Raw genomic sequence first — 72,089 nt, forward strand, 5'->3', positions numbered from 1 at the left:
TAGAACTCACTGTAACAGCATTGCCAAAAGGCATTAAGAGTTGTTTACCTAATCTTGTCAAGCTCCTTCTCTGGTAATATTGTATTTGTCAGTCTCTATATCACTTTCTTGCTATCAGTGCCATAGTAATGCACAGAGGAGGGGGTTTCTGTATTGGAAGGGGAAGCATGTTGGAGGAGATGAAGAGGGAGTTTTGTTCTCACCATCTTCTGTGCATGCTGAATGGACTTGTTTAGGTCTGGTCAAAGTCAACCGTCTCTGCATACAAGCAATGTTCCCTCTAATTTTTTTTCAGTGTGAGCGGAAAAGTATAGTGTTTGAGCGGCAAAGTTTCATGCCTGAGCACCTAAGAGAGCCACAATTTTAACTGCTGCCACGTCTGCTGGACATTTGAGCAACCTTCCAAGCATCAAGCGCCGATTGTGAGCGAGGTTTCAGCCTGATGAATGCCAGGCATGAAAATGGGCCGCTCAAACACTATACTTTTCCGCTCACACTGGGGGAAAAGAGCCTCTCTGCTCAGGTTTTACATTGTTAGACTGGCTAGAGGTAGACATGGCACCACCAGCCTGGTCCTGGCATTTTGCAAGCAACCTGCCCTCTCACATTCTTTGGAATGCAACCTATCACATTTGAATTTGATTTTGCCAATTATACTATTAAAAAATAATCCTATTATTCTAAAATATGGCTAACTCAATATTAAAAACTGTAAATATTTAATGCTGATAAATAATAGCAGTAATTGTTATTTAGTATGATTAAAATCAGTATTGATATATCAATATAATATCTAAAAAATTGACAATAAACACTAAAATAACAATACAAATATATAATGTGGAATATAAATGTAATAAATATAATATATAAATGCAACATAAATGTAATAAAATAATTTATCATGAAACTCTCCCCCTTTAAAGTAGTAAGATCAATTAAATAGTCTAGCAAGTTTGGACAATATGCTATATGTTATGTTACTTAAGAATATATATATACCTCAGAATCAGATACAACATCCACATCATTTCCAACTGAGTCAGTAAAATCATATGCCATGCCAAAAGTATTTTAAATAAAGATATGAAATTAATCAAGTATTGCATTTATTTTTCAAAATGAATGTACAATTTTTTTATTATTTGTTTTGTACCCTATCTTTTCTAACTAACGTTAACTTTAAAAAGATGTTACATCAGACTACAATACAAGTAATTAAATGAAGACTAAAATAAGTGTTTTGGCATATTGAGCTTTTTATATTTCTTTCTTATATTGCTTCCTTAGTTGAGAACTTGCTCCTCAGCTTACTTACGCATTAACTGTTGCTTTTATGGTTTATTCATTCACTGCTCCATCTTCAGTTTTTTTCACAGGGGGCAGGGCTTCCTTCCTTCCTTCCTTCCTTCCCTCCACTCCTTTGACCACCAATTTTGATCCAATTCTCTCTCTCTCTCTCTCTCTCTCTCTCTCTCTCTCTCTCTCTCTCTCTCTCTCTCTCTCTCACACACACACACACACACACACACACACACACGTTCTTTGGGGGGGTGTTGAATTACTCCGCCTCACTGCGCAAAGTCCGTGCAGCATGTGTTCGGCCCCCGCTTACGCCGAATCAAATCCGCGGCCGGCGGGACCAGGGGGTTGCATTGCAAAGCTGCCAGTCCTCTTGCTTCTTCTCCTCCTTTGCCGGTGAAGCCAGCAAAGCTCCCGCTGGCGCCCCCGCCCATGGCAGCGGCGGTGGTGCCTCCCCCTCTGCTCAGAGCACCTCATCTGGGCTCTGGGTTACCCCTGCCGCCGCCTCCACCTCTGCCGCTTTCCTACTCGCTCCCGCGGCCTCATGGCTCCTCAAGCATGGCAGAGGAAGGGGGAGGGATAAAGCAGGGGCCAGCTCAGGTGCTCCGCGTGGAGGAAGAGGCACCACTGCCACAGGCGGCTCATCAAAACAAGTCTGGGGAGGTCCTTTGTGGGCGGCCAGTTCTAGCCGCCTGCAAAGGACTTCCCCACATTTGCTTTGGTAGAAATCTCTGTGCGGCAGTTAGAAACTGCTGCGCGGGGGTTTCTTGCCATGTGCGCGGCCGTGCAGCCGTGCACCTTAGAGAGAACAGTGCATACAAGATGGATGAAGCCACCTTAAGATGCACTCAAATGACACCCTTGGGGGTTGGAGATTTGACGTTCAGCTTGGGGTTGTTGAGGGGAGGAATTTGGGTAAACTTTTGATATGTACAATTTCATGCCTTTAGCCTCAGATCTTGGTTTACTTTCGTTGCTATCAGTTCATATCCAGTAAAAATACCTTTTCTCTAAAACAAAGGAGTTGGGGATTTCTTTCTTGGATTTTGAAAGAGGCATGTCTGACAGTATTGCAAACTAGGGCATACAAAACCTTTGCTAGACCAATTCTCGAATACTGCTCATCTGTCTGGAACCCTCACTGCATATCAGACATTAATACAATTGAGTGAGTCCAAAGATATTTCACAAGAGTCCTGCACTCCTCTGCTCCCAACAGAATACCTTATACTACCAGGTTTGAAATTTTGGGCTTAGACTACTTAGAACTACACCACCTTCAGTCTGATCTGAGCATAGTACCCAAATTAACTACAACAATGTCCTACCTGTCAATGACTACTTCAGCTTCAACCACAACAACACACGAGCCCACAATAGATACAAACATAAGGTAAACTGCTCCAAACTCGATTGCAGAAAACATGAGTTTAGCAATAGAGTGGTCAAAACCTGCAATGCACTACCTGACTCTGTGGTTTCATCCCCAAACACTCATAACTTTAACCTTAGACTGTCTACTGTTGACCTCACCCCATTCCTAAGTGATCTGTAAGGAGCATGCATAAGTGCACCAATGTGCCTACTGTCCCTAGCCTACTGTCCCGACTTATTCGTATTCATTTCCTGTATTCATAATCATGTTTATACCTATATCTATTATCTTATACATGCTTGAAAAAATAAATAAATAAAAATAATAAATATTTCTTCTCACCTGGGGAAATTTGTAGTTGCACAGAGTTGTTGCCATGTTGAGACAGGTTTTTGTACGAGGTCCTCCAATGACAGCTACCGTATTGGTCTGGTCATTACATTTGTAGTTGGGGATACATTTATCTTTTGTAGATAGGAATTCCATTGCTAAAAGATAAGTTGTATATTCCTCAAGATAGTTGGTAGCGATGTGGAAACCGAGGCTCACATTAGGTAAAATTCCAGCATGTTCATTGATTTCTTTTACAGCAAATGCCAGAGCCAAAGTGTGTTGGTAATTATGAGTGAGGAACCTTCAGTGAGAGTTATAAACTATGTCAATATATTTCTGCTTCATATTTAGACAGTTGATATTGTAAAATTTTAAATATAATTATAAACACAGACTATGGGTTCTGTTAGCAAATTATAGTCCTAGTTTGTATGGATAGGGAGTCATTGATGAGAATCTGGGAAATCATTTGTAGCAGATTTCCATTATATTTAAGACTCTTCTCTTGGCAAATTGTTAAATTCAAAGTAAAATTATACCTTGGATATTAATTTTTCAGTACTTTCCCAGTACTTTCATTCCCTTTTCTAAGGGATTACAAAAAAAAAGTTCCTCTTTTTTTACAATCCTTGACTTGTAAAGACATTTTTGTTTCTCAAATGCACTTGAGGGCTCCCTGATTCATTTCTGGGCTAAATGGAATGGGAAACAGTTCAGGATTAAAGCAAGGACATCTTTAACTTCTAAAATCATCAAGCTCTTTACTTTCAAAGTAAAATTGATTCAAATTGTCTTAATTTAACATTCTGTGCTTGAGCCAGCTGATTTTCTCTGAGTTGTGGAATTAAGAATGGCCAAATATGCCCACTGGAATTAGCATACTAACTAAACAGTACTTGGTGTTTCAGCAGAAAAATGGAAGAAAGATAGGTGGCAATAAGGGAAATAAGAGGAGGAGCAGGAGGAGGAGGAAGAGAAGGACACTTACAGGTATTGGTCAAGTACTTCACGATAAGAAAGACTTTCAAAAGTGATCTCATTTGAAAGAAAGAAGACTTGATAAATAATTGCAGCAATGTTTAAGTCCCCAGACTGATAATACTTGTGAGGAATTGGAAGAGGACTACTGAGTTTGCAGTTGTAAATAGGAGAAATTAGCATCATGTTAGGGAAAAAAAGTAAGGTTAAGGTCCTGAATATAACCAACTCACTGTAATATATAGTCATTGTAGACATTAAAGATTATCTCCTACGTCAACTGAGCAAGTCAATTTGCCACTCATTAACATTATCTACAGTCAATACAATAAACATTATCTGGAATTCAGACAAGGACAAATCTTTCTTTTTCTCCCTTCATGCAGTTCTGTGTTTCAGAGAAGCTATTAAAGGAATGCAAGGTCTTGATCTGGATTCATAGATGTGTCAGTTTCTCCTGAAATCCCCTTGAGAGATGGGACAATGACTATACTTAATCAGTAATCAGCACTATTACTTACAATAGTACTGTGTTTGAAAAACATCAGAAGGAAATATATTTATGGTGTCTCAGTAGATATTGCAATACTTATTTATTTGATTTGTCAATCATTTATAAGATAATAGGTGTAAGAATAAACATGAGTTTGAGTGAAATGGGTATGAATAAATGGGGACAGTAGGACAGGGATAGTAGGCACAATGGTGCACTTATGCATGCCCCTTACAGACCTCTTAGGAATGGGGTGAGGTGAATAGTAGACAGTTAAAGGTTAAAGGTTTTTTTGTGTGTAAAGTGTTTTTTTTATTTTTGTTACTAATGTTTAAAACCTCTTTACAAACAAAGTGTTATCCAGTTTTTTTCCCCCTTTTTACATTCTCCCTTATACTTAAGTAATTTTACATCACATTATCATTTCTAATTTCGGGCCCACATTTTCTTACCATATTTCCATCTTAAGTTTACATTTTTCTTAACAAATAAACAAAATCATTTTTCACCCTTTCAGTAAATAATATACCAACTTTATCATTTCATTTTCTATTTGTTATTTCTAGTTTCTATATGCAGCATATATCATCAAATTCATTTTAATATAACAAGCATTTTACTTAATTGGTTACCCACACTTAACGATATTATCTTATTTAGCTATATATCATTAACAGTATCAACATATTTCATTTTCTACCAATATCTCTCTTTTTTTACCTTCCTCCTTTCCTAACCATTTTCTCTTGTTCTATCTGTCTTCAGTTTTCTTTTTCACCTCCTGTCTCCTATTCTTAAGTTCCCTTTTTTCTTTTTTTTTCTTTTGAATATCTTCTGATTTGACATCGTGGTGGGTGTGGTGTTACTGTAGGCTCACGCCCCTGCCAGTACCCTTTTCCATTGAGGTTATTACTCATGGAAACTCAATCCTTTTGAGCACAATTACACCATCTGGGAGAAGGAGTTGCTGGCTATCAAGTGGCGTTTGAGTCCTGGAGGCATCACCTGGAGGGGGCCAGGAATCAAGTCGAGGTCTGGACAGACCATAGGAATCTAGAGTTCCTGACAACAGTGCGCAAGTTGAACCAGCGCCAGATCCGGTGGTCTCTGTTTTTTGCCTGGTTCAACTTCAAAGTGACCTACATTCCTAGTGTGCAAAACCAAAGGGTGGATGCCCTGTCCCAGAAACTGGAGTACTCTGACACTGCAGACTCACTTCCACCCCGGACAGTTCTACCTGTTAAATCCTTTGCTGCAGTTCATGAGCCCATGGACTTACGGTCTCAGATATGGGATGCACAGTGGGGCGATGAGTGGGTGGTGCAACAGAGGGCAGAGGTAGGGCCGGCTTCCCTGTGGACCTTGGATGATGACCTTTTGAGGTACCGGGATCGGATCTATGTGCCCACAGGGCTCCTCTGTGGACTTATTCTCTCCCAGTGTCATGACAATCCAGCGGTGGGACATTTTGGCCTTTTCAAGACTTTGAACCTGGTCTCCCATACTTTCTGGTGGCCCCGCTTACAACACAATGTGCAGATGTATGTCACATCGTGTGTACAGTGTTGACAGGCCAAGTCAGCAACGGGAGCTCCTCCAGGCCTGTTGCAGCCATTGCCGACCCCAGACAGACTCTGGGGAGCCGTGTCCATGGACTTTCTTCCGGAACCTCCTCCATCTTCAGGGTTTACCACGGTTCTCGTGGTAGTGGACATGCTCAGCAGGATGGTGCATTTTGTCCTCTGTCGGAGATTGCGGACAGCCTGCGCCACTGCCCACATGTTTATTTAGCACCAGGTCATTCCGGACCATGGGATGCAGGATGTGGAGGACTCTGGACAGGGTTCAGACTCTGAGCAGGGACCAGAGAGGCTGGTTGGACATCAGGAGGCACCTGAGGCATGGAGCAGCGGTGAAAGCCAAAGGGAGTTTGTCCCAGATGCCAGGCAAAGACGGGCAGATAAGCGCCAACAGCAACTACGGAGATACAGAAGGTAATTGGGGCCAGGTGGTTGTGATTAGGCTCCTCCCAAGAGAGTATGTAAGAAGAGACTCTGGGAGGAGACTGTTTGCAGGACAAACTATTATACTAAAGCTGGAGAAACTCTTTCGTGTATTTCTTATCGGTGGAAGTCTGGGTTGCTGCCAAAGTTTTGTTGGTGTGTTAATTTACTGTGAATAAATTGTCTAGCAGTAATCTTGTGTCAGTGTGACTCACCGTACGGAGGGGGGTCAGAACAGTTACCTAGCTTGCTTTTATTTTCAGCCCCCCCATTAGTCTTCTGCCTCTCTTTTGCATTTCCCTTTACCAGTTCCTCTCCAACATCAATGTTCTATGTATTTCAATGTTTTTTCTGGTTCTCTAATACCTTTTAATGTTGAGCATGCATCATTTAACATTTTAAGTATTTCTTCAAACATCTTACATTCCATGTTCAAATTTAACAAGTTTTTAATATTTTTTGTATTCCACCACATTTAATTGAGTATCTCTCTTATTTCCAAATTTTTCCAGCTGTAGTATCCAATCCCAGGGTGGGTCAGTCTATTTCAAAACTTTTAACTTTATTTCTCAGCCATAGCAAAATTAAGTCAAAGCAACAGGGACAAGCTGTATATTCCTTAAAAGTTTTTCAGTTATCTTTTCTCTATTCTGTATTCAAGGTTAAATTTTTCCACTGTTATTCATTGCCAGATGTTTCCTCTTCCCTCCAGTAGATGGTATTTACGATCCCCCAGTCAATCAAATCCATAGGTTGACCACTTGGCACACCTACCCAGCCATTATATATGTGTGTGTGTGTGCATATGTGTGTGTGTCTGTGTGTGTGTGATTGTGTGTGTGTATGTATGTATGTAAAAGTTCTCCTTGCACATATGTGTTAGTCATTTTCAACTCTAGGGGGCGGTCCTCATCTCCGTTTCAAAGCTGAAGAGCCAGAGCTGTCCAAAAACATCTCCATGGTCATGTGGTCGCCATGACTAAATGCCGAAGGTGCATGAAACACTTTTACTGTCCCACCAAAGGTGGTTCCTATTTTTCTACTTGCATTTTTACATGTTTTCAAACTGCTAGGTTGGCAGAAGCTGGGACAAGTAACAGGAGCTCACTCTGTTTTATGGTGCTAGGGATTCGAACTGCCAAATACACACACACACACACACACACACACACACACACACACGTCTCTATATATAAATCATTTCAGTTTACATCTATATCTTGCTACTTCTATATTTATAGTATCTGTCCCAGCAGGTCAGGCAGGGATAATCTGTTGTTGGTCCAATACCCTATAAGCCTGGCATTTTTTATAGACTGGATCATATCATGGCCTCTTAGAGGGGAACATAATTTCCCCAAAGATGAAGCTGACCACAAAGTCAGTAAGTATGAGAAGAGTGCACATTGTAATATTAAAAACTGATTTTTAGATTTTTTATGTTCTTGATTAGCTATTACCATTTCCTCATATTGGAGCTCAGAATAATGATCTAACAGTTCAAAGAAAAGATGCAGGGAAACTCTCCAGGTTCTTAAGTGAACTTGGAAAAGATAATCACAGCTAATGCTTTGACAATCACCTTCTTGTGTGACTCTACATCTCTATCTATCGACACATCTTGAAAATAGAAAAGAGTAGTTATGGGGGAGAAAAAAATATGCAGGTTAAATGAGAGTTTGCACATGGGTTCTCTGTATATTTCTTTTCCGAGTACTGTCTAACTTCCTAGGTTGTCTTATTTTCATTGGAATATTCATGCAAAGCAAGAGTGGCTTACTACATTATATGTCATAGTTTTGCAGAGTGAATGTAATAGGGACTTATATCAGTGTCTCTATATGTCAAGGTACTGCCTTGTATGTCACTTTGATGTGCTTATATCAGGGAATAATACAGAACCCCCAAAGTACAAAATAACCCTTTATATTATATTGAAAATAACCAATTTGTCCTTATTCAAGGGTTCTGGCATAAATAGTAGTTTCACTTCTTTTTTAGTTGCTTCTTCTTATTCAGATCAGGTTTAAGAATAATGATATAGCACTTGGGGGAAAAGATGCAGCCCAGCAATCCAGCCACTGAAGCCAAAATGGAGAAGATCTCAACAGCAACCACATATTTCCCCTTGGTGCTCAAATAGGTGGGAATAAATGATACCCAGACACTGCAAAAGACCAACATGCTGAAGGTGATAAATTTGGCTTCATTGAAGCTGTCAGGTAAATTCCTAGCCAAGAAAGCCACCATGAAGGTGACAATGGTCAAGAGTCCCATAAAGCCAAGGACAGTATAAAACATTGTATTTGATCCTTCATTACATTCCAAGACAATTTCTTCAACTATGGAGTGCATGTCTGAATCTGGAAATGGGGGAGAAATTGCCAACTACACAACACAGATGGTGAACTGAGCCATAAAGACAGATAGCACAATCATATTGGCCATCCGTCTCCCCACCCATTTCCTCATTTTGGAGCCTGGCTTGGTGGCCATGAAAGCAAGCACTACTATGGTTGTTTTACCCAAAATGCAAGAAAGGGCTACAGAGAAAGTGATGCCAAAAGTAGTTTGCCACATGAGACATTTCACTTGATCTGGTTGCCCAATGAAGAGCAGAGTGCAAAGGAAGGAGAGCAGGAGAGCAAGGAGAAGCGTATAGGTGAGGTTCCTGTTGTTGGCTTTGACAATGGGAGTGTCCTAGTGTTTAATGAAGATTCCCAACACCACAATTGAGATGACAGAAAAGGAAACTGCAATCATTGCCAAAGAAACACCCAACGGCTCTTGGAAAGTCAAATAAGTTACAGTTTTTGGAAGACAATTATCTCGAACTTTGTTTGGATGTTGATCCTTTTGACATGGAAAACAATCAGCTAAGTCTGGCGGAAAAGAATAAATAAAACTGTTTCATGGAACCATTATAAGGTTTAAGCAAGAAAAAGTAATAACATACTAGATTTAATAAGATTCTATGAGCGTATTATTTTTCTCAAAATAATTTGCAATGAAATTTTATAATGAAGTGTTTAGTTGCAATATTCATCAAGTTTTGCAGCTTTCTCAAAATGTTTATATGACACTTACTCTCCAGATTAAAAAGGATGGGAAAAGAGTTGAAATAGCAGGATAAAATGTTGTACAGATTAAATTTGATGGGAAAAGTTACAATGGCATTGAAAAAAGTGACTGATGACCATTTTTCACACGAAGCGACCATTTTCACACTTAGCAACCGTTGCAGCATCCCTATGATCACGTGATCAAAATTTTGATGTTTGGCAACAGTTACAATTTATATTTGTAAATTGTAGTTATGTTGAAATAAAAAAAAATTATAATACTATTTTTGCATTGTATGAAAATTTTTGTTGCTCCATATAAAATTTTTAATCACCCCCCCCCTCAGTGAAAGGTGTCCCTCTTTACCAATCTGAAAATCTGGTCACCTTAACCCTACACCACTTCAGACAAATGGTTATCCAACATCTTAACAACTTCCAGTTTGCAGCATTCACAACATGTTTTTCTACTGGTTAATTGTTCTAATGGTCAGGAAATTTCTCCTTAGTTCTAAGTTGCTTCTCTCCTTGATTAGTTTCCACCCATTGCTTCTTGTCCTACCTTCAGGTGCTTTGGAGAATAGTTTGAGTCCCTCTAGAATAGTTTGACAGCCCCTGAGATATTGGAACACTACTATCATGTCTCCCTTAGTCCTTCTTTTCATTAAACTAGACATTCCCTAAACTAGACATACCTAATTCCTGCAACCATTCTTCAGGTTTTTTAGCCTCCAGACTTCTAATCATCTTTGCTGCTCTTCTCTGCATGAGGTTTTGGGTTCTTCAATTCTGAACATTTTAAAGAAGAGACTGGACATTCACTTGTCTGAAATGGTATAGGTTCTCCTGCTTGAGCAGGGGTAGAAGATCTCCAAGGTCTTTTCCAGCTCTACTCTGATTGATTGATCTACATGACTGCAGAATATTTGCGTAATGAGTTCCTTCCATAACTATCCACAGCACCACATTATGGACCAGTGACATCTTCTCAGTGATCCTCAAGGGGAGGATTCAATGTACAGTGAATTGCAAGGTCTTTCAGAAGGTGGACCTAAAACAATTCATCACGTTTCAAAGAACTCGGATGTTCCTAGAAAGGTGAATTTAGCAGCACAAGTCCAAACTCAAAAGCAGAAGAGATATTTCCTTAAATAATAGTAAAGCTTTGCTCAGTCTTCCACCTCCTCTTCCCAACTCTTCCCAGCCCCTCCTTCAAAGTTTTTTTGATTTACTTCCTTTTAAATAATAAATTGTGCAGGTTAAAAAAAACTGGTGAACTTCAATCTGTCTTTTAAATTGCACTTTCATGAAAATGTTCTGGATGGATCAATTTCCACAAGGTTCCACCACAAATCCGCGAAGCCCTTATCCGCGGAGACATAAGCGTGAAGACTAATTAGCACCGTTCGAAGCGCTAAGGAAAAACGCGACCCTACCGAGATGACATAATTGCGGAGGGCAAATCCGCACATTCCCAAGCACTCAGTGGAGGGGCTTTGCCATGTTTTATGGAAACCTTTCAAGATCTTACTGGTCAGAGGTTTCTTTCTTCATCATTTTTATTCTATATTAAAAAATCTAATGGAATAAAAGTTTCCTAAATTTTATGATAAATAAATAAAGGGAGACTAGTATAGATCTATTTCAAGCTATTTAGCTCTCATCAGCTAGCCATACCCAAGTTTTTGGGAATCGAACCTGTGCTCTATTGCCTCCCAGGCAGGGAGTTAACCATTTGAGCTACAGAGAACGACTCCTAATCAGCCAGCCAGGGTGGGAGGTATATCAAATGGTTAACTCCCTGCCTGGGAGGCAATAGAGCACAGGTTCGATTCCCAAAAACTTGGGTATGGCTAGCTGATGAGAGCTAAATAGCTTGAAATAGATCTATACTAGTCTCCCTTTATTTATTTATCAGCATAAATATAACAAATGTAACAAAAAAGGCAACAGTAAAAAATATTGGGTTTCTGTCTGGATGGACTCTTGTGACGAGCCTAATGACAGAGAGTGGAAGTGTGACCTTCCTCCCATACTTGGGCATACCAGGGGTTGTGACTCTAAGTATATACCTCCCACCCTGGCTGGCTGATTAGGAGTCGTTCTCTGTAGCTCAAATGGTTAACTCCCTGCCTGGGAGGCAATAGAGCACAGGTTCGATTCCCAAAAACTTGGGTATGGCTAGCTGATGAGAGCTAAATAGCTTGAAATAGATCTATACTAGTCTCCCTTTATTTATTTATCAGCATAAATATAACAAATATAACAAAAAAGGCAACAGTAAAAAATATTGGGTTTCTGTCTGGATGGACTCTTGTGACGAGCCTAATGACAGAGAGTGGAAGTGTGACCTTCCTCCCATACTTGGGCATACCAGGGGTTGTGACTCTAAGTATATACCTCCCACCCTGGCTGGCTGATTAGGAGTCGTTCTCTGTAGCTCAAATGGTTAACTCCCTGCCTGGGAGGCAATAGAGCACAGGTTCGATTCCCAAAAACTTGGGTATGGCTAGCTGATGAGAGCTAAATAGCTTGAAATAGATCTATACTAGTCTCCCTTTATTTATTTATCAGCATAAATATAACACACACAGACATATATATATATATATATATATATATATATATATATATATATATATATATATATATATATATATATATATATATATATTAGAGAGATACAAAGTGTGTCTGTGGGGGGAAATATAGTTAGGATAGATTAGCAAAGGTAAGGGAATAAGAAATGATACTAAAGTATATCTGGGTTGGCGGAAGTACCATCCCAAGGAAACATAAACTGAGATTTAAAATAGACACACCAACAATAATGGAAAAAGAAAGGGAGAAAGGAGGAGAGAATGAAAGGAAGATGGGGGAAAGAAGAAAGAGGTAAGGAGAGGAGGATGGAAAGGAGAGAAAGAGGAGGAGAGAGGGTAGAAAGGGGAAGAGGAAGAGCAGGAGTAGGAGAAAGGTATGGGAAGAAGGAAGGGGAAGGAGAGGAAGGAGGAAAGTAGAGAAGGGAGGGAGGGAGAAAGGAAAGGGAAAGGAAAGGAAGATGGAAGGGAGAGAAAAGAAAGGAGAGAGGGTAGGAAGGGAAAGAGGAAGAGTAGGAGTAAAGGAGAGGTAAGGGAAGAAGGAAGGGGAAGGAGAGGAGGAAGGAAGAAAGTAGAGAAGGGAGAGAGGGTGAAAAGAAAGAGGTAAGGAGAGGAGGATGTAAAGGAGAGAAAGAGGGGGAGACAGGGTAGGAAGGGGATGAGGAAGAGCAGGAGTAGGAGAAAGGTACAGGAAGAAAGAAGGGAAAGGAGAGCAGGAAGGAAGAAAGTAGAGAAGGGAGGAAGGGAGAAAAGAAAGGGAAAATAAGGTGGTGTTATAACAGGAGGAAGGGATGGTAAACAAAGCAACCCAAACTGTATATTATAACCTATTAAATGAAATAATAAATGTATAAGAATGATAAATGTTAAAACACTTGTAACCAAACGACCTGCTATATGTGATGATGGTTTTTTTTCTTTTTGTTTTTTTTAATTGTGGGTATGTGTTGTCTATGTAACAAAAAAAATTAAAAAAAAATTAAAAAAAAAGAATATAAAGTCTTTCAACTTAGAAGCTTTATTTGAAACTTTATTTTAAATTTCATTTAAAAGGTTTGATAAAATAACAATGGTTTTAAATCAACTTAAAGGCAATAATCAGAAGCAAGCAACAATTGTTGAATAGGATGGATTGGATGGACTAGAATTTAATTTGCTGCTGGCATCCCTGAGGAAGGAGTCTGGTTTGAAGGCAGGCTGCTTCGAGATGGCTGGAGAGGCCATGGACCCTGAAGACTCAAAGTGGACAGAATGGAGGACTGATGAAATGGATTCTTTCAAGAAGATTGAGGGAGATTTGGGAATGAACTTGTCATATTTAACTGGAAAACAAAGTTGTCATGTTTCCATTTACAGGAGGTCCCATGACTTTGGGGAATGGAAAGCAGTTGTTGAGAAAGATCCTAATTAAAATTTTAAGGAAATGTCTTATTATTAAGAATCAACCAAAGATGTTTAACCCTGGACAGATTCTGGATGGATCAGAGGTAATGAATGTGGTGGTCTGTAGTAGAGAAGAAGCCCCGGTAAATATTCTGTGAGTTAAATACAACAGCAGATAACACAAAAGTTTGAAGTTTTGAAATTTAACTTTAGTGTTGGATTGCCTGTTAACTACGTTTTTTATATACAGCAGATAGATGACAAATCAAGTAGTTGCAAATAGATGTGTAATTTATAATAGTGGGCCTGTTTTGCAAGGGGGAGAAACTATTACAGCTCTATTGTATTCAACAGGGAGGAAATATGCATGTTTTTGTCTGTTTTTAATGCACATTTTTTTAAAAAAGTCTACTTTTGTTTTGTCATTGTGATAGTTTTATTTTACTCTTTTGAATAAAAATTTTTATAAGAGGAATATCAAGTTTCCAGAAACAATATTTATGATTAGCATGCAGAGAAGGGTGCATAAGTAAAAAGCAGTAGAGAAATATCTGATTTTTAGCAACTAGGACTTGACTAACAATAGAGTCTCATATAAGAACATGAATGATGCACTGGAAAAAAGATGAGGGATACCAAACTTGATATATTTGCTTGTGAAAAGGACTCAAAATCGTAGTTAACTGAAAACAGAATGTGTCGGCCGGGAGATGTTCATGGAAAGAAGGTAGATGCAGCTGTAAGAATCTCAGGAAGTGAATCAGTGGTGGGTTTCTGCCAGTCCTCACCGGATCGGGATGACCGGCTGGTGAAATGGACCTGGACTTACGTAACTTCCAAATGCCTGCCTCAGCCTTGTGGCTCCACGCTCACCCCCGCCCGCTGGACAGGTCCAGCGGCACAATCGACCAGACAGGAGAGGCAAGCTCAGGAGTTTTCTCCTGGATTCCCCTCTGTCTTGCCTCCTCAGATCTCCCAAATTTCTTTCCCCAATGTGTGATAGCTTTCTACTGAATTCCTCTCTGTCCTGACTTCTCCGATCTCCCTAAGAGAGACATACATACATACATACATACATACATACATACATACATACATACATACATTTTGGTTGCTAAGCAAGAGCGTTGTTAAGTGAGATTTGCCACATTTTACTCAATCCATGACATCTCCTGGCTCTAACAGTCATGTGCAGGCTAGGGAAGAACATCTGAAGGCCTGTGTAACATTCTAATGTGCAGAAATGATAGTTAAATGTGTGGCAGAAAGTGGACTCTGGGTGTGTTTTTTCAAACGCAATAAGTGAGGTTGAATGTGTATAGTTTTAGAAGAGGTGTGTGTGTGTGTGTGTGTGTGTGTATACACATACAGTGTATAAAGTAGATAACGTATCTTTTTGTGTGCCTATACAAACACTATACCATAACATATATGTACACATATGGCATATATACATAGGATTAAATTGTGTATTTTGGCTGTTCATTAGTAATAAATAAATAGACAGGGAAATTGTATCTTGTTGATGCAAGGAGAGACCAGGCAAGGTACCTCTTGATGTGAGTGATGTCAAGTTGGCTACATCCACCCAATCACATGACCACCAAGCCACGCCCACCCAGTTACATGACCAAGCCACACCCACCCAATCACATGACCACCAAGCCACACCCACCCAATCACATGACCACCCAGCCACACCCACCCAATCACATGACCACCAAGCCATGCCCACCCAGTCACAAGACCACCAAACCATGCCCACAGAACCAGTAGAAAAAAGATTTGAATCCCACCACTGGATAGAACCCTCTTCCAATAACTGATTCCTGCTACATACGAGTGTAAGATCTGCTCACTCTTATTCCAGAGTGTCAGACATGGAAAAAGTGAATTCAGTTACAAGAGAGGAGATTTTAACTGAATGAGAGAAAAAATATGATAAAAGGATGAGCTGTTTCAGAGCTGAGCTTGTAAAGCAGAGAAGTTCAGTCTCCTCTTCATGGATCGTCTGAGAGCAAAGACTGAGCAGCCATCAGTCAGAGAATCTTGAACTGGGATTCCTGCAGATAGGAGGGGTTGGGCTAGATGGTCACAGGGTTTCCTCCAAATTTATAAAGGTTCTCATGCCACAACATGCACTGTATTTTTCAGAGTATAAGATGCACCGGAGTATAAGATGCACCAAGGTTTTGAAGAGGCATTTTTTTTAAAAAAAGTAGATAGGTAGATAGAGGGAGAGAAAGAGAGAGAAATACAGTAGGTAGGTAGGGATAGAGAGAGCGGGGATAGGAAGGTAGAGGGATAGAGAGAGAGAAATAAAAAGAGATAGAGAGAGAAATACAGTAGGGAGAGAGAGAGAGAGTAGGTACGTAGGTAGAGGTTTCCAGGTGTATTTATCCATGTGCTGGCAATCTGCAGCACCTAAGACTTTATTTCTGCTGGCACAGCACTCAATGTAATTCTCATCAACCAGTTAAAAAGCTTTCCAAAAGGGAAAAAAAAGGTTTTACACTCTGCAAAGCTCCCCTAAGCAGCCTATTTTTGTGAAAACAGCCCCCCCCCATTTTAAAAAAAAGTCATGAATAGCCTGGGGGGGCTTGCAGAGTGCTCCTCATTGGGGGGGCAAAAATGAGCAAAAAATGGTCCATTTTTCGCAAAAAGAAGCCCATTTTATGTCAACAACAATTGCATGCATAGCCTTATGGAGGCTTATAGAATGCTGCTGGGGGTTGGGGGGGCAAAAATGGTCCATTTCTTGCTCATTACTGCCCTCCCCAGCCCCCAGGAGCTCTCTGAAAACCTCCATAAGGGTATGCATGGCCATTTTGGTGAAGGGTCGGGGCTTCGGGAGGGAAAAAATGCTGTATTGGATGTATAAGACGCACCCAGATTTTCAGCCTCTTTTTTGAGGGAAACTGGTGCGTTTTATATTCCGAAAAATACAGTAACTGTTGTGCTGTTGTTGCTCTAGCACCACCTAGCGGCCGGGGGCAGATAAGCCTAACTATAAGTTCTGAAGCCAGACTCCATTTTCTGTCAGCCTTTGGAGAAGACGGAAGCAGCTGTTGTGACCGAGACCCCTGGTCATCTGGAGACGGCCTCCGTCCCTCACACGGAGCATCGCTGGAGAGGTTCCAGCTGCATCTTTGCTGGCTGTTAGTTAATGCTGCCTATCTCGTCTTTCTATTTGATTTCCACTATTTGCATCTGCTCAGTTTCACCTGCCCTCTTCTCCCAATAAAGCATCCAGATCCACGCCAGGCTCCCTTTCATTGGAGGAGAATAGGGGGGCTTAGCTGCCTGTCCAGCTGCACACAGACCCAGGTGCAATGGGAAGGAGGGGGAAATTCCACCAGGCTAATCACAAACCCACAAATACAGGAATTCATGTTAAAAAGAATACAGCATTTTCCAATTAGCAGTGCTAAATATAAAAATGCCATGGTATCTACTCTTTGGAACCTTTATTCCCTGAGTAATTAAATTGGCCAGATCCGTTGAGATGGTTCCCCTCCTTCTCTTCTGGATCCCTTCTCCAAAGGATCTAAGATTAATGGATCCATATCGGGACCCCCTTACCTGCCATGGCTTCAGCCTTGGAGACCCCAAGATCTTTTCTCCCTCCTTCCTTCCCCTCCTCGATCTGGCGGAATATGCAGCATTCAGGGCCTGGGCCAGAGTCTTCATGAGACTGTAATGGTCGTAGTAATTTTGGAGCCTTCCTCTACCCCTTTTCCTCCGGGTCTCCAGTGGGGCTTTCTGTGTGCATCTTCTGCAGCCTTTGACAGAAAAGACATTCTTTGAAAGAGAACAATGAAAATAATGATCTTGAAACTTTTCTTCCACAAAGAAAAAGAGTTCAAAAGCAGAATCTTTTGGCCTTTCTTTAAATAGATAACCAAAGTTCCAAATACTATGGATGTATCTGAGAAGTCTGCGCTTGTTCATTTCATACCCTTCAAAACTTGTGAGGATCCAGACTTTCCCCTCAATGGGTCCTGGCAGACGCATAAATGTTAAATGGAAAGGAAGAATTTTCTCCCAAATTATATCAAATTCCATGAAGTAAACAAAGACATTGACTTGTGTCCACTTAGAGAGGGAATCCCTGAGGGCTTCTGTATGCCCAGTTGTTGAGAACAGTTGTGATATAACCACACAAATTCCATTCCTGAAAAGCACAGGAGTAAAAATCCTCATGAAATTCTCTCCCTTTTCTGTGTCTGAAGCAAAGAGGCCAATCAGGGTCCATCTGAAGTGGAGGAGCAGCTGGACAATTGCCTGGTACTGGAATCCTTCTTTGGGGAACATCTGGTGGAAAAAGGGGAATTTGCTTTTATCACTCAGAGCCTCTGAAGCTGATCCATAATTGAGCTGGAAAAGGAATTGAAAGGATTAGAGCCATGATGGGGAACCTGTGGCATGCAGAGCGTCCCCTCTTGGCACACCAGCCACCCCAGCCCAGCTCCACTAGCATCCACATGCAGGTGCACCTCCTGCCGGCCAGCTGGTTTTGGGCCTTTGTGGAGGGTCAGGGCAGGTGACACATGGGTATGCTGTGTGTCTGTGTCTGTGTCTGTATCTGTGTGTGTACGTGCGTGCATGCTCACATTGCGGAGGAAACTCCGGTGGGCTGGAATGAATGGTCTGGGCCTCCGGTGCTTTCTCGCTCAGTAGGAGGCTTCCTTCAGCCTTCAAACAGTTTCAGGGGTTTTATTTTTTATTTTTTGCTTTGAGGTTGGTGCAGGAGGCTTTCCAGGGCCAAAATGGGGTGCAGAAAGTGCAGGGTCCCCCCCCCCCATTTTGGCCCTGGAAAGCCTCTTGCACCAACCTGGGAGCAAAGAAAAAACCCTGCAAATGTTTGAAGGCTGAAGGAAGCCTCCAACTGAGCAAGGAATCACTGGGGGAGAGGCCATCCACACTCACTTCCAGCCCACCAGAGTTTTCTGCCCCAATGCAGAAATTAGACCCTGTCCTGTGGAGCCCACTGCCACTTGGGCGAGAAGGACAATGACACGAAGAAGAAGAGGAGGAGGAGAATGACGAGGATTTGCAGGAGCCAGCAGGGAGCAGGTCAGGTGGGCTGGCTGGCTGGGGAGGGGGCAATCATGGTGCTTAGGTGGTGGCAGCCTCCATGCCTCAACTGTGCCAGGGAGGAAATGAGAGGCCCTGCTTGAATGGGGATGAAGTTACGCACACACCCTGCCTCCCTGCTCAGCTGTCACCCACACCATTGGCAGCAGTTTGGGTGCCCTGGCTGAAGCACGCTTTCTCTCATGAAATGCAAGCATGGAATAAACTGAGCCTGGTTTGTTCTCAGTCTTTTCAGTAGCCACAAACTACTAGCAAAAGTGCCATTTGATCACAAGGCAAGGAATGTTTCCCCTTTTGCATTTGAGCATCCCAGTCGGGAGAGGAAAGACAAAGAAAAATAAGGAAAGAGGGGAAGAGAGCAAGGAAGCAAAAAGAAGAAAAGAGGAGAAGGAAGAATGAAGAGGGAAGGAAAAAGAATGGAAGGAAGGAGATTATAAGGAGAGAGAGTGAAGGTGTGAGGTAAATCCTGCCTTAGCACTTGATCTCCGGCAGCCCTGCTGCCTTTTACCAACCCCTTGTCTCCTCCTCCTGACCTCTCCTGGTGGTCTCCCATCCTATCATTGAGGCTGCTTTGGTTACAAAGCTAGGTCTCGTAAGGAGAGAGAGTGGGCCTCCCTCTGACCCACATACTTTGCCCTCCTGCACACACCATTGACAACCAAGGAGAGTGAGCACAGCAGGAGTGAGAGCATGCCCATCATGGCCTCCAAATTCAACCACAATGGGGCCCTCATTGAAATTGAGTTTGACACCCCTGGACTAACAGACGACCTGAGTGCTGCATGTGTTGCTCTCAAACTTCCAAAGTCTGAGTCAAGGTTAGAAAAATTATCAGTGTGAATTCAACAGCAAAGGTCACATTAATCAAAAGCATGCCAAATGCAAACATTTACCTTTCAATAAAAAGGTGTTTGTATCATTGAAAGTGCTGTTATTGTGGGGGGGGGGGGTTCAGAGAAAAGACATGAATCACCTATGTGTTGTTTTTCTAAACTAAAACCTCATTATTTAGGTTAAATTGTTGTGTTGGCAATCCAAGATAAGCAAGTGGGTTTTGGGTTGTGGTTTGGGCATTCGGTCTCTAAAAGGTTTGCCATCACTGGATTAGAGCATACACAGAGTGTAACCTAATTCAGCTTTTGTTAAATTGCTAGTGAGAGACACTCCATTGTAACCTAAGGTGCCAACAGCATGGATAAAACTTCTAGGCCAGCGATGGCAAACCTTTTTTGGCTCACGTGCCATAAGTGGGGGAGCGCAGGAGGGTCGTGCGCAGGCGTGAACCACCCATAATGCAATGTGTGACACCTCCCCCCCCCATGTGCATGCGTGAATAAGAGGCATGACCCCCTTTTTTCCATGCTTTTTTCACCCTCCCGAGGCAACAGAAGTTTTATAGGAGATTGGTGAGGGCAAAAACAGGATCCCTCGACTCCCCTGAGACCCTCCAGAGGCTTCAGAAGCTTCCCTGAAGGCTCCAGAGGACGAAAAATGACCTACAAGCAAACTGGAAGTCTGTTCCCAAATTTCCAGTTTGCACGTAGGGCCGTTTTTTTTGCACTCTGATGGTTTCAGGGTATCGGGGGGGGGGGGGGACGGGACTGTTTTCACGCTCCTCAGGCTCCTATAAAGCCTCTGGAGGCTAGGAAGGGCGAAAAATGGCTTTTAAAAAGGCTGAACTCAACTGGCCACTGCGCGCATGCGTGCTTGCCAGCTAACAGGGCAACACTTCGCGTGCCTTGACAAATGGCTCTGCTTGCCACCTGTAGCACGCGTACCATAGGTTCGCCATCCTGGTTCTAGGTGAATTGCCAAGCTTAGCCTAGGAAAGTAACGTCTTGTGAAAAGTAAAATGTGGATTCTGCCAAGAAGCCTTGTTTATACCTTAAAATGTAAGTTCTGCATTCCCTAACAAAGCTCTTAGTTATTTGCCAGAAAATGTATTTCTTTTCCCTTCTAAAGTCCATTGTTTTCAGAGCACTGAGAAAAATCATGAAATTCACATGACATCGATTTATGTTTCTATAGCAATGACAGTTTCCGAAGAGAAGGTGTGAGAGGAGTAACATATGGGTATTAACCAAGCCTTCTTGCCTATTGGAGACTGAGGTACTAATCTTTTGGAGCCACACCTCCTGACCTCCTCCGACTCCCCCAGATTAACCTCAGTCTACGGCCTGAAAGGAGTGTTTCTCTGACTCTCCCTTCTCTTCGAAGACTTAGGAGTTTTTTTCTTTCAGGATTCTAGCAATTGTTTCCACAGCAAGGTCTTTTTGCATTTAATTCTCTCACCTCTCCTCCACCGTGCTCAAGCACCGCTGGAAAAAGCCTCGTGCTGAGCAGCGTGTGCGTGTGCGTGCCCCGAGCGTCTGGCTAGTCGCAGGAAGGGGGAAGCAGCCTCCATGTTGCAGAGAGGATCGGAGCGGCTCCGGAGCCTCAGGGAAGCAGAGGAGCACATAGGAGGCCGGAGATTCCTGGAGGATCGTCCCTGCGAACCCCAGCAACAGGAGAACGGACCGCAGATCGGCGGTCGCCATTTTAGACCCATCGCCATCTTGGAGCACATGTGAGAGCGCATGATCAACCTCCCTACGGAGGCTGAAAGCGCTCAAAAGGCACCAACGAAGCCGAAAGAGGCTTCTCCCAGGCTCTACCCCGCTGGTGATCCGGGGGGGGGGGTAATCCAAGGCTGTGCCTGCTGGTAGCTGAAGCCGCGAGCCTCACGAGGAAGAAAGGAGCGGATTCAAGCCTCGAGAGGCAAAATCTACTTTTACAGACGGCTGCAGAGAGGAGGAGGTGGTGATCTTCTAACTGTGAGTAATGGCGGAGGCGACGAGAAGCAGAGGCACCAGGTCCAGAGCCCCAGGGGGTGTGGACCCGGAGAAAGGGTCATCCAAGGCTATTTCCCCGGTTCCCAGAGGGAGATCCCCAGTGAGGAGGGACAAGGCCATGGCCCCTAAGAAAGCAAGATCAACCAGGGCCTCGGCCAGGGACTTCAGGGCCACCATCAGCCCTTCTCCCTCCAGATCATGATCTCCCCGCAAGCCTCCTGCTCGGGCTGAGGCCCGGGCAACTTCTCCAGCCTCTCCGCGGGGCTCCCATAGAGGGCACAGCTCCCTTTCGCCCCCCCCTTCCGCTGCCCCCCCCCAGCGGAGTCGAGAGCGGACCTCTTTGGGCACAGGGCCACCAGCCCAGCCAGGCCTCGCTTGGCCCCTCTATCTCCGGAGCCCAGAGATTATTCACAGCCTCCAGAGCTCCAGCCTGCCCTGCCTGATCTCCCCAACAGCTTCCAAGATATGCTAGCTAGGGCCTTCGCCCAGGTAATGGCATCCAGCTTAAATCAGCAGCCCCAAACCTCCAGGAGCAGGCCCACACAGGATCCTCCCAGGGGGCAGACTGATCGCCCCAGCACCTTGGCTACTAGAGAAGCCAGGTCTCCCTCTCCCTCCACAGCTAGTGAGGCATCCAACCTGGAAGGAGGTGGGATTTTCAGAGGATGAGGACCCCCAGGTAGAGGATGATTCCACCGTGGCAGGCCTTTTCCCCCGCTCCTTATTCAGCTCCTTGCTACGCAAGGCAGCCGCCACAGCGGACATAGATCCACCCCTGAATCCTAAGCCCGCAGCTGAGTCTTCAGGCAAAGGTAAGAGCAAAAAGAAAAAGGGCCCCTTCCACAGGCCTCCTTTGGCTAAGGAGGAGATTTCCACGCCTGAAATGTTCATGGAGGTACTCAAATCGCAGTGGGTCAAATCAGGGTCTTTCCCCACCCCAGGGGCAAATGAGAGAAAATTTTACAATCTCAATCAGACTTTTGCCCAGGCTCTCCAGCTTCCGGAAGTGGACAATCCGGTGGTCACCCTGGCATCAGCCTCAGCGGTTGTCGCAGGTGACACGGCCAACTGCCTGAAGCCGGAGGATAAGAAGGCAGACATCGTCCTGCGCAAGATGTTCCAGGCCATCACCTGGGCCATCAGGGCGGCCGGCTCTGCTTCTTTCTTTAACAGGTCCATGGTCCTATGGTTGGAGCAGCTGAGAGACAGGACTCCGGCTTCAGAGGTCCGCCTACTGCAGGATATATCCAAGATGCTGGCGGCAACCCAGTTTTCAGCGGACGCCACCCTGGATGCGGTAAAGTATGCATCCCGCTCTATGTCTTCTTCAGTCGCTTCTAGGCGCCTTCTCTGGCTACGCCACTGGCAGGCGGAATCCCAGATGAAGTGGTACCTGATGGGGGCAGACTACACCAGGGAGAAGCTATTTGGGACGGCGCTGGACCCCCTCCTTGTGGAGGATAAGAACAAGCGGAAGGTTCTGCCGACAACAGCCAAGCGTTTGGACTTCCGCCACGTGCCATACCCCAGGAGGACCCCGTACAGACCACCCGACGGGGACAACCAAAGCCAGAGGTATCAGAACCCCAGGTTCCACAGGCAGGGGGATAGACAGTTCCACAGGGACAGATTCAGGGGCCAGCAGCAGGGCAAGTGGCCCTTTCGAGGGGGAGGCGGTTGCCCCTTCCGCAGATTCAGGAGATCCGGGCCCGGATCTCCCAATTGGTGGTCGCCTCTCCCTGTTTGCGGATGCCTGGGAACGTATCACCTCGGATGAGTGGGTGCTCCAGACTGTAAGGCTCGGGATACACCTGGAGTTTCGTGCTCTCCCCCCCCCCAGCAGATTCCGTACCTTCGCCCCCTCCACTGACCCGGCCAAGCGGGCCCTTAAGGCCAAGGCCATTAAACATCTTCTTGATATCAGGGCCATTGAAAGAGTTCCAGAGGGGGAGGAGAGCTCCGGGTTCTATTCGAACCTATTCTTAGTCCCTAAGAGCTCCGGAGGATGGAGGGCCATCCTGGACCTTAAACTATTGAATTCCATGGTGGTATACTGCAAATTTAAAATGGCCTCCCTAAAATCCATTCTGGAGGGCATCCGGCCGGGCGACTTCCTAGCCTCTATCGATCTCACAGAGGCATACTTACACATCAGGATCGCCCCGGAACACCGTAAGTTCCTCAGGTTTTCACATGAGGGACAACATTTCCAATATAGGGCCCTTCCCTTTGGGCTGGCCTCAGCCCCCAGGAGTTTCACCAAGGTCCTAGCAGCAGCAGCCGGTCACCTCCGCTCCCTCCCAGTCCGATTATTCTGTTATTTGGATGACATCCTCATCTTAGCCAGAACCCCCGACCTGACTGAACAGAACCTGAATATCACCATTGACACCCTTAGGGCTCTGGGGTTTTCCATCAACTTGGAGAAGAGCCACCTGGTCCCATCCACCAGGCTCCTTCACTTAGGGTCCATTATCGATTCTGAGTCTGGGGAGGTGTTCCTGTCCCAAGATTGCAAGGACAGTATCGTTAAGATGATCCTTGAGGTTCGCAAGTTACGCTCTGTCCCTGTAGTTCTTCTTTCCAGGCTCCTGGGGAAGTTCATTTCGTGCATAGGAATTGTGCCATGGGCTCGACTACATGCCAGGGAGCTCCAGTGGTTCCTACTACCTCACCAGAGAGCCGGGACGAGCGATGCTACCTTCAGGATCAGAATGTCACCCCAGGTACGGCTATCCCTCCGCTGGTAGCTGTCCCCAGCCTTGAACAGGGGGTGCCTCTTCAGAGAACCGACGAGGAGGACCCTCACCACAGACGCAAGTCTCTTCGTCTGGGGGGCCCACCTGGAGAATCAAATCGCCCAGGGCCGCTGGACTTCGACGGATCTTCGAAACAACATCAACTGGTTGGAGCTCAGAGCCATCCATCTGGCCCTTCGCCACTTCAAGGAATCGGTAGCCGGACATCACATCCTGGTCCTGACCGACAATGTAGCGGCCAAGGCGCACGTGAACAGACAGGGCGGCACCCACTCCAAGGCCCTTCGCAAGGAGGCCCTGCGGCTGGGACATTGGGCAGAGAGGCACCTACAGTCCATCAGGGCCGAGCACATCTCCGGAATGGAAAACCAGCAGGCAGACTGGCTCAGCAAGGAGACGGTAGACAATGGAGAGTGGCAGCTCCACCCCTCGATCTTCCGTCAGATCTGTGAGAGGTTCGGACATCCGACGGTGGACTTTTTCGCAACCCCGCAGAACGCCCAGCTGCCAGAGTTCATTTCGAGGTTTCCGACCAGGGGAGCCATGGACACGGACGCCCTGCGGTGCAGATGGCCACCAGGTCTTCTTTACTCCTTTCCCCCCCCTTCCACTCATTCCCGGAGTCCTGAGGAGGCTGGTAGCGGAGGGGGCAGAGGTGATAATGGGGGCTGCCTTCTGGCCCCGCCGCCCCTGGCTGGCAGACCTTGTGGATCTGTCCACAGCTCCCCACTGGAGGATCCCAGATGGGGTGGTGGCTCTTCACCAGGGATCTCTGGAGCATCCGGATCCAGAGTGGCTTCATCTGACCGCCTGGCGATTGAGCGGGAACAATTAAGGGTGGCTCAATTTTCCGAGAGTGTTATCAAAACAGTAGAAGCATCCAGGAGACAGTCCACCACACGCATCTACAATGCCTCCTGGGTGGCCTTTGCGGACTGGTGCCGATCTAAGGGTCTCCGCCCAGCTGCAGCATCGGTTCCACAGGTCCTGGACTTCCTCCAGGAGGGGCACGAGAAAGGTCTAGCCACTAGTACGCTCAGGAGACAGGTCTCCGCCCTCTCCACAGTTCTAGGGGGAGTGAATGCTCCTCCCTTGTCCCAACATCTGGTCCTAAAGCGCTTCCTCAAGGGGGCGGCGAATCTGAAACCCTCAGTGGTCCATCGATTCCCCACCTGGGACCTTCCCAGGGTCCTTCAGACCCTCACGGAAGCCCCGTTTGAGCCCCTGAGAGAGGTCTCATTGCAACTACTAACCCTCAAGGTCGTCTTCCTGGTCGCCATCACCTCAACCAGGAGAGTCTCTGAAATTAATGCCCTATCCAGCAGGGCGGACCTCTGCACTTTCTTAGATAACCGGGTCATCCTCAGGCTTGACCCTGCCTTTATGCCCAAGGTTAACTCCCCCTTTCACAGGGCTCTAGAGATTATTCTCTCAGACTTCTGTCCTCACCCTTCAGGTGACAGGGAGAAATCCTGGCACAAGCTGGATGCCAGGAGAGCCTTGCGCATATACTTAAAGCGTACGGTCCCCTTTAGACGCTCGGAGGCTCTGTTCGTTTCTTATCAACCTTCCTCCCGGGGAGCCAAGGTCTCTCCGGCCACCATCAGCAGATGGATTAGAGCGGCCATCTCACAGGCATACAGGGCCCAAGGACTTCAGGTCCCGGAGGGCATCACGGCTCATTCCACTAGAAGTGCAGAAACCTCTGCAGCCTGGTCCACCCAGGCTCCCATAGAGGAGATCTGCCAGGCGGCCGCCTGGGCTTCTACTTCTCCCTTCATTAAACATTACAGACTGGACGCCTACGCCTCTGCGGAGGCTGCCTTCGGCAGGAGGGTTCTGCAGGGGGTTCTGGACTCCACAGGGGGCTCAGGCCCAGTTAATCCCTCCCAGGACATCTAGCTTTGGTATGTCCCATATGTTACTCTTCCCACACCTTCTCTTCGGAAACTGGCAATTGGACTTACCTGAACTGCATGTTTAGAAGAGAAGCATGGGAGGAGTCACTTCCCTCCCGTTCTGGGCGGCCTGTGCCTAGGGGGGCCTGAGCGAGTCCAGGTTCAGCGTTAGCATTTAGGAAGGATATGTGTTGGCTGTTCTTCCTTTCAGATTCTGCTACGATCCATCGGTTAATATGGGAGAGTTGGAGGAGGTCAGTAGGTGTGGCTCCAAAAGATTAGTACCTCAGTCTCCAATAGGCAAGAAGGCTTGGTTAATACCCATATGTTACTCCTCCCATGCTTCTCTTCTAAACATGCACTTCAGGTAAGTCCAACTGCCATTCTGTGCAAGCTGTGTGAGCTGTAAGATGTTTGGAAAAGTTTTTGGCGTGCACCTGTTTTTCTCTCTCTGCCTGCTCTGTTAAGGTGGGAGACCAAAAGGTCGTCCAGTCTTTTGCTTTCTGCAGAAATAAAAGCTGATAATCCGTAGCCACATCTTCAGAATTTCACTGGATTTATCAGATTCTTAGCTGCATTCAAAAACCTTGCACAATGAAGAATGCTGTGTTATATTTGGAGTCAGATCAAGTCCACAACATTGGATTTTAATAAATGCAATCTTGTTCTCATGAAAGCAATAGAATCGTTTGTTAATTAGACATTGTTTAAAATATTAAAGACAGAATATTAGCAAGATTGTATAATAAAAGCAGAAAATAATAAACACATTAAAAAACTATAAACAATGTAAATCATATTACTGTATCTCACCCCTACAATTTATTGCAACTAGACTAACATGTGCAAATGCCAACTGAAGTATTCTATTCCAATAAACGGCCTACTATAATTTTGAGGGTTGCTGCATATTTTAATGCTTCTAGATTCTTGGTGGAGGAATCTTTTTAGCTTCTTCTCCAGTTGTACAAGAAACAGGGAGACGTCAGGTCCTAATAAAGTTTGTCAGTTGTACAATACAAGATTGGTCTTTAATTGAAGTTTTCTTTGTTCTAACAGCCACAATTTTCTGAGTCTGTCAGTTTCCATAGATTAAATTTTATGCCAATACCCATATTTTCTGATTTTAGGCAAAGTAGAAATTATCTAAATTCCCAAATCAGCTCTGAGGGGCAGCAGCTAGAGTCCTTTTGTCCACCCCAAGATACACCTCAGTGGCTGGGATTCAGTTGGTTCTGCTAGTGGTTTCTCTCTGAAGACACAAACATCAGATTGATGTAAAAACATGGGGAAAATCTTGGCCTCACATACTTTAATAATTGGGGCTGAGGAAGCTGGAGAGCTATGAGGTTTTCTTTTAAGCAACACTTTCACTCATGTCTTTGATCTAACTGAGCTCCTTTAATGATGAGGGAGTCAAGATTCAGTCTCAGAGAAAATTACCCCAGGTAAGGAAAGGTCTTACTTGCTCCATTGGCTGACCATCTATGTCTAGGATGTCATTTCCCAAAGACCATAACTTTTGAGCTTGATTTATTAATTATCAGATAATTATTATGAGAAAAGAACCCAAGTCTTCCTCACAGGGTATATAATCCAATGTGTAAGTATGATAATATCACAGTTTAAATCAGCATATTCCAATAGGTATTTAGCATGCTAAACATATGTACCTATAATGGTTGGAAGGGAACTTTGAGATCTTCTAGTCCAACCCCCTGCTCAAGAAAGAGACTCTAGGTGCTGAAAACGTTCTCCATCCATGCACTATTCCAAGGGTGGTTTTTCCATGACATTATAAAGCGGTACCAATACTTCACGTGATTTGGATTCTCTCCTTCTGTTGATGCAGCCTTGGATTGCAATGGCTTTTTTTGGCTACTGCCACACATTGTTGGCTCACATTTGAGAGATTGTCCACTAAGATTCCAAGATCCCTATCACAGTTCTTGCTATTGAGCCAGGTTTCACCTAATCTGTACCTGTAGATTTAGTTTTTCTAGCCTCAGTGTAAGACTTTACTTTTCTCTACATTGAATTTCATTTTGTTAAATACTCCCAGGGTTCAAATCTATCTAGATCACTCTGGATCTTGAGCCTATCTTCTGTAGTGTTGGCTATTCCTGCCTCTTTCGTGTCATTTGCAAATTTGATGATTTCCCCATCTATCCCTCATCCAAATCATTGATGAAGATGTTGAAGAGTACTGGGCCTAAAATGGAACTGTGCGGTCCCTCACTGCTTGTTTCCCTCCATGCAGACATAGTTCCATTGAGGACCACAGGCTGAGTCCTTCTGGGGGTGATGCTGTCTATCCCACATATTTTTAGCTTACCAAGAAGTAGATGGTGGTTTACTTTATCAAAGCCTTTCTACAATCCAAGTACTGTATACTACGTGGACTGCCTTTTGCTGATCCACTAAATCAGCCATTTTTGTCAAAGAATGAAACAACATTTATTTATCATCTGTTTTTGGATCCTTCATTCGTTGAAGTAGATATTTGTCAAAATCTAGACTGAATAACAGGGGTTCAAATAAGTATCCTTCCCTTCCTCCTTGGTAAGCATCAATCCTTCTTCTCATGGCTCCATTAAGCCCAAAACTCCCTCTTAAACAAGGACCTGGAGAAAGAGCTTGGATCAGGGCCAACAGCCTGAGCTCCATTTTGAGGGCAACCAATTTCCTATATAATATTTCTCTGTTAATTATCACAAAGGCACTAACATCTAGAAAGCCAGTAAACTGTGTTTTACTTTGCTGATATAGATGAGATATTTAAGGACAAATTTGTTACCAATATTAAATTATTAACATGCAATACTTATTATAAAATCTATATAGCTATTCACTACCTAAAACCTTCTGGTTCTTCTGCAAGGAATGCATTTTTCTCAAGTTTAACTAAGAGGATCATGGCATACATGACTGCATCTATTGCTCACCCACCACTACCCACCACTCACTTTACCAGATGGAGAAAAACACAAACCTGTGGGATTTTGTAGATGCCTCCTAATGTTGATGCCTGGATGGAGATGTCCCTGTCAGCTCCATCAAAAAGAGCCAGAAGGTTGTCCTTCCTTCCACAGCCGTAGTTGGGGACATTGGCTTCTCCAGTGGAGAGAATGTCCAGCAAGGCATCGGAAGTGCGGAAAGTGCTCATATAGTTGTTTTGGATGTTGTAGCCCAGTGTGAGATTGTGCAGGAGTTGGGAATTCTTCTTGAGAAGTTGAATGTTGGAAATGAATAGTAAGCCATTAGAAAAAGAAGAAGTTTTCCTATTGTAAAAAAAAAAAATGTTATTATAATCAACAGCAACAACAAATACTGTTTTTTAATATATAATCCTCCAGAAGCCTACTGAGCCTTAAGCCAACATTGATCCAAAACCAATGATCAGTTACACAAATATGGGAATTGTCTTAGGTAAAGCAACCACAACTGATTCCACCACTACTTTAAATAAAATTCATGATTCAAGCAATAAATTAAGGATTGAACTGAGAGAGAAAAATAATCTGCAGCCCTTTCAGCTTTTTCTCAGACCCCTTTTTGAGTCCCTTTCACAAAATCAGACAAGAGAGAGAAGCCAAGGAAATCAAAATCATTCAGGAAATTAGACATATCCCCCAATATAGGGAATAAATGAAAAAAAAAAAAAACAGAAAAGAAGGAGAGTGTTAGAATGGAGAGAGTGCATTTCATTCACCCTGAATGACTTACAAATCACGGAAAACAAACTGAACAGAAGGAGCCACATTGAAAAGCAACTTTGTATGCAATATTTCATCTCCACTGCTGACTATACCAATGAGGTGGTCTCCTGGGCTGTAAAAGCTCTGTGGTTGTTTTCCATCCTGGTGCTCCGAACTCAGTGGGCATTTTATTCTCAGCTTCCCAGAAACTGGATGGGATAAAAGCTGCATCAGAAACAGAAGCAGGAGGTCCATCATTCATAGGGTGAATCAATCAATCAATCCCCTTCCTGTTTCTTAAGAAGAATGAGAAGAATTCAAAGGACTCTCACAAGGTGGAATATGATCCAGTGTCTTTCCTGATTCAAACACAGAGAAACACTCACTTCACCTAGAAAGGAAAGAGATGTACATTCAAGAGCACAGATGCTGCCTGTCCCAAAACTCCCTATTTCTCTGCCCAAAGTCTCCCCTGGAGGATTTGGCCAAAAAGCAGAGCTGAAACTTTTATCATAATTTTCCCTCTCAGGAGGGATCCCTGGATAATTCAACCAGTTCTTGGACTCAAAGGTTGTTGGAAAATTCTCTGGAGGGAAATGAAAGGGAAATAATCCCCATGTCATTCATAATAACAGGGGCAGAGATTGAATTAAATTGGTCATCTAGAATTGAGAGGTTTGGGGTCTCCATGCTTGAAACTGACTCCAGAGGGAATACACGGTGCCTGTGGCTGAAGAAACAAATAAATCTGATATTTGTTACATAAAAACAAAACTCCAGGGGACAGTTAATGCCAGAGCATGTCACAGATCTGAAATAGCTGCCAGCTGAGTTGGAACCAAAGTTTACTTTATTTTGCAAGTTAATGCTCAAGGGCATCACACAAAAGGGCTTATGCAATAGTGCACCCAGTCTGTTGAACAAAATCAATTTTAGTGAAAAAGTAGTTGCCAAAATTTTGCAGAGTTAAAATAAATCAGAGAGAGAGAGAGGGAGGGAGGGAGGGAGGGAGAGAGAGAGGGAGAGAGAGAGAGAGGTGGGGGTATTCATTTTAGACACTTTGGATGGGTTATGACCTCATGCCTAAGCCAATGAAGAAGAGGTGGGAGGAAATTTGTAAGGTACTAGGCAAATGTATTGATGATTTGGGGTGTGTCCAATGTACCTGTGTGTGCCTGGTCCACCCGCTTTGCAAAGTGCAGAATAAAATTAAGAGCCGAGGTGGCGCAGTGGTTAAATGCAGCACTGCAGGCTACTTCAGCTGACTGCAGTTCAGCAGTTCGGCTGTTCAAATCCCACCAGGCTCAAGGTTGACTCAGCCTTACATCCTTCCGAGGTGGGTAAAATGAGGAACCGGATTGTTGTTGGGGGCAATATGCTGACTCTGTAAACCGCTTAGAGAGGGCTGAAAGCCCTATGAAGCGGTATATAAGTCTAACTGCTATTGCTATTGCTATAAAATTACCATTCTTTTCTCTTGGATGTTTTGGCTCTTGATTGTGTATTTCCAAACTAGGCAATGAATCCCACAGGGTCATCCAGCCCCCAAATCTGATACTAGGTCCAGCAAGAGGCAGCCGGATTGACTAGGGAGACCCTCTCTCAGGGCTTCTGGGGCTCCCTCCCTGCCCCAATGGGCTCTGCTTGGGACCCTCTTCCCCACCATGCAGGACTCAAAGGCCAACTGCCCCCTCACAGGAGACCCCCCCCCCAAAGAAGGGAGACCTGATGACACATCATGAAGTGAAGGAGGAACAACTCATTTCTCCGTTGAGCTCCAGCGATGGCATCTGGGGAGGTTCTGCAGGACGTGGTCAAAACAGACAGGATGGGGGAGGCACAACAATACAAGAGAAGCTCAGCCCATTTTGACGTGAATGGTGGCCTCTATCTTGACTCCTCTGACCTTCCCTGCCAACCTTCCTCCCTGCACCGTATCTGAATGGGCCCAAAAGTAAATAGTTCTCCTACTAGTTCTTCATGGCTGAAACAAAAGAAAAGGAGATCCCAACATCTTACAGTACAGGAAGTCCTCGACCTATGGCCATTGAGTCATCAACCGTTCCAAGTTACAACAGCACTCAATTAATGCTGGTTCTGGCCAGTCCTTGGAATTTTGGCCATACCACCCCCCCCATAATCACACAGTCACTATCTGGATCCAGCACATCCAGTTGCAATGCCCCAGGATCATCACCGTTTGCAACATTCCCTGCCGGCTTCCCCATAAGCCGAGCCGAGATGGTGCAGTGGTTAAATGCAGCACTGCAGGCTACTTCAGCTGACTGCAGTTCTGCAGTTCAGCTGTTCAAATCTCACTGGCTCAGGGTTGACTCAGCCTTCCATCCTTCCAAGGTGGGTAAAATGAGGACCCGGATTGTTGTTGGGGGCAATATGCCGACTCTGTAAACCGTTTAGAGAGGGCTGAAAGCCCTATGAAGCGGTATATAAGTCTAACTGCTAACTGCTATAAAGTCAATTGGGAAACTGGCAGAGAAGGTTGAAAGTCACTGAGGAAGTTTCCCTTGTTCATGTAACAACCCACAGCCCCGTGCACCCTCCCCTCCCCTGGCTTCCCCAACCCTCTCCACCCATCCCCCTCCCAGGTCTGAGACTTGCAGACTCAGAAGCAGAGATAACAAATATAAATTGAAGTAAGTCATCCCCGACTTACAATCCAAATGGAGCGTAACATTCCCATTGCTGAACCAGACTTTCCAATGTTGCAATGTTCCACCTTGGAGACAGAAACTCTTTTCTCTGATGGAGTTCACAACACACCCAACCTCCTGCTTCCATCTGTTCACATGGTACAGACACAGGTAGCCCCCTCATCCCTGAGTTTTCTCCACCCACATCTTCTGGACTCTAGTCTCAACCTGGCCCATGAATTGGGGAGAGAATTGGCTGTTTGTGGTGTCCTCATCGCCCAACAAGGGGATGGAGAGAGGATGGTGGATCTCATGAGGATTCCTCTTTCACAGGGGCTGCAGGATCTAATCTGGTCTCCTTGGATGAGTACCTGGAGGAGGCCACCCTATCCAGCCTGGTGGGACAGGCAGTAGTTCTCAGGGAGATTGTCATACAACATGATTGGAGTTTGCTTCCTACAGCTTCCATTTTACCTCTTATCTTCTTACTCTCTCAGACACATGCACTCTCAGTAGGAATAATTGCTCAAATAATTTCTTAAAATGTATCACATTCAGTAGCTGTTGCTGAACAACAATTTTTTTCTGAATGACTTTCACAGAGTTTTCTTCAGCAAGATTTATTGAGATGAAGGGGAAGGGAGTTAAAAGAATTGAAGTTGTTCAACCATTTCTCATTTTGAAACATGAACATATGATATTCTTTGACTCCTGCATACTATCTAAGTGGAAATAATGTGTTCTTTCAAATAAAAGGAAACTTTACAATTCTTTAAACTCATGGTGTTATGCCTCATGTTTTTACATTTATTCTAGCTGTAAGATGCTCCTTTGTGTTCAGGTCTGGCCTCACAAGGATAATGTAACACTTGGGGATGAAGATGCAGACCAGCAGACCAACATTAGATGCCAGGATGGAGAAGACCTGAACAGCCACCATGTATTTCCCTTTGGTGCTCAGTCACCCAGATGCTGCAGAAGACCAGCATGCTGAAGGTAATCAGCTTGGCTTCGTTGAAGGCCCCAGGCAGATTCCTGGCCAGGAAAGTCACCATGAAGCAGATGGAAGCCAGGAAGCCCATGTAGCTGAGGGTAATGTAGAACATGACAACAGTCCCTTCGTTGCATTGCAGGATGATCTCTCCAGGCTGGGAGTGGAGGTCAGAGTCAGGGAAGGGGGGAGAAACTCCCATCCAGATTGGGCAGCACTGTTTCCTCTAAGGTGTGCGCTTGTGCGGCCGCGCACATGGCTGCAATACGCTGCGTAGTAGTTTCTAACTGCCGCGCAGCATCACGTATCTGCTGGACACGAACTACAGAGCGGTTACAGAATTGCATGCCTAGAACTAGGATGGTGAACCTATGGAACCTATGGAACCTATGGAGACATTTGTCAGGGCACGCAAAGTGTTGCCCTGTTAGCTGGCAAAACCTCGAAGCAAAAAATAAAAAATAAAACCCCTGCAACTGTTTTAAGGCTGAAGGAAGCCTCCAACTGAGCAAGAAAGCACTGGAGGCCCAGACCATTCATTCCAGCCCACCGGAGTTTCCTGCGCAATGTGAGCACAGACAGACAGACAAACACACACACACACACACACACACAAACACACACACTACATACTCACGCATCCCCCGCCCTGGCCCCCCACAAAGGACCGAAAACCAGCTGGCCGGCAAGAGGTGCGCCTGCATGTGGATGCTAGTGGAGCTGGGCTGGGGTGGCTGGTGTGCCGGGAGAGGATGCTCTGCATGCCACAGGTTCCCCATCATGGCTCAAATCCTTTCAATTCCTTTTTCAGATCAATCATTTAACAGCTTCAGTGGCTATGAGTGATAAAAGTCAATTCCCCTTTTTCCACCACATTCTCCCCAAAGAAGGATTCCAGTACCCAGCAATTGTCCAGCTGCTCCTTCACTTCAGATGGACCCTGATTGGCTTCTTTGCTTCAGACACAGAAAAGGGAGAGAATTTCATGAGGACTTTCACTCCTGTGCTTGTCAGGAATGGAATTTGTGTGGTTATATCACAACTGTTCTCAACAACTGGACATACAGCAGCCCTCATGGATTCCCTCTCTAAGTGGAGACAAGTCAACGTCTTTGTTCACTTCATGGACGTTGATTCCCTTTGGGAGAGAATTCTTCCTTTCCATTTAACACTTATGCGTCTGCCAGGACCCATTGAGGGGAAAGTCTGGATCCTCACAAGTTTAATAGAGTACAAAATAAACAAGCACAGACTTCTCAAATACATCCATAGTATTTGGAACTTTGGTTTTCTGGTAAAAGAAAGGCCAAAAGATTCTGCCTTTAAACCCTTTTTCTTTGTGGAAGAAAAGTTTCAAGATCATTATTTTCATTGTTCTCTTTCAAAGAATGTCTTTTCTGTCAAAAGCCGCAGAAGATGCACCCAAAAAGCCACACTGGAGACCCAGTGGAAATGGGACAGAAAAAGGGTCCCAAATAACTACAACCATTACAGTTTCTCAAAGACTCTGGCCCAGGCCCTGAATGCTGCATATTCCGCCAGATCGAGGAGGGGAAGGAAGGAGGGAGAAAAGATCTTGGGGTCTCAAAGGCTGCAGCCATGGCAGGTAAGGGGATCCCGATATGGATCCATTAATCTTAAATCCTTTGGAGGAGGAATCCAGAGGAGAAGGAGGGGAACCATCTCAACGGATCTGGCCAATTTAATTACTCAGGGAATTAATAGCTCCAAAGAGTAGATATCATGGCATTTTTATATTTAGCACTGCTAATTGGAAAATGCTGTATTCTTTTTAAAAATAAAAGCCCAATATACCTCTTCCATTCTCCATACACCTCTTTCTTCCACCACCCTCCAACTTTCTATCTTCCCTCCATCATCCCCCTCTACCCTACTTCCCCTTGCCCTCTACCACTCCTCTCTCCAGATCCGCCTCCCCCCTTCCTTTTCGCCTTGCCCCCCACCCTCTCTCCCTTCCCTCTCTACCCATCTTTCTTCTTTCCTACTCCTCCTCCCCTTGGTGTATTTCCACTATATGTTAATGTACTTGGCTTATCCTATTTTTTTTTATATTTTTTTTTATTTTTGTTACATAGACAACATATACACACAACAATAGAAAAAGAAAAGAAAAAAAGAAAAAAGAAAAGAAAAAAAACACACAAAAGAAAAAAAAAACAAAGCCCATCATCACATACAGTATGTCGTTTGGTTACAGGTGTTTTAACATTTATCATTCTTATACATTCATTGTTTCATTTAATAGATTATAATTTAGTATCGTTTCTTATTCCCCTACCTGTGGCAATCCATCCCAACTACGTTTCCCCCCACACACACACCCGTATCTCTCTGTTTTATATTTAATAGACACAACGATAGAATAAAAATAAAAATAAAAAAACACACACAAAAAACCATCATCACATACAGCATGTCGTTTGGTTACAAGTGTTTTAACATCCACATCCTCGAATAATATTTACCATCTCAAACTTTTCATCTAGTATAACTAAAAACCTCATTTTCATTCTACAATATATATTTAGTTAACATTAGTATTATTTTTTTCCAGAAATTATACTTATGTTCATTATTATCCTTGTACTTCATACCTTCAAACAGAGATCTTATTCCTTCATTTTTCAAGAAAACGTCACTGCATATATATACCAGTTTACAATTATTCCCTTATTAAAATTGTTTATCAGCAGCGAAATACGTTCTTAACATTATGCATTATATCACCAAACCTCTATTAAATATTCATAAAATCATTATTATCCTTATCCTTTTTAAAACAAAAAATTCTAAAGTATTCAATTCATTGATATATTAATTTTTCATTGTATCATTGTTAGATTATTTCACAGCATAGTTGTATCATCATTCAACTTCTTCAATTGAAGCTTAGGTATATCATTTTTCATTTCCAAGGTTTTTTTCCCCCCCTAGCCACCGATAAAACAAATCCCATATCTTATAAAATTGCTCATCCTCTTGTTCTCTAATTTCAAGTGTCAATTTACTCATTTCAGCACAGTCCATTATTTTTCGGATAACTTCTTCCTGTTTTGGTATTGTTTCATTTTCCCAGTTTTTTGCAAATACAATTCTGGCTGCTGTTAACACATTTACAATCAAATATTTTAAGTCTTTGTTGTAGATTTCTGGTATGATCCCCAATAAAAAGACCTCTGGTTTAAAGTCTATTTGTTTGTGTGTCATTTTCTCCAACCACATGTGGATTTTAGTCCAGTATCTTTTGGCTTCAGTGCAAGTCCACCACATATGGTAGTATGAACCAGTTATCTGGTGCCATTTCCAACACTTTTCTGATTTATTCTTGAACATTCTTGCAATTTTGGTTGTGGGCCACCTGTAAAACATCTTATACAAGTTTTCTCTATATGCAGTAGACATTGTCATTTTATAATTTTGAGACCACAATTTCTGCCAATTCTCTAAGTCAATCCCATACCTAAAATTTTTTCCCCAAGCTATCATAGTTTCTTTAACTTGTTCTTCTTGCAATTTAAACTCCAATAAATATCCATATAGTTTTTTAATTACTTTTTCATCAGTACCTGTTAAAATTTTGTCTAACTCAGTCATTTTATTGTAAAAACCTTTGGTTTTTCTATCTTCATTATATCTAGATTGTATCTGTACATATGAATACCAGTTCATTTCCAGTTCTATTGATGTCCCAATGTCTTAAAAAAAATATACAAAAAGAAGATATAAAATAAGAAAAGAACACCCCCCTCCAAAAAAGGAGGGGTGCTTCAAGCCACAAGTGGAAAAAAAAGGTGTAAGTATTCAAAAGGTCAAAAAGAATGACCAAAAAAGAAAGAATCAATGTCAATATCTCCCCAGCAAAATGGTATGGAAATAGTGTTGAAAGAAGAAAGGATGCCACCAAGCTAAAACAAATAGTCTTTTCGGACTCTTCCCCCCCCCCCCTCCTAAGATAAAAGTCTTTCCAAGGTCATTCTCAGCTCCATCACAGCTCTGTTGTTTGGTCTAACAGAAGTCCAGATAAGGAAACAGTAACACCTGTGTAAATAACGCTTTCAAATGAATTACAGGGGAAATTTTGGTAACAATAGTTCAAGTCCACTAGATGGCAGTGTTAGCTTGTAGCTTGTAGCTTGCATTAGCTTTATTAAAACTTCCGTAGCGATTGCTAATTACTAATTGTTAAAATACAACCAAAAAGCTAAAAGAAAACAAAAAACCGATCTTCAAAGCACTTTAGGTTTAAATTCAATGTCCCCACAAGGTTCAAAGTTAAAAATATCGACAGCAAAAAGAGGAGCACAAAAAGCCGATTTAGATTACAAGAAAGTCCAGCCCGGTTTCCAAAGATAAAAAAAAAGGAACAGAAAAATAATCTTTCAATCGGCAACATTTATTCTTGCCGCTTTTCTCACTAGTCAGCCTTATTTCAAACTAAGTTTCCAAATTTAGAGTGTTCTCTTTCCAACAAGAAAAAAAGATTTTAAACCCACACCAAACGACATGTTCTGATCCACTCTCTCTAGGCTATCCGCAGTTTCAACAGCCTTGTGGCTGGTCCAGAAATCACTGGCAAAGAGGGGTTTCTGGGCCCCCAAAGACCTTGCGAACGTCTCTGGGACCATGGATTTCCTTCTACCTTTCACTGTCTCTTCAGGACAGCTTAGCTCCAAAAAGAACCCTCCAAATGACCCAGTTAGATGGTCCCTTTCAGGAGCTGCCTGGAAGTCCGTCTTCTCACTGCTAAGCCCCGCCTTCTTCCCCGCGCCTTCTTCCCTTATCCTATTTTTAAAGAAAAATTAAAGAAAAACAGTATACATGTAAAGTCACATTGCATTGAGATCTAACACATTGTGTCTAGCCTAATATATATCCCTCCCTCCCCCACCCTCCCCCTCAACCCCCCACCTCATCCCCCCTCGACTTCCCAGAACCTGTACACGATATAGATTTTTAACAAACACAGTCTAAAATCTATTGAGAAAAAAGAAATAAAGAAATTAATAACATCTCTACATTGATCTTAGCTTCTTCTTGCTAAGCTAACTTTAAACAATTTAAATCATTCCTGATCTTAAGCATAGGCTAACTGGAATTTCTTGGTCCCGTATTTATTTTGTATATAGTCAATCCATTTTTTCCAGTCTCATTTATATCTCTCATTTGAGTGATCTTTAAGATATGCCGATATTTTAGCCATCTCGGCTAAATTTGTAACTTTCAATGTCCATTTTGAGTTGTAGGCAGGTCTTCCTTCTTCCAGTATTGTGCCACCAACAGTCTTGCTGCCGTTATTAAGTGCAGGATCAAATTAGTCTCTACCGCTGTAAAGTCAGTACTTATACCTAACAAAAATAACTGAGGAGTAAACTTTATCCTTCTTTTAAAGATATTTTGCATAATCCACCATATTTTTATCCAAAATGCCTTAACCTTTTGGCAAGTCCACCATATATGGAAATAGGTAGCATCGAGAGAACCACATCTCCAACATTTGGGTTGTAAATTCGGATACATAGAAGCCACCTTTTTAGGATCTAAATGCCATCTATAGAATATCTTGTAAAAATTTTCTCTCAGCTTTTTAGCTTGTGTAAATTTCACATTTTTTACCCAATTTTTTTCCCATGTATCTAACATTATTGGTTCTTCAATATTTTGAGCCCACTTTACCATACAATCTTTAACTAACTCTGTTTCTGGATCCATCTGTATTAACACATTATTTTTCAATAACTCAAGAATCATAATTGTATGGATTAAGAGCAAAGACCAGAAGCTTGAAATGGTGGAATAGAATATTTGGATAGGACATAGACTTAAATCAGGATCCCTGAATTAAAGAAGCATTATGTAATGATTTATGATCATTCCATTTTGGAAGTCATCCTTCTAAATGTATCCCACTAACTAGGACCATCTGCAATGGACAAAATGAAGTGGAGTGTTATAACCCCAATATTCCAGCAAGATTTTTAAATCTATTGTTATATATTTTTCTCTCTGTCTTGAGACTAATTGTCTTAGACAATCAAAGAAATGCCTTGCTTGAATGTTAATGTATCCCCTCCTTTCAGTGTTCATGGGCTATGTAATTTAATTTTGTGTGATACAAAATTAGAAAACATAAATTAGAATGCACCAAATTCCTAATTTGGCTACAGATGCTGCAATATTCATTTCAGGTTATACATGCAAAACTACCAGCATAATTTGGCTTTGGAATTTGCAGTCAAAGAAATCAATGAGAATTCCAAGATCTTGCCTAATATGACCCTCGGTATCCATATCTCCAATAGTTATGTCTTGGCAAGATGGATCTATCTGGCTTCCATGGAACTCCTGTCTACAAAGGGAAGGTTCATCCCGAACTACAAGTATGACCTCAAAGACAATGTAATATCAGTGATTGCAGGACACAATGCTTATGTTGGTCAGTTCATGTCAAATATTCTGAGCATTTACAAGGTTCCTCAAGTAAGAATTATACCAGAAAGAAAGAAGTCAATTTGAACATTCACATATTTATATGATTATTTGTGGTTTGTGCTTAATGGTTCTATATAGTGATAAATGAAATGAAAATGACTCTGCAATAAACTCATCCAAGAACTCACTCTATGTATAATAAAATGTACAGTAGATCTACCCCAAACATATTGTACAGATACTCCTTTTTATGTAGGGACATGGATATAAAATGGAGCATATCATTTTATATTTTATATTAATATTTGTATCAATACACTTCCTTAACAATAGATACATGTACTTTTAATTGGAAATATATCATCCAGTTTCTTCATTTTTCTTAGCTCATATATGGTTCAGCTCCAGAGATGGATGATAATATACAAGCTGCTTTCTTCCATCAATTATTTCCCAATGAAGATCTTCAGATTATGGGAATCATCCAATTATTGCTTCGCTTTGAATGGAAATGGATTGGTCTCATTATACTAAATCCTGAAAGAGGGAAGAGTTTTATAAAAAAAATAGGCTTGATATGTTTTCTAAGAAAGGCATCTGTTTTGACTTCATAGAAGAAATGCCAAGGGAAACTGTTACCAATGACATTGAAAATCAACTTAATGGCTGTTTTATGATATATGAGGTTATTATGAAAAGTACTGCCAATGTTGTGATTGTATATTGTGAGAATGAGGACATGACTGTCCTTAGAATGTTGCCCTACATTTCAGAATATGTGGACATGCCAATGGAGAGAAAAGATAAAGTTTGGATAATGCCAGCACAGATGGAATTCACATCAATCCCCTTTCAAAGAACCAGAGGCATGGACTTCATCCATGGTGCCCTATCGTTGGCAGTCTCCTCAAAGGAAATACTAGGGTTTAAGAAATTCATTCAGATGAGAAAGCCCTCTTCAGAAGAAGAGGACAGCTTGACAAGATTGTTTTGGGAACATGCATTTGAATGTTCCTTCCCAAATGCTGGGTTAGATGAGGACAGTGGCAATCGGTGCACTGGTGTGGAGTCACTGGAAACCCTTCCCAAATGTCTATTTGAAACTAGTATAACTGGGCAAAGTTATAGCATTTACAATGCCGCCTATGCAGTGGCCCATGCTCTGCAAGCCATGCTTTCATCTCAGAGCAGAAAAAGAGGAAATGCTTGGGAACTCAGGACTCACAATCAACAATCATGGCAGGTAAAAATGAAATGTATGTAAATATTTTTATTTGAATGACTATTGTGTAACAGTGTTCAGCTAGTATTTTGGAGTTGTATAGCTGATGAGATCAAAGCGATACATCAGAAATTCAAAGGAGAGTAACTTTTATTAATTCAGGGTAACACTAAATGTGGGATGCAATAATGCTGAGAAGGAGGCAATATCAAATGTTAATTCAAGAGGAAAATGATATTTAGGAGAAAGACAAGACTGATGACAGAGGGCAGTGATGTGGGGAAATCAGTTTCCACATGAATGGGATTCTTTAATAGACAAATTGATACATAATGGTATAAGCTTGTAGTGGTTTTATCAAGCATTCCTATACAATCCCTGAATCTCAGTATGCAAATGTTTCTTCTAAATAAGACTACTAACAGAATGGCTGGAAGTATTCCATTTTAACAATAGTACCAACACCTAGGCATATATACTACCCCATAGTTTTCTACAGCACTCTCTGAGTGGTTTACAATGGCAGCATATGCCCCCAATAATCTGGATCCTTATTTTACTGACCTCAAAAGAATGGAAAGCTGTGCCAAAAAGAAAAATCCAAGAATTATATCTCAGACTCTACAAACCTTAGTTAGCATGTGAAATGTTGGGAGTTCATGACAGTACAATTTAAAAAAGAATGAAAAATGGATTTATTGTAACGATTGCCAGGAGAAAGCCTCTGCTCTTTTTTTTTTTTTAAAGCATGACAACAAGGCTTCTATTTGCGAAATTGCAGCCAAATAAATAACCAGATTTCTGGAACACTCTCCTTTAGACAAATGAGATGAAAGTGAGGATGTTTGGCCATCATGCACAATGCCACATTTGGCAAAAAAACAGACACAGGCCAAACATCTCATACCAATCATCAAGCATGGTGGTGAAGCTGTCAAGAATTGGGCTTCCTTTCAATCCACAAAATCAGCAACTACCATGCAAGTTGACTGTGAATTTTCTATATATCAAAGTATTCTAGAATCAAATGTAAAGCCATCTGTCTCACAGCTAAAGCATGCCCGACATTGTGTCATGGAACAGGACAATGATTCCAAGCACACCAGCAAATCTACAACAGAATGGGCGAGTGGGAATTGAATCAAGCCATTGCAATGGTCCCTTCAAAGTCCAGACCACAACCTGATTGAGATGCAGTGGTGGGATATCAAGAGAACTGTGTGTAAAGAAATCAGAATCAGAACTGAGCTTCACCAGATCTTGAAGGTCTTTTAGTCAAGCCCATGTTCAAAAAGGAGATCTTATGCAGGGGTGGGATTCAGGCAGTTTGGACCAGTTTGCTCAGACTGGTACTTCCGGTGATAAGTTGGTCCCACCTTCCCACCCCTGTGCTAGCCTTAATGAACTGAAGCAATAAAGAAGAGTAAGCTAAAAATCCTGCACAATTATATCAAAGACTGATAAAATCATACAGAAAATGAGTATTTCAGTTATTGCTGCTAAAGGTGTCTACTGATTGAATAATAAGATATACTTATTTTTTCACACATGGCTTCTCCATTTTGCCTTTAAAAAAATAAAATAAGTGAGGTTCATCTGAGGTCGTATTTATCTATTTTTTAGAATTGCTAAGGAATTGATAATTTCTAATATGTCCTGATGTGTGAAGCTATAGAACCTAAAAGAATGTCCTTGCTTTTTCACATGACTGAATACATATTACAAAATGCAATATTTGCTTCTGGTTCTATATTATGATTCCAGAGTGAGAAGAAGGGTATGAGATGCGTAAGAAAAGAAAGAAAGAATGGCATTGCATACTGATTAACAGGCAGATCACAAGGAGCAAAATTGTTTTTTGTCTGTTCCTCATATGCAAGACATTTTAATACACCATATAGCTGCAGAGCAATAGACTGGAACCCAGGATATCACAAAAATGTTATGTGATTGAATAGATCAGTGTTGGCAAAACCTTTTAGCACCAAGTGCCAAAATGGGAGCATATGTGTGTGAGCACCAGAAATCGGAAGAGCATCTCCCCAAGTACATATACACGGGAGCACTGGAAACCAGAAGAGCATTTCCCCGGTGCGCATGCAAGTGCAAGGAAGCTGTGCTTCTGGTTTCCGGTGTTCCCACATGCGAAAACCAGCTGGCCTGCATACATGTGCATGTGCAACCGGGAAGATCAAAGGGCGATGGCTGGCATGCCCAGAGAGATGGCTCTGCATGCCACTTCTGACATGTGTGCCATAGGTTCACCATCACAGGCATAGATGCTAATGTTCCTTCCTGCATGATGAGAATGTGAGAGGAATTCTAAAAATACTGTAGACGAATGCAGGGATACCATTGGGACAAGATGCAAAGGTCAGCAGAAGGAGTATTAATAGGAAGCAAATGAGCAAATGACACTTCTGTTTAGAGGGAAAGTTTACTGGGCTTTCAGGTGTCTGTTGTCATACCCTATAACAATAAAAATAGATTCTTTGTACAACATTTGCTGATTGGTCTGCCTCAAAAGGATCACATATGAAAGTTCTTTCATTCATTCATGCTCATTATTTCCAATGCTTAAAACTTTTTCTCAATGATTCCCATTCAGTTCCATTGGTATCTGAGAACTATTTCATTTAACAACAGCGCTGGAGAAATGATTTCCTTTGATGAAAGAGGAGAGCTAGCAACTGGATTTGATGTTATCAACTGGGTCACATTCCCCAACCAATCGTTTCATAGAATCAAAATTGGAAACATAGCTCCAGTGGCTTCCGGCGAAAATGTTCTTACTATTTCTGCAGAGGAAATAATTTGGCCCAACATGTTTAACCAGGTAGTTTTGGCACCAAAATTGAACCATAGGGAATAAATATCTATTGTTCATTTTATTTTCACTTACTGGTTCAAGAATCAAACAGTTTGTTCGGAAATTTCAGGCACACTCTTCCTGTATTGGCATGATAGCACAAGGGCTTTCAGTGTGAGCCCCTTTGCATGAATGCAACACTCCAGCCCTTAGCATTCATGGAGAACATTGATCAAATGTTTTCAAATTTCTGTGGATCAATGAGGAAACAAGGACACATCTACAGGATCTACCAGTTCTGGAGAACTGGTAGCAGAAATTTTGAGTAGTTCAGGGAACAGGTAAATAACACCTCTGACTGGCCCCATCCCCATCTATTTTCTGCCTCCCAAATCCCAGCTGATCAGGAGGGAATGGGGATTTTTCAGTATTCTTTCCCTGCCATACCCACCAAGCCACACCCACTAAGCCATACCATGCTCACCAAGCCACACCCACAGAACCAGTAGTAAAAAAAAAATTGAATCCCACCACTGAGCTGAGGGATAAAGAACTTCAATCAGTTCAAGCCTTTTATGATGTTATTTCATTATGGATGAGTCATAACTGGCAAATAAACTGGCTAAAGATATTCCTTTCTGAGAATTCTATTTGTCCTGCTACAAATTGTGATGAAGGACATCAGGCTGATACATGAATAACAGATTTTACAATAGAGCTATTCTCATTCTCATATTCTCATATTCATTTGGGACATGGTGACTCAGTGGCTAAGATGCTGAGCTTGTTGATCAGAAAGGTCGGCAGTTGGGCGGTTCGAATCCCTACAGTCGTGTAATGGAGTGAGTTCCTATTACTCATCCCAGCTTCTGCCAACCTAGCAGTTTGAAAGTATATAAAAATGCACAGTAGAAAAATAGGGATCACCTTTGGTGGGAAGCTGACAGCATTCCATGTGCCTTCAACTTTTAGTCATGCCGGCCACATGACCACTGATACGTCTTTGGACAGTGTTGGCTCTTCGGCTTTGAAATGGAGTTGAGCACTGCCCCCTAGAGTCAGGAACGACTATCACATATGTGCAAGGGGAACCTTTACCTTTATTCTCATATTCAATCCCTTCCTGTCACTTGGTTATTTATGGCTGTTTTATTCCAACCATATGGACTCTTTCCGCCTTCTTTAATTATGCATATTAGTCTAGAATTTCAAGAATATTTGCTCAAACTTAAAATATTGCAACAGCATCCAGAATTGTCCAAAACTTCAAATGAATGTCTGTTTTAAGGTAACTTAGGGTATTTTTTTTTTAGTTCCAAAAGATGTTACATGAATACTTTGATGATTTTTTAAATGTTATATGTCCAGTTGAAAAAAAATATTTATGCCACACATGAATGCAATTATTTTACAAGATTAAAATACTAATGAAGTCCAATTCTTCAGATGCAAAAATTCCTGAAATGTTAAGTAAAAATTTCTCATATTTTTTTTCTGAATGTCGAATAGGTACAACCATTTTCTATGTGCAATCCTCAATGCTTATCAGGTTTGCTTATCAGCAAAATAAAAAAAGAAGGAAGGCCATTTTGTTGTTATGATTGCCTTAAATGTCCAGAAAGGAAAATTTCAACCAAGACAGGTAACAATTCCAATGTTCTTAGATCTATTTTTTATTACTTGTTAATTATAAACAGTAGTTTACCATCTCTTAAAAAAATGTCCATAATTCAGGAGATATTTTGATTAATCAATCTATTCAAATATCATGCCATTTTTTTACTTTGGGAAAGATAAATCAGATGACAAACTAAATCTTTCACCTATGGTCTCTATGAAAATAAAGAGATTATCAATGCTGGCTGGAATCAAACTTTTATCATTTTGGAGATTTCCAGTTTAGAAGATTTAAATAAATACTAAAGGGATATCTGAGTTAGTTAACCCTAATCTAAGAAGAAAAAATATTCTTGGAAGCATAGAGAAAATTAAGCTTGAACTGATTTTTTTTTTTTTTTTGCAATCTTTAAAAGTTATCTATGTGTAATGGTTCCTTAATCATAGAAAACTAATAAACCAAACCAACAAATAAATAACACGGAGATAATTTTTTTTCCTTAAATTGCCAGTGAACTATAGATTTTATCAACATCCAGCTCCTGAATTCAAATGGAACTCCAGGATCATTTCCATTTCCAAAAATATTACTTTTTATTAAATATACTGTCAAGGCAATATTAACTCTGAGATTCCCAAACACCAGTTCATAGAATTAAACCACAATCTTCCCCCCCTCCAAACCCCCAGGTTCTCATGTACTCCATACTGCATAAGTTATATTTGTTATGGGAACCATCTGCTTCAAACTCTACATCTTTTAGGATGTCCATCTAAGGTTTCCAGGCTCTCACAGTCCTTAGTGGAATCATAGAAGTTTTCTTTATCTAACCAATTTGAAAGCAACACCTCTCCCCTCACTTTAATGGCAAGTTGAAACACAGAGGGACGTTATTGCCAAAGTTTCATCCTTGACAGATTTAAGAAAGATTCTGCCTGATTTTAAGTGGTGCTGTGCGGTTTCTTGGAATGAGTAACATAATGGGTAGTAATAAAGAAAAGTCAAAAGGCCCTTAATGGTAGATCTGCCTTAATTATGATCCTCTTCTTTATAGGACAGAAATAAAATTTATAAATGAATGCAATAATTTCTTTTTCAGATGCAGATGACTGCTTCCCATGTTCAGAAGATCAATATCCAAACAAAGCTCACAATCTTTGTGTTCCAAAACGCATCACATTTTTGTCTTACAATGAATCTCTGGGAATTAGTTTAACAATTATTGCTTTCTTCTTTTCTTTTATCTCAGCTTGGGTGCTGCATATCTTCATTAAACACCAGGACACTGCAATTGTCAAAGCCAACAATAAGAACCTTACCTACATTCTTCTCATTGCCCTCTTCCTCTCCTTCCTTTGCATTTTGCTTTTCATTGGGAAACCTGACCAAGTGAAATGTCTCTTGCGACAAACTGCTTTTGGCACCATCTTCTCTGTAGCCCTTTCTTGTATTTTGGGCAAAACAATTATAGTGGTTCTTGCTTTCATGGCCACCAAGCCAGGCTCCAAAATGAGGAAGTGGGTGGGGAAAAGGCTGGCCAATATTGTTGTTCTTTCTTGCTCCTTAGTGCAAGGCACCATTAGTAGTGTGTGGCTGGCAACTTCTCCCCCATTCCCCTATTCAGACATTCATTCTATGGCTGAAGAAATTGTCCTAGAATGCAACGAGGGTTCAGCCATCATGTTTTATATTGCCCTTGGTTTTATGGGTTTCTTGACTTCTATCAGTTTCATAGTAGCTTTCAATGCTAGGAAGCTTCCTGATAGTTTCAATGAAGCCAAATTTATCACCTTCAGCATGTTGGTCTTTTGCAGTGTCTGGATATCATTTCTTCCCACCCATTTGAGCACCAAAGGGAAGTATATGGTGGCTGTGGAGATCTTCTCCATTTTGGCTTCTGCTGCTGGTTTACTGGGCTGTATCTTTGCCCCAAAATGCTACATTATTGTTCTGAGGCCTGATTTGAACAGAAAGGAACAGCTGGTAAAGAAATAAATCTGATTCTTTAGGCATAAAATATGGAATATAGTTTTTATAGAATGGTTCCTTTACATATCAGATTGTGGGCTTTTTTGTGAGAAATAAAGAAATATGGTAGCTGCTAAAAGAGGTATTGAAGGCTGTCACAGAAAAGAGAGTCCATAGGAAAGCCATGAGTTAGAAGCTAAATATATATATAAAGCAAAAAGAAGAACAAGAAATATGAGAAATAAAAATTGAACCTAATTTTTGCCATTTTGTTCTACTTTTTAAAAAAATTAAACACTCCCAAAATAGAAGAAAAGACAGGGAAGTTGGGAAATAACACTTTTGGCAATAGGTAAACTTCTAAAAGGAAACTGAGAAGATCAAAATGAGGTTACACATGCAATTATAGCTAGGATTAGGATTAGCAATTTTATTGAAATTTACATAATTTCATCTGCTTGAAAAGGTAAATGTCATAAAATGAATAACTAATGCAATTTATTAACTTACATTAATAAATGACAAGGAATGCACCACAGCATTAAACCAATAAATCCAAAACAACCTAATGGTAAAGATAAAGGTTTCCCTTGCACATGTGTGCTAGTCATTCCTGACTCTAGGGGGTGGTGCTCATCTCTGTTTCAAAGCCGAAGAGCCAGCACTGTCCAAAGTCATCTCCATGGTCATTTAGCCGGCATGACTAAACACTTAAGGCACACAGAACGTTGTTACCTTTCCACTGAAGTGGTCCCTATTTTGCTACTTGCATTTTCAAAATGGTAGGTTGGCAGAAGCTGGGACAAGTAATGGGAGCTCACTCAGTTACATGGCGCTAGGTATTTGAACTGCTGAACTGCCGACCTTTCTGATCGACAACCGCATATCTTAGCCACTGAGCCACTGTACCACTTAAAACAGCCTAAGTAAAGCAACAATTCAGTAGCTCCAGAAGGAGAAAAAGGAATCATCTACAACACACAGTGTAAGGATGGTAATAGCCACTATTTAAAACCAAGAAGCAGAAGATTAGCAGAGCACATCCATGAACAGCAACTAGCAGTAAGAACTTAGGATGAAAATGCCTTCATTTTGTAACAAATGGAGTGACTTAACCATAGTTTCAGATGTGAAGCTGTCAGCATCAGAGACCAAGCTAAGCCCAAATACAAACATAGAGTTAACAATATTGATATATCATTCAAAAGAGATAATTTTCAAAAAACCAAATTGGAAACAAAAAGATCAAAACACTTCCTTACCAGCAATCAACATCCTGATGAGCAGAGATTAACACCACGATTAACACTAGACCAACAATCAAGTAAACAATATACTAATCAAGGAATTAATAATGAAGAAAAACTAGCTAACAGCTTAATCAAGGAACCAGCAAGACCAATGAAAGCACTACCAAGACTTCTGAACTGAAGAAGCTTCTTGGATGAGAACTGAAACATTTTCAAGGAAAAAACAACAACCAGTTGCCTCTTGGAAAAATGCCTTTAGGTTTTCCCCAAATAAGCACACTGACTGGATAGGCATATGAAATGCATGCAATACCCCTACATTGATTCTTTTATTGTAGAATATCTGAAGGGAAAGATTCTCCTTAACAGTGAGATCTAAATTTCATTTAAAACAATTGAATTTTATTTGTTGTTTAATAAATGATTGAAATTTCTATTTGAATTCAACTGTTTTCTCACTTGGAAAAAAAAACCAGATACAGGAGAACAACATTCTTTATTTATATCATTTTGTTCTTTTGATCCTACTGCCACTGTTATTTTGTCCTTAATTCCACACAGTACAATTCCCTGCATGTCACAAATTGGTTTATAAAATTGAGCATGTCTTGATCTGTACAATTATTATAAATTATGCATTATTATTTTCAATCTTGTAGTTATAGAAAATATTAAGAGCAATGTATTTCAATAGCAATAAAAATATAATATTCTTCCCTCCCCAGGGTGCAGCTGGAGAACAAAGACCTTTGATTATGATTTTTAAAACACATCTCTGACTTTTAAGTAACCTTATGGAATAATGTGTATTAGATTGTCTTACTTCAAATGACTAATTGAATGAACAGATGGGTGAGAGATGGGTTGGTCTGTAAGATGTTATTCTTTGCAACTATACAATATTGTCCTTGTATGTAGAATCTGATACATCTCTTGGCAAATGTTCTGTAGGAAAACAGCTTCTTATTCAGCACAAGCAATATCATTCAGAAGATTTGGTCATGGTGGGCATTTCCTGTCTAATTTAAATTATGTCTGAAAAAGTAACATTCACAAGAAATCCATCAAAGGAACTAGTTGATGATTTCATGTATGTAACTCTTAGTTTTAAGCAATGTAGTTCAGAAATAGTTAAAATGTATAGCATGATTGAATTAGAATGAGGGATAAATTCTGAATTGCTGATATTATTACTAAATTATTGTTGGATTTCTATTACAAAAACTATTTTTTCAATATATTTTTATTTAGATAGCTTACAACCTCCTGCTTGATATCATTTGGGCAGATAATAATTTAATATCAATCCATTCCTTTTTCATGTGGCAATAATTAGGTGATGTACAAAAAAAAAGTCAGCATTGGCATCTCATTAAAGAAGGAAGAGGAGCAGGAAATGGTGGAGTAGAATATTAGGGTAGGAGATAGAAATAACATTGGATCCATAACTTAAAGAAACCTCATTCAAGGTTTGTTTGTTTGATTGATTGATTCATTCAATGCACCCAATCAGAATATCCACCTTTGGGTATTTGGAGATCCATGAGAGTGCAAATTCATGTTTCGAATAGCATCAGGGTTTGAACAGATACTCTGGCAGAGGAGAAGAGAGGGAGGAAACCTGTAGCTATGACTCTGACACACCGCAGTTATTATCTTTCTGCCAATCCACCTGGGGTTCAAGATACATGGATTGTTGTTGAATTGAAATAGCCTTCTATGCAGTCTTTGATGTTTTTGCCTAGTTCAGAAAATATCTCCTGTAGAGGATGATTGCTTTGTTTTTGATGAGAGAATAAGTGGCCATTGTTTAAATGCTTTTTAAAATTGCTAATAAAATGTAGAGAGGGTTATTTACAATACAAAATACACTTGATTTTTTTTAATTGTTTTTATTTATTTTTTTACAATGAATGATACATGCAGTTTACCTTCCTTTGCATAGTGTTAAGAGGCATAGATATTTTGGTATTCTCTCATATTAAGAAGTTTTGAATGGTTTCTTTCCAGATCCTTAGAGTAGGGAGGGAGACACCTCTATTGTTTCCAAAATGATGGGTGACATTTTTACTTCAGTTAGCCATGAGCAGGAAATACATTTTTTCTTCTATTTGGAAATGCCTGCAGCCTTAGATCTTTATTGTAGGTTTCAAACCCTCTGTGAACCAAGTCCAGCAAAGCTTTAACTCCATAGTAAAATCTGTGGTCATTTACTCCTCAAAATTTCAAAAGAGAGAAAAGCTCTTCTTGAATTTTTTTATTTCTTTGACTTCTCTCTCCCCCATCCCTTTCTCATTTTCAGAATCAGTTTTCATTTTATTGTCACTCATGAACACAACAGAAGTGAAAATCCCATAAACTAACATGCAGGGTTTCTGTATTCACTACAGATATTTAGTTGATGGAGTGGATAAAGGAGAAAAGAGGCAATGGAGCCTAGCATTCAAATCTAACTTCGCCACCCAGTAAATAAATTTGGGAGCAGAGATTAATCTCAGGCAGAAAAAAAAAAACAGGTACATACATGAATGTTCAAATAACCTGATTCATTGCTTAAAGTATATGCAGAAGAATCTATTCAATGGATCATCAGCAGAAAGTGATAAGAAAGCTAGATGACCAAAATCTAGGTCAATAGATGTGTTGAAAAGGAGAAAGGATTTGGTTAAAGAACCTTCGAAAAGGCTGAAAATACAGCAACATGAAAATTCTTTTGGAATGGGCAATCACAATAAATCTTAATGATCATAAATATCATACACAAATTGTTCTTTAACAGAAATAAAAATTTCTATGTTCCTATAGTTTTATACAAGTTTCCTATAGACAGCATTCTTTCTATTTCTTTTTACAGCAATTTCTCTGAGGTAGAAATATAACATGATGTACTAATTCCTCTTTCTGAGTTGTTCCCTGTGGTTTAGCTCAGGCCGTAAAACAATGATGTAGCACTTTGGTAAGAATATGCATCCTAGTAATGAAGCACTGGAGGCCAAGATGGAGAAGACCTCCACAGCTACCATGGCTTTGCCTTTTGTGCTCAGATAGGCTGGAAAGAAGGAGATCCACACACTGCAAAAGGCCAACATGCTGAAGGTGATGAACTTGGCTTCATTAAAGCTGTCGGGTAATTTATGGGCAAAAAAAGCCACAATAAAGCTGGCAATGGCCAAGATACCCATGTAGCCCAAGACACAGTAGAAGAAGAAGGGTGACCCCTCGTTGCATTGTAAAATCATTTCAGGGAACTCTGAGTGCATGTCCAACTCAGGGAATGGAGGAGATGTCAACAACCAAAGAATACAAATAGATACTTGGACAAGAGAACAGGACAGGACAATAGAAAAGGACAATCTTTTCTCCACCCATTTCCTCATTGGAGAACCAGGTTTAGTGGCCATGAAAGCCACAACCACAGTAACAGTTTTTGCCAATACACTGGAAAGAGACACTGAGAAGGTGATGCCAAAAATTGGTTGTTGGAGAAGGCAGATGACCTTTTCAGGTTGGCTAAGGAAGAATAAAGAGGAGAGAAAACAGAGCTGAAGAGATACAAGGAGGATATAGGTGAGGAACCTATTGTTGGCTTTGACAATGGGAGTATCCCTGTGCTTAATAAAAGTTCCAAGTACCCAAGATGTCAGGGAGAAAAAACAAAGAGCTGCTGAAGCTAAACCAATTCCTAAGATTTCTTCAAATTTTATAAACACCACCGGTTTCAGGATACATCCATTCTTTTCTTTATTTGGATAATGATCTTCGGAACATTCAAAGCAATCATCCATTTCTGGAAATAAAATCAAGGAATTTGTCATCCAGGCATTCCAGTTATTAGAAATTACTTTGTTATTTTTTTGCATCCTAAACTGGCATATTAAAGTCTAATGAAAAATGGTAGAATTCCTACCCTACCGTTTTGATCTGAAATCTTCCCTTCTGGGCATGGAACACAGTCATAGCAGCAGAACTGATCCCCTTCAATCCCTTTTTTCCAGGATCCAGGGAAGCATGGGTCATTGCATCGGGAAAATGGAAGAACCTGTGATGAGCAAAGAAGATTGCAAAAATTGGTTCAATTTTTCAACCTCATCAACTTAAAAAGATGGGGAAATTGCAGTGATTTAGGAAAGATCCTGTTTGAAGTTCAGGGGGTGTAAATAATTGAACATAGTGACAATCTCATGGAAAAGTGAAAAATCACTCTAGTGATTTCTGATTCAAATCCAAACTAAAAATGCAAACATGCCTTTTACATTGTAATATCATATTGTCAATTTGAGGAATGCCTAATCATCAACAATATTTGAAAGGAATATGCCATTGTTTATTTTTTTAAAAGAACCCAGAAATCAAATTTCTAAACAGATTACGTTCAATATCAGATCGAAATGGATTAAGCCTAGCTGATTCAATAATTCAATACCAGGTTAAAAGTTGGATTCCAGACAATCATATCTTCATCAATGAATAATTCCATCCCTTTTGGAGCCTGGAGATCCATCTTTCCAACTCTAACTCTCTGAAAGGATCTGTTTGGAAATGTGATGAAATTGGTAATGTCAAATCCACCTGTTGCTTCCCCTTTCTCATTCAGGAACACTCTCTCCCCAGCTGAATTGTTAAAAGAGATACCTTGAAGAAATGAATGGAGCTACTTGAAAAAGAATGGAAGAGAAAGGGAGTTGAATACAATGTAGTGGAGCGGAGAACACCATATTCAAGTTTCATTGACTCATTCTTCCGATTCCTATAACCATTATTAAATTTGTACACTTAGAAATTTAATAATTGATATTTCATTTAAATGCACAGTACATAGCCACTCTATTATTAACTTGATATTATTTTAAGGAAACACAAAAAAGAACTAAAGCAGAATGAAAATAGGATTACTCAAAATGGCATTACTGTATTTTTCAGAGTATAAGATGCTCCAAAGTATAAGACACAGACCTAGATTTTGGAGGAGGAAAACAAGGGAAAAAATCTGCTCCCCAGCAATTTGCTTTCCTGCAGCAAATAGCAAACAGTACAGACAATATAGACTGTTAGTGGTGTTACATTTCAGACTGTACTTATACAGATGCTGTTAAACTTGATGTGGCTTTCAGGAAGTATACGTTATTCTCTGCTATTCAAAGAAGATACAATAGCACTGGACCTCTTCAGATCAAGCATTTATTTTAAAAAGCGTCTTCATTTTGTTAAGTTGTCTAGAACAACAATAAAGAAGTCTTTAAAAATAAGTCTAATAATTTTAACATTCTATAGGCAGAGGCCAAAGGGTTGGGGTCAGTGGGTACATTCAGTGTATAAGATGCACCCAAATTTTCACCCACTTTTTTGGGGGGAAAGGTGTGTCTTATACTCCGGAAAATACAGTATAACAAAGACTGGTTGTACAAATGTCTAGTTCAATGAAAAGAAGGACTAGAGGTGACATGATAGCAATCTTCCAATATCTAAGGAACTGTCACAAAGAAGAAGGAGTCAACTTGTTCTCCAAAGAACCTGAAGGCAGGATGAGAAGAAATTGATGGAAGCTAATCAAGAAGAGAACCAAGTTGGATCCAAGAAGAGATTTCCTGACAACAATTAATGAGTGGTTTACCTCCAGAAGTTGTGGGTGCTCCAACACTGGAGGTTTTGAAAAAAAGATTGGACAACCCTTTGTATGAAAGGTCCTTTCCAAATCTGTTATTCTGTTGTCATTTATATAGTAATTTCTCAATGATCAGAATAATGGAAAATAGAAAAACAGAAACTAGTTTTTCTGAATCTATTTTACAAAGAAGAAGAATAACAGAGTTGGAAGGTACCTTGGGAGTCTATTACTCCAATACACTGCTCAAGGAGGAGACTTAATACCATTTTAGACAAATCACTGACTAATCACTTAGTAAAAACTCTGCAGTGTTGGAGTCTCCACAACTTCTAGGGGCAAAGTTTCCACTAATTACTTAATTATTCGCACTTGGAGGAATTTCACCCTTATTTCTAGATTGTTTCTCATACTTAACTTGATTCCACACATAGAAAATATTAAGACTTTCCACAATGGGTTCAAAAGATACTTCTACATCAAACTGCTCATTGAAATAAAAGCAGAGAGAATACCTGATAGGCCTGGAGATCTGATGGATCAGATTTTTTAGCCATCATAGCTTCTTTTCCATTGAAATGTAATGTGTACAGAGCCTGCAAAGCATGAGCCACAGCATAAACAGCATTGTAGATACTGTAGCTTTGACCAGTCATTTCTATTTCAAACACAGGCCCAGGAAGATCCTCCAGCTTCTTCTGCCCAGAGCACTGTGTACTATGCATTTTTTGTAATTCTGGTTTTGGAAATGTACAATCAAATGATTGTTCCCAAACATCCTGCAAAAACCCATCTCTGAAGACTGAAAGAGGATTGATGGTCTGAAGAAATTCCTTGAAACCTACAACAGCTGTTGAATGAACAGTGAAGGAAATAGCCCCATGGAACATCTGGAGATCCCAACTGACTTGAAATCCTGATAATATGAAATCAATCTGTGCAGTCATGATCCACACCTTTTTAAACAATGCAGTTTCCTTGCTTTCAGGATCTACCACAAATGTGACAAATCTTAGCCACATAATTGCCCAGGATTCTCCATAGACCAGAAATGCATTCACTTTGCTATTCATCATGTTAATGGAGATAGCAGAGACTGTTTGATAAACTCCTGGGAAGTCTTCCACATGAATTAGTTGTGAAAGTCTTTCTATGAATGAAGAGCAGATTCCATTCTCTGAAAGCAAGGGCTGCATTCTACGTAAGAAATTTTCTCCATTGTTGTTATCAACAGCAAAAATCCCAATCCATGTCCATTTGAAATGGTGAAGCAGTTGGATAATCCCAATGTACTGATGGTCTTCTTTTGGGACCATGAAATAAAGTGAAGAGAGCTTACTGGCCTCAAATACATCTTGGGCTAATGAACCATATGTCAGCTATAAGAAAGTATAATAGTATTCTGTTGAAATGTTAAATCAAATATATTTTTCTCATCTAGTTTTCTTATTAAATTAATTCAGGGAACATTTTCCTTAGACTTCTTCTAAATATTAATATAGAAAGAACTTTAACCTTAGACTGTCAACTGTCAACCCCACCCCATTCCTAAGAGGTCTGTAAGGGGCGTGCATAAGTGCACCAATGTGGCTACTGCCCCTGTCCTAATGTTCCTTTTTATTCACATCCATTTCATGTATTCAAAATCATGTTTATACATATATGTCATCTAATACATGCTTGAATGAATGAATGAATGAATGAATGAATGAATGAATGAATGAACAAATGAACAAATGAACGAATGAATGAATGAATGAATGAATGAATGAATGAACTTCAGAGTACAATTGTTTCAATAGGCACAAAAGTACTATATCAATTTCCCTTAAGTATGGAATACTCTGCTTACTTACTTCCTGAATTTGGCATTGGTATTTGGCATTATAGATTCAGAAAAGAATTCTAATTAGTAAACCATAAACCATGCATATCATCTTAACACAAACCTAAACCTAATCCTTGTTGCTCATTATATATTCCATAACAAAAGCAAAATATAAAATTGTTCTCCTCAATCCCATCACAGCTTACTTGTGGAATCTTGAAGAAACCTATAAGTTCACCTATATAAGATGATGTATCAAAATCCAATCCTCCAATGATAGCCATGAGATTCTTCTGGCTATCACATTTATAGTTAGGGAGAAATTCTTTGGATTTGAAAAGTAGGTCCAGAGTGGTGCGATAGGTCATCCTTGCATGGAGGTAACTGTCATAGATGTGGAACCCAAGAGTGATGTTAGGTAAGATCTGGGGATCCTCAGTGATCTCCTTCACAGCAAAAGCCAAGGCAAGGATATGTTGATGGAACTTGGTGATTACACTGCAAATATTTTAAATACCCAGTTGAAAAAGTAAGTTGACAATTCTCATCATTTCTTTATGAATAACAAACCATTGTTTCTCTGACAGTAGTAAAAAGTTAATCATTTTTCTAAAAATCTTAATAATTTCTACGGAGGTATCCTTGGTGCTCTCTGAGCTTGATAGCTTTCTTGCAAACATTTCATTACCAAAGTAAGTAACATTATCATTGCCCAGCACTGAGGATGTTATCTAGTTTGGATAATGAGATATCTGCAAGAAAATAACCAATCTCAGAGAGCACCAAAGATCCCTCATTTCAACCATGAGCTACAAATATTCTGCTTTATTCATAATTTCTACAATTCAAATTTACAATTTTGCACAATATTTCCATGACTGCACTCCCCTCCCCTATTATTGTAAGCTGCCCTGAGTCCCCTCAGGGAAATGGGCGGCCTATAAATGTTTAATAAAACTAAAAAAAAACTAAACTAAAAAATATATACTGCAACAAATACAAGTAGTGACTTTTTTTTTTCAAAATACTGTATTTTCTACAAGACTTTCAGAAAATGTTACATGAATATATTAATTGGGTGTCACTCATTTATTGTATGTAGGTTTGGTTAGGAGAGATAATGCCAAACATTTTAAAATTACCTTAACCTCAGTAGATGTTCAACAAGATGAGCAAACATCTTTTTAAAAAATGTTAAGAAAAATATTCATTCGGTTAGAACCAGATACCTTTGAAAGACACATAAAGCATATATTACATTAAAAAAAGATTTGTGCACAAACAGCTTTGACTCATATGAAGAATTGTTGAGATTGGCTAAGATTAAATAGCAAAGAAAAATGACTTACATTGGTGCCTCATAAGATGTTATAGCAGGGTTTTCATCAAATTTCATTTCATAAAAGTGGTAAACGATGTGAGATGCCATCCCACCAATAGTGAAGTGTCCAGGCTGGTACCACTCATGTGGAACAAGGAAAGCATCATTTGCAGGACAGCTCAGAGTAACTACTTCGTGCATCAAAAACATTAGAAGAAACATCTTCATGCTTTCGTTATTATGCAGTTGTTTTATCTTCTATTTCCTATACTCCATAGGAAAGTGTATATATATTCCAATACTTCATCTAAGGATTAATCCAAGGATTATATCTGAGAATGCATCTAAATAGAAAATCTATCATTTTCTACTTGAAGATCATCTGAGTGCAAATTTGTATCTTGAATACCACCAGGATTTGAATAGATACTCTGGGAGTGGAGAATAGAACATAGAATCTTGAAGCAATGAATCAGACTAAGTGCCTGAGGCTTCAGCTATTTTTTTAATGAGCAAATGCCAATGAAAGTAGCACCAGGAAGATTTGCAATATAATATGTATATTTCTTTGTAGAGATAAAAATAATGCTGTTTTTCAAGACACCACGTTTATTTTCTACCAATATTTTCACAAATAAGAATAGGAACAGATCCAGCAGATATCAGTCATTTATTGTGTTATATATATATATATATATATATATATATATATATATATATATATATATATATATATATATATATATATATATATATATATATATATATATTATATATATTAGAGACTGTTACCCAAACAATTTGTTAACACATTGTTGGACACTTCTTCATAATCAGGGGATGGAAGGGAACAGGGAAAACTACCATAATCAGTGGTGGGATTCAAATAATTTAACAACTGGTTCTCTGTCCTAATGATTTCTTCCAACAATCAATTCACCAAACTGCTCAGAAAGTTAACAAGAAGTTCTCCCAAAATGGTGTGAATCCCACCACTGCATATACTTTGGGCATGAAAACCAGAGATTCAGCTTTGCTTCTTCTGTAACTATTTGACTTTAATAAAGTATACCTTTGGCTAACCACAGGCCTAAGAGTCTTTCTTTTCTGACTCACCAGGGTGGGACAGCTTACATTTATTTCTTCTTCCACAACTAGAAACATTTGAAAAACAGAGAAAGCCTAGATCATCATCAGCAATAATGATGGCAATAGCACTTAGATTTACTGTTATTGTGCTTTACAGCACTCTCAAAGTGGTTTACAAAGCCAGCTTCTTGCCCCCAACTATCTGTGTTCTCATTTTACTAACCTTGGAAGGATGAAAAGCTGAGTAAACCTTGAGCCAGTGAGAATTGAAATGCTGGTAGTGGTCAGAGTCAGCCTGCAATACTGCATTCTGTCCACTGAGTCACCCTGGCTGCTGATTAGAAATAAAGTCTATATGTATGAAAAACTCATATAAGAAATTTGGGGTTATAAGATTATAAAAAGAAAGAAAACCCTTACAATCTGACATCATCAGGTTTTATTCAAGGATGTTCTTCAAATTTAAATTCACAAAAGTGATAAATTATATGGGACCCCATGCCACGTAGTTGCATGTTTTTATACATGTTTAAAAAGCTTTTGTTGTTGTTGTTGTTTTTAGCTTTTGTTGCAAACCTCAGTTCATTTTTTTGTGTCGTGAGGGAAGACGCAGGAGCCATGGATGTGAAGAACAAGATCTTTATTAAAACAGAGATGACAGCGATTCAAACCCGCCCGGTAACGCGCCAGGGTATTTATACTCATAACTTTAACTGACAGAACATTGAAAACCAATCAGGTTGGAGCTTGTCATAACCAATCAGAGGCTGGTAACTGGCTAGCAACAGGCTATGCTGCGTCCCAGCCAATCAGAGAGCAGCATAGGCTGTTGCCGGCCTTTTAATAAACACCTGTATATTCAACACATTTTGAGCCTTAGCTTTCCAGACTTTATTTTTAATAATCAAACTTAGCCTGCAATACTACATTCTTATCACTGCACCACCATATCTACAATGAGAGTTGCATGTTCATTATAATTTTGTCCATTTAACATGTCCATAAGGGGACACGGTGACTCAGTGGCCAAGACACCGAGCTTCTCGATCAGAAGCTCAGTGTCTTGGCAGTTCAAATCCCTAATGCCATGTAACAGAGTGAGCTCCTGTTACTTGTCCCAGCTTTTGCCAACCTAGCAGTTTGAAAGTACTTAAAATGCAAGTAGAAAAATAGGGACCACCTTTGGTGGGAAGGTAACAGTGTTCCATGCACCTTCGGTGTTTAGTCATGCTGGCCACATGACCATTGTTAGATACCAGAAACATTGATAATGGTTTACACCAAGGTCCTCTGTTCCGATGGGAACAGAGATTCAATCTGATTGGTTGAAGGGTCTGACAGCCCCCTATAAAAGGGCTGCTGTCAGACCGAACCTTCGCTGGATTGTATTGCGTTGACTTTTATTAATAAAGAGCTGTTTGTTACTCTCAAGCCTGAGTGTGCCTTCATTCACCCGATCTAACACTGGTGACGAAGATGGGATTGGAAGCCAACTAGGTAGACAAAAAGAGCATGACAATCCAGCAAGTAAATCCAGCCCAGAGCATGACGTGGCATCGAGCAGCCATATTTGAGCAGCAAATTCAAATGCACTCAGGAACTCAAGATGACAATGCCAACTCTGAACAACCCAGCCACCAAACACTGGGAATCCTACATGATGAGGTTCGATTGCTTCCTTGAAGCCAATGACCTCATGGGCCTTTCTGAAGGCCAGAAAAAGAATATGTTCCTGAGCTACTGTGGACCAGAGGTGTTTGAGATGGCGAAGGATTTGTTGGAGCCAACACCACTCCAATCGGTCGCTTGGTCGGTTCTACAACAGACACTGAGGACACACTATGCTCCTAGACTGTCTAAATACATCCGAAGGTATGAATTCAACATCCGTAACCAAAAAGAAAGGGAACCCATCAACGAAAACGTTGTGGCACTTAGAAAGGCCGCAGCGTACTGCGAGTTTAGAAATCTTGAACTACTACTTGACCACATTATATGCAGTGTTTGGGACATTGGCCTGCAGAGGATATTATTAGCAAAAACTAATCTTACGCTCCAAATTGCCCTAGATGAAGCCAGGGCTATTGAGACTTCAATTAAATCAACAGAAACCCTGCATTGCCAAAATAGTCCAAAGAGCACGCAGAAGAGCACAGGCATGCATCGCAAGGCTACAGAGTCTGACGGCTCAGAGAGTGAAGATGACAGCTACTGCATGAGCAGTGATCGCTCCAAGCTGGCGCAAAAGTTTGAACTGCGTTTCCCGCCTTGTGCCAGATGTGGAGGAAACCACCTCAGAACACATTGCCATTTCCGTGATGCCATCTGTCAATGCTGTGAACGCAAGAGGCCCATTGCCAAGGTCTGCAGAAGCGATCACCCCGCTACAACCTGGAAGCCCAGAAGCATACTTAACCGCCAGCAGAGGCCCAACCAAGGGACATGGTAGCTGCCACCATGGTGAACAGAAGGCAACACCAGAGTCACCTACCACACCTCCATAGGCCAAGTCTGCACAAAGTGGCCAAAAAAGCTGAAAGTCACAGTCCTCATTGAGGACTCTCCATGCAACATGGAGATTGACACTGGGTCATCCTTGACCATAATGTCTTGGGCAGCGCTCAAACAGGCTAGCCAGCTACCAGTGACAGTCATCAATGGAGACCTGCAGCCTCCTAGGCCTTGACTGGTTTGAAGCTCTTGGCCTAGAAGTGACCGGAATCAAGGCCATATGAGATGAAAGCACTGAGGAATTCCTTAAGGAATTCGAGGACATCTTCGTCACTGGTCTAGGTAAGTATGAGGGGACTCCAATATCTTTTAACTTGGACCCCAATGTAGCCCCATCAGGCTAAACCCCAGGAGAGTACCTTTCGCTCTCCACCCTAAAATTGATTTGGAACTAGACAATTGATTGGCCAAGGAATCCTAGAGCCATTAGCTCACGCACGCTGGGAGGCCCCTATAGTGACACCTGTCAATCCTGATGGGTCTGTCCGCATCTGCACAGATTACAAGTGCACAATAAACAAAGCTTTACAGCAAAGTGCTTATCCTGTACCCATTGTACAGCATTTACTACATTCATTAGGCCCCGGAAAAGATTTTGCAAAATTAGATATGGTGCAGGGATACCAGCAGTTGCCTGTAGATGGCGCCACAGCAGAGGCCCAAACCATCGTGACACACAGCGGTGCATTCAAATGCAAGCTGGTCATGGCGTTGCTGTCTGGTGATCACTTGGGCAGCGGTTTGGGTAGAAGGAATGATGGCGTCCACTAGGTGCTCCCATTCACATTTGTATTGAGGCATGCGGGATCAAAATGGTTGAAGTATTGAGCCCATCGGACATGTTTGAGTGATAGCTTCCATGGGGTCTTAAGCGCCTCTAGATTTTTGTGGTTGGTCCAGACTTTGAATGGTTTCTGGCCCCCTTCCAACAGGTGTCTCCAGTTTAGCAGTGCCCATCTCACTGCAAAAGCCTCCTTTTACCATGCGGCCCATGATCTCTCTGTGTCTGTGAGTTTGCAGGAGGTGTAGGCATAGGGATGTATGTTTCCTTGGTTGTTTCTTTGGAGTAGCACCACTCCCACTGCCATGTCACTGGCGTCTGCCTGGATCATGAAAGGTTGCTCGGGGTCAGGATGCTTCAGCACTGGCTCCATTGCAAACATTCCTTTTAGTGTTTTTTTTTTTTAATGGTATTTTATTAAAATTTATAGGCCGCCCTTTTTCCTGAGGGGACTCAGGGCGGCTTACAACCATTAGGGAGGGGGTACAATACACAATAAATGATATAAAAACAAGATAAGTAGTAAAAACACAACATGCATTCTACATTCAACACTCGGGTGGGGCAAATTAAGGACTTATCCCCAGGCCTGTTGGGAGAGCCAGGTCTTGAGGGCTGCGTGGAAGGCCTGGACGGTGGTGAGAGTGCGTATCTCGACGGGGAGATCGTTCCACAGGGTCGGAGCTGCAACAGAAAAGGCTCTCCTCCATGTAGTCGCCAGTCGACATTGACTGGCGGATGGAATTCGGAGGAGGCCCAGTCTGTGCGATCTAATCGGTCGGAGGGAGGTAATCGGCAGAAGGCGGTCTCTCAAGTACCCAGATCCACTACCATGGAGTGCTTTAAAGGTGGTCATCAGTACCCTGAAGCGCACCCGGAGATCGACAGGTAGCCAGTGCAGCTCGCGGAGGATGGGTGTAACGTGGGCGAACCGCGGTGCGCCCACTATCACTCGCGCGGCTGCATTCTGGACTAACTGCAGTCGCCGGATGCACTTCAGGGGCAGCCCCATGTAGAGCACATTGCAGTATTCCAGCCTAGAGATCACAAGGGCTCGAGTGACTGTTGTGAGAGCCTCCCGATTCAGGTAGGGTCGTAACTGGCGGACCAGGCGAACCTGGGCAAATGCCCCCCTGGTCACAGCCGACAGGTGATGATCGAGAGTCAGCTGTGGATCCAGGAGGACTCCTAAGTTACGAACCCTGTCTGAGGGGTATAAAATTTGACCCCCCAGCCTGATAGATGGAACATTAGCCAAATTGTTGGGAGGGAAACACAACAGCCACTCGGTCTTGTCCGGGTTGAGTACCAGTTTGTTAGCGCTCATCCAGTTCCTAACAGCCTCCAGACCCTGGTTCATCACATCCACCGCTTCATTGAGTTGGCACGGGGTGGACAGATACAATTGCGTATCGTCCGCATATTGATGGTATTTTATCCCGTGCCTCCGAATGATCTCGCCCAGCGGTTTCATGTATATGTTAAATAGTAGGGGGGATAAGACCGAACCCTGCAGCACCCCATATTTTAGGGGCCTCAGGGACGATCTCTGCCCCCCCACCAACACCGACTGCGACCTGTCCAAGAGGTAGGAGGAGAACCACTGCAAAACAGTGCCTCCCACCCCCATCTCCCGCAGTCGTCGCAGAAGGATACCATGGTCGATGGTATCGAAAGCCGCCGAGAGGTCAAGGAGAACCAGGATGGCCCTCCAGAGATCATCGGTCAATGCGACCAAAGCGGTTTCTGTGCTGTAACCGGGTCTGAAGCCGGACTGGAAGGGGTCAAGGTAGCTAGCTTCATCCAAGACCCGTTGAAGCTGGAAGGCCACCACCTTCTCAACAACCTTCCCAACAAAGGGAAGGTTGGAGACAGGACGGTAGTTATTTAAAATGGCTGGATCCAAGGATGGTTTCTTCAGGAGGGGTCTCACCACCGCCGTTTTTAGTGCGGCGGGGAAGTGCCCCTCCCGAAGGGAGGCGGTTATGACCGCCTGGATCCAGCCACGTGTCACCTCACTGCTGTTGGCAACCAGCCAGGAGGGACACGGGTCCAGAATGCAGGTGGAGGCACTCACAGCTCGAATGGCCTTGTCCACATCCCCAGAGGCAACATCCTGAAACTCAACCCAGAGATGGTTTGCCAAGTGATCCTCTTGTGTCCTGGCTGGATCTGCTGCGGTGGAGTCCAAGTCCGACCGAAACCGAGCAACTTTGTCCGCTAAGAATTGGGCATAATCCTCAGCTCTACCCTGCAAGGGTTCCCCCGTATCCCTCCTATTTAGGAGGGAACGGGTTATCCTAAACAGGGCGGCTGGGCGGGACTCAGCGGACGCAACCAAGGTGGCAATATGGGATCTTTTTGCTGCCCTAAGTGCCCTGATGTAATCCTTGGTGCAGGTTGTTAATAGTGCTCGGTTCGACTCGGACTTATCGGACCTCCACAAGTGCTCTAGGCGTCTCCTCCGGCGCTTCTTCTCCCGGAGCTCCTCGGTGAACCAAGGGGGTCTCCGGGATCCGCTGACCCGGAGGGGCCGTAGTGGCGCAATCCGGTCAAGAGACTCCGATGCCGCCGAATACCAGGCAGCAGCCAGAGTCTCCGCCGAACTGTGGGCGAGAGTATCAGGAATAACCCCAAGCTCTGTCTGGAACCTCAAGGGGTCCATCAGTCGCCTGGGGCGGAACCACCTGGTCGGTTCCTCCTCCCTATGGTGGGGGTTTGGCCTCCGGAAGTCAAGCCTCAGTAGGCAGTGGTCTGACCACGACAGGGGTATGGTGTCATTTCCCCTCAGACCAAGACCACACATCCACTGCTCCGAGAGAAATACGAGGTCGAGCATGTGACCCGCTGAGTGGGTTGGGCCCCGAATTACCTGGGTCAAGCCCATGGCTGTCATGGAAGCCATGAACTCCTGCGCCCCATCAGAGTGTTCACCGAGCGATGGCAAATTGAAGTCCCCCAGAACCATAAGCCTGGGGAACTCAATTGCCAGCTCGGCTACTGACTCGAGGAGCGAGGGGAGGGCTGCTGCAACGCAGTTGGGAGGCAGGTACGTTAGCAGCAGACCCACTTGATCCTTGAGGTCCAACTTCACCAGCAGAGTCTCACACCCGACAAGCTCCGGAGCAGGGACCCTACGAGGTACTAGAGACTCCCGGATAACAATAGCCACACCGCCACCCCTTCCCTGGGCTCTCGGCTGATGAAGCACCTGAAATCCTTCTGGGCACATCTCTACAAGGGGGACTCCTCCTTCTGTGCCCAGCCAGGTTTCAGTAATACATGCCAGGTCTGCCCTCTCGTCAGAAATTAAGTCCCAGAAGAGAGGAGCCTTGTGAACAACAGACCTGGCATTTAGCAACAGCAGCCTGAGACCAGGGTCCTGACTACTCACGCCATCTGGCCTTGGAGTGGGACTCATAGGGCCGGAAGGAGGGATCTCTGTTTTGAACGCCTCTTGGCAGGTTAGGTTCCACTGTAGGGGTTGTACTGTATTGTATTTATTTGTCTTGTATGCTGCCCACTCCCGAAGGACTCCGGGCGGCTCACAATAGACAAGGGAAGGGGAAAACTGGACAAACAACACTTTAAAACAAAAACTGCAACATTCACCATTTCCGTGGGGCTGGATGTTTCACAAGCCCCCCGGCCTGCTGGAGCAGCCAGGATTTGGTGGCTTTGCGGAAGGCCGGGAGGGTAGTAAGGGTCCAGATCTCGATGGGGAGATCATTCCAGAGGGCTAGAGCTGCAACAGAGAAGGCTCTCCCCCGGGGGGGTCGCCAGCCGACATTGGCTGGCGGATGGAATCCGGAGGAGACCTAACCTGTGAGATCTAATCGGTCTATGGGAGGTAATCGGCAGGAGGCGGTCTCTCAGGTAATCGGCAGGGGTCTCTCCCAGGTCCGATGCCATGTAGGGCTTTATAGATAGCGACCAGCACCTTGAAGTGGATTCGGAGACTAATGGGTAGCCACTGCAGCTTGCGGAGGATAGATGTGACGTAGGTGTACCTGGGTGCACCCACAATCGCTCGCGCGGCTGCATTCTGGACTAACTGAAGTCTTCGAACACTCTTCAAGGGCAGCCCCATGTAGAGCACATTACAATAATCCAGTCTTGAGGTCAAGGGTTGCCCCAGACAGGGTTTCATTCCTGGGCTCTATCTCTTCAGGAGGTCTGTTAGGGGTTTGGCAATTTTCACAAAGGAGGGGATGAATTGCCTGTAGAATTTCGTGAAACCTAGGAAACCTAAAGATCATTGTAATTTTCCATTACTTTTCTTTCTTTCTTTCTTTTCCATTACTTTTCTTCCATTTAAACTCCAGTTGGAGAAACTAATTATTCTTTTAAATACTAAGGGAAATTTAAAGTTAGAGCTAATTTTAGCAAAGTCTAAGCAGTTCATCAGAATGAAGCTTGATCTATTAAGAAACCTACTAAATAAGTAACAACAAAAGCTGGTATTCATTTTTGGTGATTTATCAGTTGCTCCTTTCTATTCAAATCAGGCCTCAGAACAATAATGTAGCATTTGGGGAAAAAGATGCAACCCAATAATCCTGCTGCAGAAGCCAAAATGGAGAAGACTTCCACAGCTACCATGTACTTTCCCTTGGTGCTTAAATAGGTGGGGACAAACAACATCCAGACACTGCAAAAAACAAACATGCTGAAAGTTATAAATTTGGCTTCATTAAAGCTATCAGGTAACTTCCTGGCTAGGAAAGCCACAATGAAGCTGATAAAGGTCAAGAATCCCATAAAGCCAAGGACAATATAAAACATGATGGCTGAACCTTCATTACACTCCAGGACAATTTCTCCTGCTATGGAATGCATGTCTGAATCTGGAAATGGGGGAGAAATTGACAGCCACACGCTACAAATGGTGATTTGCACTAGAGAGCAAGACAAGACAATGGTGTTGGCTAGCCTTTTCCCCACCCATTTCCTCATTTTGGAATCAGGCTTGGTGGCCATGAAAGCAAGAATCACTATGGCTGTTTTGCCCAATATGCAAGAAAGGGCTACGGAGAAAAGGATGCCAAAAGTAACTTGTCTCAAGAGACATTTTACTTGGTTAGGCTGACCAATGAAAAGCAAAATGCAAAGGAAAGAGAACAGCAGAACAATGAGAAGAATGTAAGTGAGGGTCCTGTTGTTGGCTTTGACAATGGGAGTGTGCTGATTTTTAATGAAGATCCCCAGCACCACAGTTGATATGAAAGAAAAGAAGAAAGCAACACTGATCAAAATGATTCCCAAGGGTTCTTTGTAAGACAAGAAAGTTGTGAGTTTTTTGATGCAAACGATCTGATCCTTGTTGGGATAACTTTCTTCAGGACATGGGAAGCAGTCATCTGAATCTGGAAGAAGAAACAGTGTTGTCAAGCATATTGAGAGTTAGCACAGTCACCCCCAACTTTCAGAAGCATTGATGTTCAGTACCTGGAATTTCAGAACTGTCACCATACAGAGGGGGAGTTTTAGGATTTGATATCTGTTGTGGCCCAGCATGAGCTGTTAGAGCTGCAAACAGACTCCGACAGCAAGGGGCCCTATGAGTTGGCTCTGGAAGATGTGGAGAACCCTGAACAGGGTTCAGACTCTGAGCAGGGACTAGAGAGGCTGGTTGGTCACCAGGAGGCGCCTGAGGCATGGAGCAGTGGTGAAAGCCAAAGGGAACATGCCCATGAAGTCAGGCCCTAGAGCAGTGGTGAAGACATCAGGCCTTTGAGCAGCGACAAGGTTTAGAAGGAATTGGTCCCGGATGCCTGGCAGAGGCGGGCGGATAAATGCCGGCAGCAATTAAGGAGACAAAGAAGATAATTGGACCCAGGTGGTTGTGATTAGGTCCCTCCCAAGAGAGTATATAAGGAGAGACTTTGAGAGGAGGCTGTTTGCGAGATTCCACTAATATACTAATGCTGGAGAAGCTCTCATGTGTATTTCTTATCTTGGAAGTCTGGGTTGCTGCCAAAGTCTTGTCGGTGTGTTAATTTACTGTGAATAAATTGTCTAGCAGTAATCTTGTGTCAGCGTGCCTCACTGTACGGGGGGGGGGGGGGGTCAGAACAGATATCTAATTTATTTGTAAGGCCAGGAAAGTTCTAAAACTAAACTGTCTGATATGAAATCCTTTGAAATTACTTTGACATTATTTATTGTCCAAAACAGACCTAAGTCCAATCCCACTTGAAGTCCAATGGTTGAGGAAACTGGTGCCAACTGTTAGTTGATCAGATTATTGTATATGTTATATGGTAATAAACTCACAATGCCTTTGAACTCTATCCTAACTCCTGGTTTCTTGTGTTTGACTATTGTTCTCTCAACCATTCCTATCCCCAAAGTCTGTAGGGGGTAAAGACTCCAGCCTCTAAAACTCAGGTAATGCTTTGAACCTATTGACCATCACAACTAATAGATATCATCATTCTTGTACTGTATAATATTTCTTACCTGTCTGGTTGGCAATTTTTCCTTCTGGACAACGAAGGCATCCGTAACAGCAAAATGGCTCCCCTTCTATTTTGATCTTGCTGTAACCCAAGGAGCAATGAGCATTGCACAAAGAAAGAGGTTGAGTCTGTAAATAAAACAAAGATCATTCTATACAGAATTTAAACATTAGCAATCTAGAGATGACCTTCTTTAAGGAATCTTTACTTCCTTTTTTATTAGAGTTATCAAAATCCTGTGCTTTTCTCATCCCTTAAAATATCATTCTGGCATAATGATCATGCAAATGGAACTTTCTCTTATTCATCTGACAGATCTCAAGGGTTAGTGCTAGTTAGCACAGACATAGGAAGGACTATTGACTATACATCAAGAAACATTGCTTTTCATGTAGGCTACTCCAACTGTAGTTTTAAAACTATCAGCAAATATCTCATTCATTAATTTGTCCAACTGTTCAAGCAAGTTATCTGAAGATCAGATCCAGCATGAGCAGTGAACCACTTCTTAAAAATATGGCCTTAAAAAAATACCTGGTTGAAAAGGTTGGGCCAGACAATGTTATCTGCTGATAGAGAGAGAAGGCTTTCAAGTGGAGTCGATGGATTTACTTTCCCAACTTTGATCTTACGAAAAGACTGATTTGGGAAGGTGACCCAGTTGATAATATCAAAGCCAGTTGCAACCTTCCCATTCTGGTCAAAGAAAATGTTTTCTCCAGCACTGTTGTTAAATGAGACTTTTCTCAGATAGTGATGAAGCTAAAGGGGAAAACATGACAGTAATTAATAAAAATATGCAAAAATGGTAGACATTGGACGGACACACACACACACACACACACACACACACACACACACACACTAGCTGATAACCCAGCATTGCCCATGTATTTGTTTATAGGGGGAAAATGTCTGAACAAAATGTAATTTTTAAAAAAATATATTTTTATTATTTTTACATTTAAAACAATGCAGTACCGCAGATTCGAAGTGACCATACATTCACATTATACACAATTAGTCTTAACCATTAACTATTAGCCTACTTAGTGCATTATCTATCCTTCTGTCCAATCACAATATATACAGTTTGTTCCAGTCTTGTCACCTTGTCTTATACCAATCATAAAATCTTTTCCCGACTCCAAATATTCTGATTCCCTTTTATTTTTAAGTTCAAGAGTGAGCCTTTCTGCTTCCACACAGGCCAACACTTTTCTGATTTAATCTAGTTCTGATGGTATATTTTCTTTTTTTCCAATACTGCACAAAAGTTATGTGTGCCACAGTTAGTACATGTATAATTAGATATACATTTTTCTTAAACCCCTCCAGTATTATGCCTAGGAGAAACATTTCTGGTTTAAACAAAATTTAAAAAACCTGTTACCATGGCAATTCCACAACACTGCACCATTTAATAGCAATATAGTAAAAGCCATTATAAGGCACAACAGGCTGCATCTTAACAGAACACACTACCCAAGAGGTGTTAGGGTGTCTTACCTCCACAGTAATTTTTTTCCAAAGGGTAAGTTTGGTTGAAATTGCTTGAGGCATTCCAGAGTATCCATACACACACACACACACACACACACACACACACACACACACACACACACACATGCACGCACACACGCACACACATACACACACACAAAATAGTACATGAATAAATGTGATGATACCTGCCGCCTCCCAGACATCCGGAAACTAGCCCTAGTCAATAAATGAGTCCCAGCCACAAAAACCAACACAGGACCCAGAAGAACACAGGACACCATCACCAATAACCATCACCAAACATCAATTCCATCAACCAATCCAGATGTGACAATACAGCCAACCAATCCGTTTAAAGCAACAAAACCAACATTACACACACACACACACACACACACACACACCTATATTTATAGAAAAATGGCAGCTCAGATCATGCTTTGCTCACACAAGCATGAAGCCAAAGGCACCAGCCTGAAGATAACAAGTGTGACCTCATCGAAACATCGCCAACATACTGTCAGTCTTATACGGGAAGACCTGAATACCTATACCCATGAAAATCTATGAAAACAAATGTGTGTGTGTGTGTGTGTGTGTGTGTGTGTGTGTGTATGTATGTATGTATGTATGTATACACAAGAACCGAGACACAGAACAGGACAACGGCATCACCCTCCTCCCTTACATCAAAGGCACCACAGATAAAATCAGCAAAATTCTCCACAAACACAATATCAAGACAGCCTTCAACACTGACGAAAAAATAGTCAACATCTTAAGAAACCCCAAAGACAAAATCCAGCTGGAAAACCAAGGAGTCTATGAAATACCAGGCAAAATCTGCCCTGCAACATACATAGAACAAACTAACAGGAGAATAAATGCACGCATCGCAGAATGAAAGAACCCAGTAAGAAAAAAAGAAAAAACTTCTCCCTTTTCCAGCACCTTAAAGCTACAGGACATGAAATTAATTTTGAAGGAATCAAATTAATCTTCAAACTGAACACTTTAACAAGAGAATAATTATGGAAGCTATCGAAATAGATGAACACCACCACAACATGAATAAACATGATGATACCTCCCACCTACCAGACATCTGGAAACCAGCCCTAGTCAACAAACGAGCCCCACCCACCACCCAGGCTGTTACAACACGAAACAACAATAGACACGCAGCCAGCATCAATCAGCACCAATCTACCAATCATGATACAACCACACAGCCAATCAATCCACTTACTGAAACAAAGCCAGCACTCCACACCCACCCACCAAGATTTATAGAAAGACGGCAGCTTTGATTGAGATATATATCTCAATCAAAAAATATTAATGTGGTCCCAAAGTATGTTAGCAGTAGCACTAAATCATCAGTTATATCAGCATCAGCCTTTCAGCCTTACTATTGTTTCACAACAATATCATCCTCTTGCCATATAATTTTCATTCTTAGTGCCTGATCCTAGCAACATTTTGCCCTGTTATTTCCTTTTAAAGTTATGCATCCTTCTTTAAACCAAAAATGGCCTTTCAAAATTCTCTACTATATATGTTGAGAGACAAATGGATGCATCACATGCCTAGATTTCTACAGAGAAAAGAGTGTTTCTCACACCACTTTTAAATATGTTCAGACAGTTATACTACTAAAGGGAAAGTTCTGTGGGTGACAGAACTGCTTATAATTTAACTAAAGAATGACATAATAGAGGAGACACAATTTTAGAAATACCACTTATAATGCCTTGGTAAGGCCACGATTACCATGATTTTAAAAAGATATTGAGACTTTGGAAAGAGTGCAAAGAAGAGCAACAAAGATGATTAGAGGACTGGAGGCTAAAACATATGAAGAACGGTTGCAGGAACTGGGCATGTCTAGTCTAATGAAACAAAAATCCAACATCTCAAGGGCTTCCACAAAGAAGAGGGACTCAACCTATTCTCCAAAGCACCTGAGGGTCAGACAAGAAGCAATGGGTGGAAACTAATCAAGGAGAGAAGCAATTTTAAACATGAGGAGAAATTTCCTGATAGTGAGAACGATTAATCAGTTGAACAACTTGCATCCAGAAGTTGTGAATGCTCCAACACTGAAAATCTTTAAGAAGATATTGGATAATCATTTCTCTGAAGTGGTGTAGGGTTCCTGCCTGAGCAGGGGGTTGGACTAGAAGACTTCCCAGGTCCCTTCCAACTCTGTTATTCTATTC

At 41.9% G+C, this 72,089-nt stretch overlaps 2 protein-coding genes across 2 annotated transcripts; one reads left to right on the forward strand and one right to left on the reverse strand.

Moving 5' to 3' along the window:
• The first annotated feature begins 19,313 nt into the window (after nt 1-19,313).
• LOC116521772 (extracellular calcium-sensing receptor-like) lies at nt 19,314-47,545 on the forward strand. Its single transcript, XM_032236428.1, is given in 9 exon segments — nt 19,314-19,441; nt 22,184-23,029; nt 24,240-24,737; nt 26,323-26,478; nt 39,658-39,949; nt 40,288-40,470; nt 40,473-41,144; nt 45,442-45,574; nt 46,650-47,545. Coding segments are annotated over 9 exon segments (3,804 nt in total).
• A 4,111-nt stretch (nt 47,546-51,656) lies between these two features.
• On the reverse strand, nt 51,657-57,747 carry LOC116521773 (vomeronasal type-2 receptor 116-like). Its single transcript, XM_032236430.1, has 5 exons — nt 57,548-57,747; nt 56,405-56,696; nt 54,886-55,749; nt 52,681-52,807; nt 51,657-52,555 (listed from the first exon to the last, which is right to left on the reverse strand). The coding sequence occupies exons 1-5, from the start codon at nt 57,745-57,747 to the stop codon at nt 51,657-51,659; spliced, it is 2,382 nt and encodes a 793-aa protein (XP_032092321.1).
• Between the last annotated feature and the right edge of the window lie 14,342 nt (nt 57,748-72,089).

Source organism: Thamnophis elegans, chromosome Z, assembly GCF_009769535.1.
Source record: "Thamnophis elegans isolate rThaEle1 chromosome Z, rThaEle1.pri, whole genome shotgun sequence".
Classification (NCBI taxonomy): Eukaryota; Metazoa; Chordata; class Lepidosauria; order Squamata; family Colubridae; genus Thamnophis; species Thamnophis elegans.

What these genes read in the sequence shown, in the direction of transcription:
- LOC116521773 (XM_032236430.1), bottom strand. Translation starts at nt 57,747, where the DNA reads ATGAAGATGTTTCTTCTAATGTTTTTGATGCACGAAGTAGTTACTCTG. An exon ending in ACATCTTATGAGGCACCAAT is followed by an intron (nt 56,697 to 57,547) that starts GTAAGTCATTTT and finishes AAATATTTGCAG; the next exon opens with TGTAATCACCAAGTTCCATC. An exon ending in GAAGATTTCAGATCAAAACG is followed by an intron (nt 52,556 to 52,680) that starts GTAGGGTAGGAA and finishes TTTTATTTCCAG; the next exon opens with AAATGGATGATTGCTTTGAA.